The 72,089-nt window shown below is 42.2% G+C and overlaps 2 protein-coding genes across 2 annotated transcripts in view; both read left to right on the plus strand.

Moving 5' to 3' along the window:
- Positions 1 to 3,407: 3,407 nt before the first annotated feature.
- LOC307016298 (uncharacterized protein) lies at positions 3,408 to 47,354 on the plus strand (the record flags this gene model as incomplete). The annotated part of the gene is made up of 9 exons (XM_079645336.1): positions 3,408 to 3,680; positions 29,075 to 29,395; positions 29,526 to 29,795; positions 29,907 to 29,990; positions 44,725 to 44,850; positions 46,269 to 46,355; positions 46,437 to 46,465; positions 47,080 to 47,150; positions 47,222 to 47,354. The coding sequence occupies exons 1-9, from the start codon at positions 3,620 to 3,622 to the stop codon at positions 47,352 to 47,354; spliced, it is 1,182 nt and encodes a 393-aa protein (XP_079501462.1). The 5' UTR covers positions 3,408 to 3,619.
- Positions 47,355 to 68,927: 21,573 nt separating this feature from the next.
- Positions 68,928 to 72,089, plus strand: part of LOC307015263 (uncharacterized protein) — a 7,036-nt gene continuing 3,874 nt past the window's right edge. Inside the window, exons 1-2 of the mRNA XM_079643773.1 lie at positions 68,928 to 69,114; positions 69,228 to 69,252. Of these exons, the coding sequence (XP_079499899.1) occupies positions 69,246 to 69,252 (7 nt within the window). The 5' untranslated portion in view covers positions 68,928 to 69,114; positions 69,228 to 69,245. The remainder of the gene's footprint in view (positions 69,115 to 69,227; positions 69,253 to 72,089) is intronic.

A 72,089-nucleotide genomic window follows, 5' to 3' on the forward strand; every position in this document is an offset into this window, starting at 1 on the left:
TGCTGTGGTCATGTTCTAATATGAAACCTCAATTCACAGTTTTACATTTATTACACTAAATTGTTACTTCAACTGCCCAATTCAGTTGTGACATTTAAAATCGTCCGACAGAATTTCGAGGCATCTCCTCATAAATGACCGGGGATAATAAAAAGCACATTCAAACTTTCATTCAACAAATCAATTCATATACACATCTAGTCCCGCATGAATTCGGAGGACCTTTCCTCACAGGTGGCAGGGTGCTAAACTTTCAACACACATCAATTCATTCCGCATTCAACAAAGAAGTGTGTGTGTGTGTGTGTGTGTGTGTGTGTGTGTGTGTGTGTGTGTGTGTGTGTGTGTGTGTGTGTGTGTGTGTGTGTGTGTGTGTGTGTGTGTGTGTGTGTGTGTGTGTGTGTGTGTGTGTGTGTGTGTGTGTGTGTGTGTGTGTGTGTGTGTGTGTGTGTGTGGGCATCTGTTTTCAGAAGATATTATGATAGTGTCATTCGTTCCGGTGCACTCCGACAGGACTAAGCACTACATCGAGATTAAATTAAATTAAACACATTTCTTTCACTTGGGAATACACACATACCTATGGAGTTAGCCAGATGTGTGTCAATTACTGTTCATGGTAATTTGAAAACAAATGCCGGTGTTGGACACACACAAACACACCGAACACACACACAGAGCGGAACTGAGCAAAAACACACACACATCGTGCGCCTTGGTGACTGGACATCTCCTTCATAAAACGAGTAATAGGGGGAATAATCGGGTAGTTCGATGTGTGTAGAGGTGTGTGTGGTTAAACGTAGCAGCCTCAATCTCTATTCAGCTGTTCTAATGAAGGGAAACACAGTGCAGTAAACAGTAAAAGGCACAGCTCTTTGCAGCTGGTGCTGCTCTTCTCAGATTCTGCTGAGTTACACGTTACTGCCTCCAGTGGCCTGCACGACGAAGCCAGTTCAACAGACCCTGGACATGCACAATATATCAACTCACAACCATGTGTGTATGATACAAAACTCATTTTGTAAAGAAATTGTTAAATGTCCAATGTTTAATTCTTTGTACAAAAGTATTGGCATCAAAATATAGTGAAAGTAGCGACAGTAAAAGTAGTCATTGTGCAGATTGGTCCATTTCAGAATAATATATATGATATGTTTTATAATGATTGATCATGAAAGTGCTCTCAAAGTTGGTGAAGGTGCAGCTAGTCTGAATGACTTTGTATACTGCAGGGTAGCTGGTGGATTTACTCCAGGTGGAACTAAAGTCTGATTCAACACTTGATTAGATTTCACATCATTCATCCAGAGAAGTAACTGAAGGGATTAAATAGTCTTTACAACATCAGGAGGATACGTCCCCAGCTGACCCAGAAAGAGATGCAGGTTCTGGTCCAGGCTCTCGTCATCTCACGCGTAGACTACTGCAACTCCCTCCTGGCTGGTCTACCTGCATGTGCCATCCGACCTCTGCAGCTCATCCAGAATGCAGCGGCTCGTCTGGTCTTCAACCTTCCTAAATTCTCCCGCACCACGCCGCTCCTCCGCTCCCTTCACTGGCTTCCAGTAACTGCTAGAATCCACTTCAAGACACTGGTACTTGCGTACCATGCTGTGAATGGATCTGGCCTTTCCTACATCCAGGACATGGTTAAACCGTACACCCCAGCACGTGCACTCCGCTCTGCATCAGCCAATCAGCTCGCTGCACCCGCACTCCCATCACCAAAAACTCGTGCTATCCTGGCTCCAAAATGGTGGAATGAGCTCCCCATTGAAATCAGGACAGCAGAAAGCTTACACATCTTCTTCAGACTGAAAACTCATCTCTTTGGACTCCACTTCGAGAGATAGAATTACTAACAAAGCACTTATATACTAATAAAGGACTGTCTTATCTAAAGCCAGTTGAGTAGCACTTGAAATGTTTGGCTCTATGAAACCTGATGTACTTATATGATTCTGTTTTCTTCAAGGTTGTATCTTCCTGATCGAATGTACTTATTGTAAGTCGCTTTGGATAAAAGCGTCAGCTAAATGTAATGTAATGTAAATACATGTAGTGGAGTAAAAGTACACGATATACCTCTGAATTGTAGTGGGGTAGAAGTACAAAGTATGTAAACATTGAAATACTCAAGTAAAGTACCTTCAAATTCAGTAAATGTACTTAGTTACTTCACATCACAGTTTTCCTTATTTTCAGTGTCGGGGAACAACTTCTACGTCTACGTGGCGGGAAAAAACAACGGTGCTCATCAAGCCTTTGTGGAAAAGCTAACAGATGTGGGTCATACGGAGGTGACGAGGCCTGAATAAGTGACTACCTTCTGGTTTTCTGTCCCATCGCTTCACGAATTAAAACAGACATCGATGCGGCACTGAACAACATCGCAGGTAGGAAATGTCTCGGTCAATGATTAGCTAACTTCATGATGTGAAAAACGACCTGTTTGTTTTTGTACATGTTCTTATTGGACGGTTTGGACCCCTTTTTTGTATCTTGGACTCCCAAGGCCTAATATGTTCCTTATCTCAAGGTATACAAACTAGGGTTTTCATATTGTTTTAGATCGTTATGGTCACTGATGAGCTTTGGAGCCTCAGAATCAGAATCAGGTTTATCACCATGTTTTTTTTTTTTTTTTCTGCTGTACAGGAAGTAAACCAACTATTCTGTTGGTGATGCATCAAACCTTCAATCCCCAGCAAGTTGTGATCAGCAGCAGAAGAGCGGTGAACAATGCAAAGGTTTTCCTCACCGTGGACTGTCTGTTCTACGAGGGGAACCTCCTGAACTGTGAATGCAACAATATCACATGGGATGAAATCAAGAATGCTCTCGGAGTTTCCCGTCTCCAGGTAATCAGATAATGTGATATTAAACTGTAGTTTGGATGCTCTGAACTGAAGTCAGGTTGTATGTTGAGATACTTTATTAATAAATGCACGTCACAAAATGAGATGCATTGTGGGACATGTAGTTTATGGACAACGTGCTTCTGTAAAGCGACATTCAACCGTATAATAAACATATTATATTCTTTACAAGCTCTTGCGGGGACACAACAAATATAGTCGCGGGCCGGATTTGACACCGATGCTCGAGGGTGATAAATGCATGCTGTATTTTTCAATAAGATAAACCGATTCAGCAAAGATGGAAACAGTGGCAAATCGTTTCCACATACTGCACTTGGTGTTGAGCCACACAGGGCCTGGGAATGCAGTCATCTTAATATAAACATCCAGATTGTGTCTCAATGTAAGTTTGGCTCGGTCCTCCACAGTGACTGGATGTCAGCTCAAACTGATCCGTCTCATATCGGCCTGAATTATTCCTCTGTTGCTCAGCTGAACACGTGCCTGAGGTTTTCTAAATGGTGTCATGCCTTCAGAGCTGCAGGTGTTAACCTCATTCTCATCGAAACACTTCTCCTTCAGACTCAGAAGAAAAACACTGGAGGTGAAATGAGGAACCAGAAAACATCTTCCCACGTTCAACTTCCCCTCTTCTGTCGCTTATCTGCTGTTATCATCGGTACTGAGTTCTTGTTAAAGAAGCAGCCGGGGAGAGACTCTGACAGTCGAGAGCCAGAGACCGAGAGAGAAGCACGATGTCTGAATTCAGAAGGATCATGATGTCTTCATTCCTGATGCTGCTGCTCCACTTCCCAGGTGAGGATGCAGAGAACACACACTGTTTACGACTGTTAGTGAAAGCTAGTGAGGGCGTCTCTCAATTGAAATCGATGTATCCTTGGGCAAGATGCTGAACCCCAAGTCTCTCCCAATGGGGAACGGTGTGTGAATGATACCTTCTCTCGTGGAGTTTGAATCCGTTTCTACATTTAATATCCACTTTCCTCTATCGGGGTGTGGGTTATGACGCGCCTCTCTTTGCTTCATAGCTAACTTTGCAGAGATCGTTGTAGCGTTGAATCACATCAGGTATATTCTTTGATCAAGGTGACATACAAAGATGAAGACAAACTTCCTCGCTTCAAAGTAACTCAAAGTTCTCCGTATCAAAAAAGAACCAAAAGAACACGGTCAAAAGACTCTACCGCTTCCTGTCTAATCACACCCTCAGCTGTGAACCAACGTCATGACATATATAGACATATACTGTAGACATGCACGTCTGTCCCTCTCTGTCCCTCTCTGTCCCTCTCTGTCTCTCTCTGTCCCTCTCTGTCTCTCTCTGTCCCTCTCTGTCCCTCTCTGTCCCTCTCTGTCCCTCTCTGTCTCTCTCTCTATGTCCCTCTCTGTCTCTCTCTGTCCCTCTCTGTCTCTCTCTGTCTCTCTCTGTCTCTCTCTCTCAATCCCTCTCTGTCTCTTTCTGTCTCTCTCTGTCTCTCTCTGTCCCTCTCTCTCCCTCTCTGTCCCTCTCTGTCTCTCTCTCTCTGTCCCTCTCTGTCTCTCTCTGTCCCTCTATGTCTCCTCTCTGTCCCTCTCTGTCTCCTCTATGTCCCTCTCTGTCTACTCTCTGTCCCTCTCTGTCTCTCTCTGTCCCTCTATGTCTCCTCTCTGTCCCTCTCTGTCTCCTCTATGTCCCTCTCTGTCTCTCTCTGTCCCTCTCTGTCTCTCTCTGTCTCTCTCTGTCTCTCTCTCTCAATCCCTCTCTGTCTCTTTCTGTCTCTCTCTGTCTCTCTCTGTCCCTCTCTGTCCCTCTCTGTCCCTCTCTGTCTCTCTCTCTCTGTCCCTCTCTGTCTCTCTCTGTCCCTCTATGTCTCCTCTCTGTCCCTCTATGTCTCCTCTCTGTCTCTCTCTGTCTCCTCTATGTCCCTCTCTGTCTACTCTCTGTCCCTCTCTGTCTCTTTCTGTCTCTCTCTGTCCCTCTCTGTCTCTGTATGTCTCTCTCTTTCTCTGTCTCTCTCTGTCTCTCTCTCTCTCTGTCCCTCTCTGTCTCTCTCTGTCTCTCTCTCTCTCTCTCTGTCCCTCTTTGTCCCTTTCTGTCTCTCTCTGTCTCCTCTCTGTCTCTCTCAGTCCCTCGCTGTCTCTCTGTCTCTTTCTGTCCCTCTCTGTTTCTCTTTGTCTTCTCTCTGTCCCTCTCTCTCTGTCCCTCTCTGTCCCTCTCTGTCCCTCTCTGTCCCTCTCTGTCTCTCTCTCTCTCTGTCTCTCTCTGTCTCTCTCTCTCAGTCCCTCTCTGTCTCTTTCTGTCTCTCTCTGTCTACTCTATGTCCCTCTCTGTCTCTCTCTGTCTCCTCTATGTCCCTCTCTGTCTCTTCTATGTCCCTCTCTGTCTCTCTGTCTCTCTGTCTCTCTCTATCTCCTCTCTGTCCCTCTCTGTCCCTCTCTGTCTCTCTCTGTCTCTCTCTGTCTCCTCTATGTCCCTCTCTGTCTCTCTCTGTCCCTCTTTGTCCCTCTCTGTCTCTTTCTGTCTCTCTCTGTCACTCTCTGTCTCTGTATGTCTCTCTCTTTCTCTTTCTCTCTCTGTCTCTCTCTGTCTCTCTCTCTCTGTCCCTCTCTGTCTCTCTCTGTCTCTCTCTCTCTCTGTCCCTCTCTGTCCCTCTCTGTCCCTCTCTGTCTCTCTCTGTCTCCTCTCTGTCTCTCTCAGTCCCTCTCTGTCTCTCTGTCTCTTTCTGTCCCTCTCTGTCTATCTTTGTCTTCTCTCTGTCCCTCTCTCTCTTTCCCTCTCTGTCCCTCTCTGTCCCTCTCTGTCTCTCTATGTCTCTCTCTGTCCCTCTCTGTCTCCTTTATGTCCCTCTCTGTCTCTCTCTGTCTCTCACAGTCCCTCTCTGTCTCTCTGTCTCTTTCTGTCCCTCTCTGTCTCTCTTTGTCTCCTCTATGTCCATCTCTCTCTGTCCCTCTCTCTCTCTGTCTGTCTTTCTCAGTCCCTCTCTGTGTCTCTCTGTCCCTCTCTGTTCCTCTCTGTCTCTCTCTGTCTCTCTCTGTCTCTCTCTGTACCTCTTTGTTCATCTCTGTCTCTCTCTGTCTCTCTCTGTCCCTCTTTGTCCCTCTATGTCCCTCTCTGTCTCTCTGTCTCTTTCTGTCCCTCTCTGTCTCTCTTTGTCTCCTCTCTGTCCCTCTCTCTCTCTCTGTCCCTCTCTGTCTCTCTCTGTCTGTCTCTCTCAGTCCCTCTCTGTCTCTCTCTGTCCCTCTTTGTCCCTCTTTGTCCCTCTCTGTCCCTCTCTGTCTCTCTGTCTCTTTCTGTCCCTCTCTGTCTCTCTTTGTCTCCTCTATGTCCCTCTCTCTCTCTCTGTCCCTCTCTGTCTCTCTCTGTCTGTCCCTCTCAGTCCCTCTCTGTCTCTCTCTGTCTCTCTGTCCCTCTCTGTTCCTCTCTGCCTCTCTCTGTCTCTCTCTGTCCCTCTCTGTTCCTTTCTGTCTCTCTCTGTCTCTCTCTGTCCCTCTCTGTCCCTCTCTGTCTCTCTCTGTCTCTCTCTGTCCCTCTCTGTCTTTCTCTGTCCCTCTCTGTCCTTCTCTGTCTCTCTCTGTCCCTCTCTGTTCCTCTCTGTCTCTCTCTCAGTCCCTCTCTGTCTCTCTCTGTCTCTCTCTGTCTCTCTCTGTCTCCGCTCTGTCCCTCTCTGTCCCTCTCTCTTTGTCCCTCTCTGTCCCTCTCTGTCTCTCTCTGTTTCTCTCAGTCCCTCTCTGTCTCTCTCTGTCCCTCTCTGTTCCTATCTGTCCTTCTCTGTCTCTCTCTGTCTCCTCTCTGTCCCTCTCTCTTTGTCCCTCTCTGTCTCTCTCTGTCCCTCTTTGTCCCTCTCTGTCTCTCTCTGTCTCTAATGTATGTAAAGCTCTTTGAGGGGGTGAGAGACTGGATAAAGAGCTTTATAAATACAGTCCATTCACCATTCACCAATTACATGAAATAAAACAGCTTTAATATCACTAACGGTACTTTACTACGTACTGTTCCTTTAACTGAGAGTGATGAGTTGTGTTTGTAACGTGGTGACTTTAGTGAACTCTTGCTCACTAAAACCCACATAGCAATATTCTTTAAAGTGATCGTCACACTCACTATGAACACTTCAGTTGGTGATGTGGATCTGTAATTAACTCTGGTTTGAATGTGTCGTTAAAAGATTCATTAAACAGATGAACCAGAACTCTAACTCTTTACCTTTTTATATAATACATCATTATTCTGTCAGCATTTATGACGTCTATATTTCTTTCTGCTTTTTCCCCAACAGCTGCAGATGGGAAAGAATACTCTGTCAGAGCTGGAGATGAAGTCACTTTGCCTTGTGACAATGTGATGCATGATCAGGATAAGTTTGAGAGTACTGTCTGGCTCTTCAGTGATTCAAGAAGCTCAGCAGTAGTAGAGCTGGTTGATCTTGGGCAGATTCACAAAGAAGCCAAAGCTAAATCAGACAGACTGAGAGTTACAGAGAAATGTTCTCTGGTTCTAAAGAAGGTCACAGAGGAGGATGCTGGTCTTTACATCTGCAGACAGTTCAGATCAGGAGAACAACAAGCTCCAGACTCTCAGGTGTATCTCTCTGTTGTTACCAGTGAGTATTTACATCATCATGTTTTCAAACGGTCTCTAAACTGAAACATTCCAATAATCATGATGATTACAGGGATGAAGTACATTTAAATGTTGTTACATATTGTGGTTGTCTTTTCTCTCACAATATCTCCATCTTCAGTGACTGAACATCAGGACAATGATGAGGTGACGTTAAACTGCTCTGTGAAGACATATGTAGCCTGTAGACTCTCAGTGAAGTGGCTGTATCAGGGTCAAGATGTGGATAAAGATCACAGAGAGATAAAGACATCACAGTCTTCCTGCTCTGCCTCTGTGACATTTCTGACTTCTCTTTATAGTCACACACCAAGGTCTGAGTTATTTAAATGTGAAGTAAGACATGGTGCCAACGTGCAGACCTTCAGCCCTCAGTCCTCAGGTGAGAACATGATGATCTGTTTAAAGTCACTTCTTACTGGTGTAAAAAAAAAAAAACTTCAATATTTGTTTATTTTATGGACGTTTAAAATGGAATAGTTTGTTAAGTTTTGTTCATCTGTTTAGGTGAGGACACAAAACCAGAAACAACAACACCACCAACAACAACACCACCAACAACAACTGCAACGGGAACAACAACAAAAACAAAAACAACAACAACAACAAAAACAGCTAAAAACAACATGAACTCAGGTAAGGTTAACTTGATTTACTTGTAAAGTGTTTGATGGTCACAGGACAGAACCTCAGCTGTTTCTCTTCAGTCCTCAGGTGAGAATATGATGAGCTGTTTAAAATCATTCATCCTGATGCGTCACATCTTTATGTCGTGATGTGAGATGTTTACATTTGTTTTTATAACTGAACAGCATGTTGTTATTTTATTCATTAAGGTGAGGATGCAGGGAAGGTGACTACAGTGACAACAACATGGACAACAGTGAGAATGAGAGCAGCCGGAGAAACGACCAACACTGCATCTGAAGACAATCAAACAGAACAAGAGGACAACAACAAAGGTAGAGAGAGAACAGAGAATATACATTCACAGTTAGAGAAGACCTGCACACATTCAGGACATACACACCTGGATGCACTGGAAGGTGATACACATTCAGGACATACACACCTGGATGCACTGGAAGGTGATACACATTCAGGACATACACACCTGGATGCTCTGGAAGGTGATACACATGCAGGACATACACACCTGGATGTACTGGAAGGTGATACACATTCAGGACATACACACCTGGATGCACTGGAAGGTGATACACATTCAGGACATACACACCTGGATGCACTGGAAGGTGATACACATTTAGGACATACACACCTGGATGCACTGGAAGGTGATACACATTCAGGACATACACACCTGGATGCACTGGAAGGTGATACACATTCAGGACATACACACCTGGATGCACTGGAAGGTGATAAGGAGTGGACTCAAATCCAACATAGTTTATAAAGGTAACATGTTATGTAGATAAAAAAGAAGAACTGAGTGGATTATAAATAAGTTGTGTTTGTATCTGTATGTTCTGGATGTGTCCCTGTGTGAAGGTGACGAGGAAGCATTAAACAGCCAAGAGACATTTTGTTCATTCAGATTTGAGAGATAAAGAGATAAAAACTTCTGACTATATTTAACTCTTCGGTACCACTTTACAATAACACTACCTTATAAAGGGTTTACGAATAATTTGTAATTAATTAATTAATTTGGTTGTGAACACTTTATAAATCATTAACAAGCTTTTATAAGACATGAGATAAACAGGGCAACTCTGACCGGTTGCTTGCCAAATAGTGAGCCCACATGTATCTGTACTGCTAAGCCTTATATTGGCTACCTAGCTTACTTCGTCTCCTTCATCAGCCAGCATCCTTGGTATCTGTTGCTCACTGAGTTGATTCTCGCTAAGTAGCCAATATAAGGCTTAGTCATCTTGCCAAATAGTGAGCCTGTGTTGATGTATGAAAACTATGTTAGAACTGGTTTATAAATGGTTCTTAATGATTAATAAAGTGTTTACAACCTAATTCATAACCTAATTAGAAACCCTTTATGAATCCTTTGTAAGGTTAGTCTTATTGTAAAGTGGTACCAACTCTTCTAACTTCTCTTTTCCAGGTCGCTTGAGGCTTATCATGGTGTCTGTGGGTTTAGCGGCTCTCATCATCACCGTGGTTACAGTCAATATATGGGCAAGAGCTAAAGGTGAGAGATTTTCACAGATTAAATAAAAAATATAGAAATAAAGGTGAAATCTAATATCAACTTGTTTTGTCCTTTTTTCAGGGAGCAAAGCACAGACGGAAGAAAACATGGTGAGTTTGAACATTGCATAATTAAATGTGTGTATTATTTGCTCTCCAATTTTAACAATGGATATATGACAGGCAGAAGAAGATGCAACATAAGATTAATTTAGAATATTTATGTATCCAAATTAAATGATCTCAGAAAAGCTAAACAGTTAATTAACCAAAATAACAGAAAACATCAACACAATGAAATAAATGCTCAATAAGGAGGCTTCAAAGTGACCAAGTAGTTGAATCAACAGCTCTTTATAATGCTTACAATTCAATTAAATGCAACCAGTGGTAGCATGTAGATGTTAAAGAGAAGAGGCCCCAAGACAGAGCCCTGAGGAACCCCACATGTCATATTTGTCCACTGAGATGTGTAGTTACCTGTCCTTTAAGTAGGATTCAAACCAATGTAGAACTGTTGCCGAAAGCCCCACCCAGTTTTCCAGTTGGTCAAGAAATATATTGTGGCAAATAAAAATAAAACAGGAAAACACAGACAGATCGTGACGAGTGGAATTATTCAAGTAAATACTCTCTCTCTTAAATACAAAACCTTAAAGAGTAAATGTACTTACTGTCCAGCTCTGATCTGTGTTTCCACCATGTCTTTGTTCCATGTTGACAGGAGCAGATTGATGAAGATGAAGATGAGGTGGACTATGAAAACGATGGAGAGCCTTCTGCCTCTGTGTGACTGATCAACAACATCAACTCCCCTCAGAGTCCACTGCTGTCAAACATCACCTCCTCATATTTTACAGCATTCATGATGATGATGAAGATGATGCAGTGACCTACAGCACTGTGAGAGCTCCCTCCTCTTCCTCTGCTTCCTCCACTGATCCCAGCCACCTCTACGCCACCGTCAACAAACCAAGAAAGAAACCGATGTAATGTTTAAATCAATAGCATGATCGCTTGGATCAAAGATGTAGAGTTTAAGGGCACAGCTAGCAGAGTTTAATCAGATTTATATTAACCTTGTTTTTGCTTTCTTTGGCTTAAATGCAGCAAAGTGAGAGTACAGCAGCAGCTTTATGAAAACATGTCCCTCTAGAGGTGGGTTGTGAAAAAGGTTCAGACATGTTGGAGATTTACTGTATTCTTAATAATTAGAGAATGGGCAAAATGTTTTTTTTTAAATTAATTCTTGCTTGGTTTAATTAACCGTTGTTTAGTTATATCATTTAATGGAATATTGCATTTTCTTTAGTATATTTGATTGTGTTGTATTTTACCAAATGAAGTTACCTAACAGCCTTACCAGACTGCAGATGTATTTCCATGTAACACCTTTTAAGTGAAATATGTTTTGCTGTGTTTGGAGTTTTGTGTTGGAAATAAAAAAACGTTCTCAGGTGAAAGTAAACTCTTTTAAAGGAGTTCTTGTTCAGCTGTCTTTAGTTTCAAACACTTTTATTTCTCACCAGTAGGAAGCAGCAGAGATCCTCCCAACATGTGGAGGTCTCGACTGTCCTCTAACACTGAGAAGCAGATCTCTGCAGACACAAACACAAACACTCTCTCATGTGTGAATGCAACACAGTCTCACTCCCTGAACGTCCAAGAGCGACGCTTAGTCCGGGTCCCCGAGGTGTGCAGTAGTGAAGCGCCGAGTCTCCTTCAGCTTCATAAACGGACACAAAGAGCTTTCAACTGATTGCAATGTATTCCCATCGGCGGCGGTATTTGACGCTCAGGGAAGCACCGCATCGGTCCATGTCGGCTGCCCTTAAAGGCAATGTGAGCGTCCATTCCCATTGGATAACGGAGGATTTTACACCCGGAAGTAAGTATTCTCCTTACTGTCGATTGATTTGACAGTGATATCTGCACTACTCATCAACTCAAAAACACCAGGTTATCTTTGTTAATTAAACAACATTGATTGGTTTAAATTGTGTACAATTATTTTGTATTTTCTCCCTTCGATTCGGAGAAACAAATATTTGTTCAGAGTTTAGGATGGCCGAAGACACTACACTACCCAGAATCCTCAGCTATCGTTCCGCTTTGCTCGGCAAACCCCCGAAAACACTGTTCCACACATTTAAAAACACTTAAACAATTAAACAATGTTTACCCAGGATTCAATCACTTTTCCTGGCTTGTAAAATGTGGTGATGCACCCTGGAGGTATCACACTATTTAAAACATCTATACCCAGGATTCAATCACTTTTCCTGGCTTGTAAAGTGCTGTGAAGCGCCGGCTGTTGAATTGAAACAGTTTAATGCACTTTTAACACTCATGTACCCAGGATTCGAGCTCCTTTCCTCGGTAATAAAGTGAGATGAAGCAGCCTGTCCTCTGGGTGCGCTCTGTGGGTCTCGCAGCCTGCTCCTTTCTGGCTGCGCTCTGCCTCTATTCACACCACTTTTCCCCAGGTTTCAGAGACTTGTTGCTGGATAAAAAAGCCATGTGCATCACCCTGGATCTCTGCATGTGTGCCTGTGAGTCTGAGACCCTAACAGCAGGGACTCTGCTGTTTTTACCTTCTTGTACATTTCGTGAGTCAAATGTGGACGAAATGGACAGATTTCTGTCCATATCAGCGGGTGTTGAATTATAACAGTTTAATGCACTTTTAACACTCATGTACCCATGATTCAAGCTCCTTTCCTGGGTCATAAAGTGAGATGAAGCAGCTTGTACTCTGGGTGCGCTCTGTGGGTCTCGCAGCCTGCTTCTCCGGTGTGCTGGAGAGTCATTTTCAGGCTCCTCTCCACAGTTGTCCGCCTAAAAATGATTTTTAATCATTATTTTTTTCATTTAAATGATTCATTTTATCATTAATATGGTTCCCCAACACAATGCACATAGTCTGGAGATCAAAATGAAAATGATTTGTATTCACCATCATGGGGCTATATAAATCAAATTCCGGGTAATTCGGAGCACAATTGTACCTTTTACTATTTAAATGTATTTGTATTATATATGTTTTGTCTATAAAAGTGACATTTCTGGGTGACTTTGTCAGTTTATGGAGCTTATTCCACAAATCCTGGAGGTTGCAGGCCGAATTTGGGAGCTCATAGGCGGCCTGCCATGCCCCCACACGTGGAAAGAAGAAAAGAAAAGGGTCAATTATATCTTAAAATAATAAAAAAGGAAGTTTTAAAAAAATAAGTGCCAACGGAGCAGGGGCTCGAAAAAGCTCAACCCTTCGGCGCTTTGGGCCGAAGCCCCGGACTCTTTTCCACTCCCCCGTTGCAACTTGCAATGGAGAGGGGAATCCAAGCCTCCCCTACTCCATCAAAAAAATGAATTCATCACTTTCAGACAACTGTCTGCACGAAATCGGAAACCCGGTTTTTGAGAGGACTCAGAAAAAAAACGGCTGTGTAACTTCATGGAGGAATTCATCCGCTCCATGTGCACTGTGGCTCGGATACATTTGTTGCCCGGAGACCTCCCAGCATGGTTCTTACTAAACTTTAAGTTTTTGAACTGGTCTCTGGAGGAATGTAAGGGCAGTTGGCCGGGGACTCTACCCGCCTCATGAGGCACTATTTTCGGATACTTTTTTTCACTTTCACCCCTTTTCTATGGATGAATTGAAATACATTGCCTGGAGGATAGGACCGAGAGATGACAGACTCTCTGGCCGCCTCACAAGTTACTATTTGTCGGACACTTTATTTGCTTTACCCCGGTTCTATCACTCTTTCCTCCTTTGACCATAAAACGTGTTTCCTGCTGGGGTACTGCCTGGTTCCGGGGCACCCCAAACCCTCTCATGGTCGGGGCACCATGAATTGATGCATCGGCCCCAATGTTGCCATCACCAGCCCCGCGTTGGTGCGCGGGTGGGACCATTTAACCCGGTGGTAACCCAAGTCCTCCCTTGGTCCGTGTACCATGCATTGAAGCATCGGACCCATGGTTGCAATCACCGGTTACGCTAACGCATATAAACGGAGAAATAGAAAACAATTTAAATACAATTCATTGTGTCTGTTTTGGTAAGGATTTTGTCCGAATGCCCGGTGTGCAGACTCTTCTATCTGGCTTTGAACAAGCACCTTAAGCACAAACATGCAGTGCGGAACCTGGAGGAAAGAGGCATCATTCTTAAAATGGCCAGTGGCAGAATAAATGTTCGGACCAAACCCTGCCCCATCACAGGGTGCTTGTATGCTGGGAAGAGACTAGACCATCACTTAACTCATGACCACCCTGAGTTCTCCCGAGATGAGGCACATCAGGTCATGGCAAGGCTGAAGCATAGTGTGGCCCTGCAGTTGCTCCATGACCTCTGAGAGACTAATCCCATCATTGGAATGGCTACATCATTGGATATATACAATGAGGAGGAAGACCCGGTGCACCCTCCACCCTTCTCCCCACATACAAAGTGTGACGAAGAAGACTGCAGGCAGGTGATGCTGGAAAATGTGGTTTGAGGAAGAGGAAGAATGTATACGATTTAAGGGCCTGGCAATCTCAAGTACCTCCGGCATGAACACAGTAGCCTCCGGCAGCAATACCCCTCTCAAGACCCCGGTCAAGACTGTCATGTGGTCCCCAGAAGCCTCCGGTAATGAGACCCCTCTCAAGGCCCTGGTGAAGACTGTCATGCGGTCCCCAGAAGCCTCCGGTAATGAGACCCCTCTCAAGACCCCGGTGAAGACTGTCATGCGGTCCCCAGAAGCCTCTGGCAGCAGTACCCCTCTCAAGACCCCGGCCAAGACTGTCATGCGGTCCGCAGAAGCCTCCGGTAGTGAGACCCCTGTATGCCAGAAGACCCGTGCGTCTGTCTACAATAAGCTGAAAGCTAATCTGGCTAAGGACTGGCCCTCTCCCCGAAATCACTGGTCCACTGGGAAGGGTCGGGGAATACCATGCGTGAAATCACATTGCCTAAAAGCATGGAGACGTACATTCAGACATACAGAGGTCATTGTGAGGGTGTCGCACCGACAGTAAAACGGAAAGAAAATTGTGTGTCCAAGGTCAGCCGGATAAAGAACTTCCTCGTATTCATGACCCATGGTGTTGACCGGTTGTCAGACTGGCTGTTCCTAAAAGAGACAAAGAGGGTCCGTGGCAGTCACAACATCGCTGTTGTTCCTGAAGAATGTGAACCATTTCCTGAGGTACTTGTCTGAGTCAAAGCTCCGGGGGTGCATGCTCACCCAGTCTGATATGACCCACATCATCAGAGAGGTGACAGCCAACATGAACGACTTGAAAAAGTCTGTCACTGTCCACCAGGCGGAGCTTCTCGCCGCCATGGCGGCCGCTGAGAAGCGCATCCCTGATCTCCTTGACCTGATGGCTAGCAATCCGACCTCAATCACCCAGTACCTGGTATCTAACCCTCCATTGGAGCCTCCTGTATGGCCACCGTCCGGGTGTGTACGCAAACATGACCAACACTGAGGTCTTTGAGGCGGACAGAAGGGTCACTGCTGAGGGCTACATCATCCACGTGCAGGATCACAAGACTGCCAAGACATTTGGCGAAGCACAGCTGGTGCTTACAGCAAAGGAGTTTAGCTGGGTCATGCGGTGGATGGGGATAAAAGAGGGCTTGTCGGGTCCTCAGAATGAATTATTTCTTTTCACAACGGGGAAGCACGCTTCCAAGAACCTGAACGCTCACTTGAAGAGGGCTTGGGCTGATGCTGGGCTAGAAACAGCCGTCACCTTCACAATCCTGCGCACTGCCCTGGCTGACAATATCAAGCATCACCAAGATCCAGAAAGCAGGTCGATTCTCGCTAGGTTTATGTGTCACGACGTAAGCACTGCAGACCGGCTCTACGCGAATACGCCTGGAATAAAGAAGGGATTGAAGATCCGCTCCATGTTCAGGGCGGCAGCAGCTGCAGCAGCATCATCAGAAGGAGGTCTACCATCGTCAGCTACCTCCGAAGAGGGCTCAGGGTGGAGAGCAGCGATACCTCTTCTTCAGGGCCGGTTGATACTCCTGATGAGGGGACAGGGGCAGTGGACTCAACCTTTTTTCCCCGGTGCACCGTACAAGTTAGACGGCTAATATGGCCCCCGGGCCCCCGCTAATCATGTTTTTATTATGTTTATTATGTATATTGTGTATACTGTTTTTGTCAAAATCGTGTGATTATTAAATAAATTATAAAACATTAATATAACCTTGAAGGTTCCCAGGGGCAGATACAGTGCCAGGAATCAGACTATTTTAAACACTTATTCACGGGTTTTAGCCTGTCATTTTTCCCGATATCATTTAACATTGACCCTCTCCTGAAAATGCATGCATGAAAAATGACAGGCTAAAACTCTCTTCCAGACGTTTAAAAACACTTTCCCCGACCATTTAAACATTATTTCTGGCTTGTAGAGTGCAGTGGTGAGCCCTGGTAGTATCAGACTATTTAAAGGGTTACCAGGGGCATGAGAACATCCTGAACAGGAAGGGGGTGGTGGTGCCGTGAAGAAGGCAGAATATGGATGCCGATGGGCGGACGGTAAAGCACCGTAAAATCCATCCCCCTTTTAGGGTTACCATGGGCATGAGGTTCTGGAGGGTGTGATCATCTGGGTTTAGTCCGTGGGGGAGTGCTTAAGTCCGGGGTGCCCGGGGACTGGTGTGCCGATGTGAGGGAGACATGCTGAAGGTGTTTAGTCCGTCCTTTGGGGGTCTGTGAGCCGCCAAAGAGAAGGGCTTTTCCCGTTCTCTCTCCTGGAGGTGTGAAATGAGTGCCCATGTTAGGGACACATGCTGGAGGTGTTAGTCTGTCTTTTGGGGATCTTGGAGCAGCCAAATTGGCCAATTGGCCATCATAAGATGCATCAACACATGTGGTGACAGAATCACCACATGTGGTGATTGGCCAGAGTCAACCTCATAAGCCTCACTCACTCTGCAACATCTAGGATGCACTATTTTCGGATACTTTTTGTTCATTTTCACCCCTTTCTCCTGGTTCTCACTCCAAATGTGACTCTGGAGGAATGCAAGGGGAGTTGACAGGGGAATCTTCCCGCGTTGTGAGGCACTATTTTGGGATACATTTTCTAATTTTCACCCCTTTTCACTGGTTCTCAAAAAAATTACTCTGACACATTTTGACTCTGGAGGAATGCAAGGGGAATTAGGTCTGTCACTTTGGGTAACCGCACCACTGTCGGACGTCTCCCGAGAGTGGACGTCCATTTCCTCTAAGTAGGGTTAGGGTTAGGAAGAGATGTAGGAAGACGGATAAAGAGATAATGAGGGTTAAAGGGATGTAAGTAGGTCGTGGTGAAGGGATTTAGGGATGTGGGTAAGGATGAGGTAGGAAGGGGAATGGACGAATGGAAGGAAAAGGGAGGTGGGTCATGAAAAAAGAGATGAATGAGTGAATGAGGCTGCATGTGTTGACCGGGTAACAGTAGCTCAGCAGTTAATCAGAGGTGTGGTTGAGTTGTCGCTCTGCTTCATAAGAAATATTCATGTTGGATGCACATGAGCTCTTTTTGTACATCTTAATGGGACCAAATATTCATAAGTTTAGTGTGCAGAGCATGACAATAACTCTTTTTTGCAGAACAACATGCGGGTAGATGTGTTAAAAAGTCATTAATTATAGTTCATTAGAGTTCATTTAGACAATAGTTACTGTTTCCATTACTCATGTCTCTGTTTTGTATCTGGTCAACATCAGTGGTTTAGACCTGCAGAGCTCTGCTGCTGCTGCTACCACAGCCACAACAACACCTCTTTGTTCTCAGAGGTACAATTCATAGAAAAACCACCAGGCCTCAGACCACTGTGTGTGCATTCAAACACCATTAGCAAGTCTGTTTTCTGATTAAAATGATATAAAAAAACATACTGCAAGTATTTAAGGAAACTAATAATTCATAATAGTAATAATACAGAAACAACTACAGAATATATAATGCTATATGTACATTCTCTGCACGGTATTGCTTTAAGCACCTACCTGCATCAGAGGAACCTCCAGAGCTCTGCTGCTGCTGTTAACCACATTCTCACGGAAACACTTCTCGTCCGGTTCTCAGAAGAGAAATAAAGACGCAGCCGGGGAGAGACTCCGACAGTCGAGAGCCAGAGACCGAGAGAGAAGCACGATGTCTGAATTCAGAAGGATCATGATGTCTTCATTCCTGATGCTGCTGCTTCACTTTCCAGGTGAGGATGCAGAGAACACACACTGTTTACGACTGTTAATGAAAGCTAGTGAGGGCGTCTCTCAATTGAAATCGATGTATCCTTGGGCAAGATGCTGAACCCCAAGTCTCTCCCAATGGGGAACGGTGTGTGAATGATACCTTCTGTCGTGGAGTTTGAATCTGTTTCTACATTTAATATCCACTTTCCTCTATCGGGGTGTGGGTTATGACGCGCCTCTCTTTGCTTCATAACTAACTTTGCAGAGATCATTGTAGCGTTGAATCACATCAGGTTTATTCTTTGATCAAGGTGACATACAAACATGAAGACAAACTTCCTCGCTTCAAAGTAACTAAAAGTTCTCCGTATCAAAAAAGAACGAAAAGAACACGGTCAAAAGACTCTACAGCTTCCTGTCTAATCACATCCTCAGCTGTGAACCAACGCCATGATATATATTGGCATACAGACATAAAGAAATGCACGTCATATCCGACAGCAAATAAGTGAGGCTTAAACTAACATCTTTTAAAGCGTAGTGTGACTCACACAAATAAATAGTTAAGAGTTTCCTCTAAAGCCTTTTAGAAATAAGACAAACATTCAAACCATAATGAAGAAAGGGAAATGTCTCTAAGCCCTTCATTGAGCAAGGGGCACATTGCTCTGTATGAACTGGGTGTGAATGGGTGACTTGTTGTATGTAAAGCTCTTTGAGGGGGTGAGAGACTGGATAAAGAGCTTTATAAATACAGTCCATTCACCATTTACCAATTACATGAAATAAAACAGCTTTAATATCACTAACGGTACTTTACTACGTACTGTTCCTTTAACTGAGAGTGATGAGTTGTGTTTGTAACGTGGTGACTTTAGTGAACTCTTGCTCACTAAAACCCACATAGCAATATTCTTTAAAGTGATCGTCACACTCACTATGAACACTTCAGTTAGTGATGTGGATCTGTAATTAACTCTGGTTTGAATGTGTCGTTAAAAGATTCATGAAACAGATCAACCAGAACTCTAACTCTTTACCTTTTTATATAATACATCATTATTCTGTCAGCATTTATGACGTCTATATTTATTTCTGCTTTTCCCCAACAGCTGCAGATGGGAAACATCACTACCCCATTGTCAGAGCTGGAGATGAAGTCACTTTGCCTTTTGACAATGTGATACATGATCAGGATGAGTGTAAGAATACTACCTGGTACTTCAGTGATTCAAGAAGCTTTGTGACGCTGTTTGAAGGCGGACAGATTCATAAAGAAGCCAAAGCTAAATCAGACAGACTGAGAGTTACAGAGAAATGTTCTCTGGTTATAAAGAAGGTCACAGAGGAGGATGTTGGAGGTTACCTCTGCAGACAGTTCAGATCAGGAGAACAACAAGGTTCAGACTCTGTTGTTTATCTGTCTGTTGTTACCAGTGAGTATTTACATCATCATGTTTTCAAACTGTCTTGTTAAAACAATATGCTAAAACATTAAAATAATAACGATTACAGTGCTGAAGTTAATGTTACTCTTGTTGTCTTTTCTCTCTCAATATTGCTCTGTGGTGTCATATGGAGACTGTAGACTCTCAATGAAGTGGCTGCTTCAGGGTCAAGATGTGGATAAAGATCACAGAGAGATAAAGACATCACAGTCTCCCTGCTCTGCCTCTGTGACATTTCTGACTTCTCTTTATAGTTACACAACAAGGTCTGAGTTGTTTACTTGTGAAGTAAGAGATGGTGCCAACGTGCAGACCTTCAGCCCTCAGTCCTCAGGTGAGAACATGATGATCTGTTTAAAGTCACTTCTTACTTTTGATGAAAATGACTTACAGTTTTGTTATTTTATTGAAGTATCAGAATAAATAGTTTGTTCAATTGTGTTCATCTGCTCAGGTATGAAAACAAAACCAGCAACGACCAAACCAACAACAACAACAACAACAACAACAACAACAACAACAACACCAGTTCAAAACAACATAAAACCAGGTAAGGTGAACTTTATTTACGTGTGAAGTGTTTGATGGTAACAGAAGGGAACAGCTGTTTCTCTTCTGTCCTCAGGGGATAACATGATGAGCTGTTTAAAATCATTCATCCTGATGTGAATAATTACAATGTGTTTCTCTGAGGTCTTAACATCCCATCATTCTGTTATGATGACCATTATGTTTTGTTATTAAAACTGTACACTATATGGTTTTTCAAACAGGACAAGACAACAAACCAGTAAATCCAGGTAGAGACTGAACAGAACAGAGACAGTTAGAAAATACATGTTGTTGATTCAGAGTTTAAAGACAAAGAGATCAAAACCTCTGAGTATATGTAACTCTTCTAACTTCTCTCTTCCAGGTTGGTGGTGGTGGTGGATCATCGTTGTGATCGTGGGTGTTGCAGCACTCACAATAATCACTGTGGCTGTCATCAGACGGAAGAGGACTCAAGGTGAGGACATTCACACATTATACTTTACAAACAACAAGCTTTTGATCAACATGGATCTTAACTGTGGAAGATTAAGTTGATTTTCTCTTTTTTTGTCTTGTAAGGGACGAGAACAGAGACCGATGATGACATGGTACATTTTAAAATGCAATAATTGAACTTTTACACAATTGTTATTTTAGAAATGTTTCCATCTAAAAGAGAATAAGTAACTACATTTCTGAATTTGTTAATCAGAAAGTAAGAGGTAATTAAATAAGTAATAGTAATACATTTTATTTGTGTAGGCTGATCCTGAAGATGGTGTTTCCTACGCCTCCATCAGCTACACCAGGAAGAGCAGCAGGAAAGCCAGGGTGAGCTGTCTCATTGATTACACTGGTGATGTTAAATGAAGAGTATATTAAAACCTATCATTTACTTATAACTAAGTTGTTCTATATTTATGATTTATTAATCTGATATCAGTCTCTCTGATTTTAATCTTAACGCCGGTCTGATATACATATATTCTGTGTGTATCCACTGTCACAAGCCAACAAATCACATTTTGAAACATTGGCTATGACTGTACATAAGAAGTGGAGTAATTACCATTACATCACTCATTGGTTTGAGGAGTGCCTTTTTAAGCCTTGGGTTTTTCATTTTGTTTGTTATTATCCTTGTTTTTGCAACCAGAAGTGGCATGACAGGGTGAATCTTTATACAACTGAACGCTGTAATACAATTTGTTATGTGATAACTTTAACAAAAATGTCTAAACATTCACCAAAAACATAAAAAATCCCTTTCGTAAAATGACAATATACAGGGTTAAAGTTGTCAGGTGAAAACACGAAGAGCAACCAATCACGGTCAATGTCGTGGTACAAACGTGTCAATCACAATGTAGCCACACCTTAAATCACATTTTGCTTTATTGTCTATTTTACTTAAAATGTGACCATAATTTACCAAAAGAACATCATTCTTTATTAAAGAAGACCTGAAACTAGGGATTGAGACCATAAACTCATCAGGAGAATGTTTACTAAGGTAATACATCAAGTGATGGGTCATTTCCTCAAAGACTTCTATACAATCTGACTGCTTTTTGAAACCAGATGTGTTGCCCCCTGCTGGCCATGAGAGGGAATGCAGGTTTAATGCTCTTCCAAAAGCTGAAGCAGAGGGAATGACTCAGTTGTTACATGACAGCAAAATCAGGACTTTCAGAACTCTTTTATTTTTATTTCATGAGATTTGCTCTTTCCCTCCAGACTCACCTTCATGATGATGATGAAGATGATGCAGTGACCTACAGCACTGTGAGAGCTCCCTCCTCTTCCTCTGCTCTATCCGCTGATCCCGGCCTCCTCTACGCCACCGTCAACAAACCAAGAAAGAAACCGATGTAATGTTTAAATCAATAGCATGATCGCTTGGATCAAAGATGTAGAGTTTAAGGGCACAGCTAGCAGAGTTTAATCAGATTTATATTAACCTTGTTTTTGCTTTCTTTGGCTTAAATGCATCAAAGTAAGAGTACAGCAGCAGCTTTATGAAAACATGTGAGTCCCTCTAGAGGTGGGTTGTGAAAAAGGTTCAGACATGTTGGAGATTTACTGTATTCTTAATAATTAGAGCATGGGCAAAATGTTTTTTTTTTATTAATTCTTGCTTGGTTTAATTAACCGTTGTTTAGTTATATCATTTAATGGAATATTGCATTTTCTTTAGTATACTTGATTGTGTTGTATTTTACCAAATGAAGTTACCTAACAGCCTTACCAGACTGCAGATGTATTTCCATGTAACACCTTTTCAGTGAAATATGTTTAGCTTTGTTTGGAGTTTTGTTTTGGAAATAAAAAACGTTCTCAGGTGAAAATAAACTCTTTTAAAGGAGTTCTTGTTCAGCTGTCTTTAGTTTCAAACACTTTTATTTCTCACCAGTAGGAGGCAGCAGAGATCCTCCCAACATGTGGAGGTCTCTACTTTCCTCTCACACTGAGAAGCAGATCTCTGCAGACACAAACACAAACACTCTCTCACGTGTGAATAATGTGAGTATAGGTTGAGTTAGTGAACTGTGTGCTTCTGAAAGTGCTGCAGCAGAGGGAGCTCGTGCAATGAGACTTTACGTTACTGTAAAACAAAGCATATTCTTTACTTTGAAAGATATACTTTTCAAGAAGCAAGCACATTTAGAAAATCAAATCATTATTCAATTATGCATTTGTGACTTTAGGAAAGAAAAGTTAAACAAATGTTAAAATTAATAGATTTGCATTCAAATATCTTACTGTGAAAAATAGTCTTGCTTTTTTTGTGGATCAAATATCTCGTTTTTTGGTGGATTGTCATGTTTTCAGATTAGATTTAGAATGGGAAGTGAAAATAGAAGTAGTGAAAGCATTGAGAAATGAAAGAGGGAAGGAGAAAATATATTAAAAGGACAAAAAGTGAAGATATGGAGTGAACATTTAGTGATATTTCATGTTTGTCTGAAAATAGACCCAGAGCACCAAAAGATGAGTTTCAGGAAAATGAACACAACTACCAGATATTTAGAGAGAATAAGGCGGACAGTATTTCCCCTTTGATATGAAAACATAGTAAGTAGGAAAAGAGAGTGAAGATTTTTTTTAAACAATGCTATTTTCTCCCCTTATCTTTTACCAGAGAACATACTTAAAGGTGGGTAGGTAATTCACTTCAGATTCACTTTTTGTTATATTCCATGGAATGCTCTTAACATCCCGATAGCAATGAATATATTAAATGCTTTGACAATAAATACATAAAAACACGTCATCTCTGGAAGCCGTAGCGCTGTAAAAAGCACGACCAATCATCTGAGCCGGCCCGGCTAAAATAACTGGATGGCCTACCTGCCTGTCAGCCTTCCATCTGTGCACAAACTTATCTCGTGCCCTCATTGGTCATGTGCGCGTTCGTGTGTGTTGGAGGAGGGGCTCTGTAAGGAAGTAGCAGATTTTTTCCAGTTGTGTATTTTCAAATTCTAGCGCACTCAAGCTGGTTTCTCCAAAATGAAATACCCCACCCAATTTTTTTTTTGCAGATTCATTTGAACTATTTAACAGCCAGCACCACCATTTGGTAGAGCACATTTTGTGTCTTGATATCTAGTTGAAAAAAAATAAAAGAGTCTTACTCCATCTGATTCAGCCAGCTCTACCATTTGGTTGACATGTCTTGGGGTCGGGGGGCCTGATCATTTATTCCGGCAAATTACTCAGACCTACTAATTGACCTAACAGAAGTTATTGAGTCGATGTAAGTTTACTGCTTGGCTCAGATCCACCAACGTCAGCAAGATCTCACCTCTATCAAATCCTGAAGAACCAGGTTCAATGAGCTGCTGTTTCAATTCAGAGGACCCGCTAAATCTGTTTAAGAGATCCCGAAGGGTTTTGATATCAGTAATGAGGTGTGGTCCTACCTAAGTGTGAGTGTGGCAGGGTGCAATCTTATCTTTGAAGCAGGAGAGGAGAGCGCAGATGTCTTTTAAGTTGTCCCAGTCCAAAAGGTGGGATCAGTTTATTTGAAGAAAAATTGTTCCACACTTATACAGGGTTTCTACCTTCTCTCTTTACAACATGACATTCCTACAAAACACATTATGCTGTGGTCATGTTCTAATATGAAACCTCAATTCACAGTTTTACATTTATTACACTAAATTGTTACTTCAACTGCCCAATTCAGTTGTGACATTTAAAATCGTCCGACAGAATTTAGAGGCATCTCCTCATAAATGACCGGGGATAATAAAAAGCACATTCAAACTTTCATTCAGCAAATCAATTCATATACACATCTAGTCCCGCATGAATTCGGAGGACCTTTCCTCACAGGTGGCAGGGTGCTAAACTTTCAACACACATCAATTCATTCCGCATTCAACAAAGAAGTGTGTGTGTGTGTGTGTGTGTGTGTGTGTGTGTGTTTGTGTGTGTGTGTGTGTGTTTGTGTGTGTGTGTGTGTGTGTGTGTGTGTGTGTGTGTGTGTGTGTGTGTGTGTGTGTGTGTGTGTGTGTGTGTGTGTGTGTGTGTGTGTGTGGGCATCTGTTTTCAGAAGATATTATGATAGTGTCATTCGTTCCGGTGCACTCCGACAGGACTAAGCACTACATCGAGATTAAATTAAATTAAACACATTTCTTTCACTTGGGAATACACACATACCTATGGAGTTAGCCAGATGTGTGTCAATTACTGTTTATGGTAATTTGAAATCAAATGCCGGTGTTGGACACACACAAACACACCGAACACACACACAGAGCGGAACTGAGCAAAAACACACACATCATGCGCCTTGGTGACTGGACATCTCCTTCATAAAACGAGTAATAGGGGGAATAATCGGGTAGTTCGATGTGTGTAGAGGTGTGTGTGGTTAAACGTAGCAGCCTCAATCTCTATTCAGCTGTTCTAATGAAGGGAAACACAGTGAAGTAAACAGGAAAAGGCACAGCTCTTTGCAGCTGGTGCTGCTCTTCTCAGATTCTGCTGAGTTACACGTTACTGCCTCCAGTGGCCTGTACGACGAAGCCAGTTCAACAGACCCTGGACATGCACAATATATCAACTCACAACCATGTGTTTATGATACAAAACTCATTTTGTAAAGAAATTGTTAAATGTCCAATGTTTAATTCTTTGTACAAAAGTATTGGCATCAAAATATAGTGAAAGTAGCGACAGTAAAAGTAGTCATTGTGCAGATTGGTCCATTTCAGAATAATAGATATGATATGTTTTATAATGATTGATCATGAAAGTGTTCTCAAAGCTGGTAAAGGTGCAGCTAGTTTGAATGACTTTGTATACTGCAGGGTAGCTTGTGGATTTACTCCAGGTGGAACTAAAGTCTGATTTAACACTTGATTAGATTTCACATCATTCATCCAGATCTGTGAAGTAACTAAAGGTATTAAGTACTCTTTACAACATCAGGAGGATACGTTTCCAGCTGACCCAGAAATCAGCGCAGGTTCTGGTCCAGGCTCTCGTCATCTCACGCCTAGACTACTGCAACTCCCTCCTGGCTGGTCTACCTGCATGTGCCATCCGACCTCTGCAGCTCATCCAGAATGCAGCGGCTCGTCTGGTCTTCAACCTTCCTAAATGTTCCCACACCACGCCGCTCCTCCGCTCCCTTCACTGGCTTCCAGTAACTGCTAGAATCCACTTCAAGACACTGGTACTTGCGTACCATGCTGCGAATGGATCTGGCCCTTCCTACATCCAGGACATGGTTAAACCGTACACCCCAGCACGTGCACTCCGCTCTGCATCAGCCAAACAGCTCGCTGCACCCGCACTGCGAGGGGGACCCAAGTTCCCATCAGCAAAAACACGTGGGTTTGCTATCCTGGCTCCAAAATGGTGGAATGAGCTCCCCATTGAAATCAGGACAGCAGAAAGCTTACACATCTTCTTCAGACTGAAAACTCATCTCTTTAGACTCCACTTCGAGAGATAGAATTACTAACAAAGCACTTATATACTAACAAAGGGCTGGCTTATCTAAAGCCAGTTGAGTAGCACTTGAAATGTTTGGCTCTATGAAACCTGATGTACTTATATGATTCTGTTTTCTTCAAGGTTGTATCTTCCTGATCGAATGTACTTATTGTAAATCGCTTTGGATCAAAGCGTCAGCTAAATGTAATGTAATGTAAATACATGTAGTGGAGTAAAAGTACACGATATACCTCTGAATTGTAGTGGAGTAAAAGTACAAAGTATATAAACATTGAAATACTCAAGTAAAGTACAAGTACCTCCAAATTGAGTAAATGTACTTAGTTACTTCACATCACAGTTTTCCTTATTTTCAGTATCGGGGAACAACTTTTACATCTACGTGGCGGGAAAAAAAAACGGTGCTCATCAAGCCTTTGTGGAAAAGCTAACAGGCCTGAAATAAGGGACTACCTTCTGGTTTTCTGTCCCATCGCTTCACAAATTAAAACAGACATCGATGCGGCACTGAACAACATCGCAGGTAGGAAATGTCTCGGTCAATGTTTAGCTAACTTCATGCATGTGTGACCATTAGAGAGGGTTTCATCCCTCCCATTCTATTCTATTATATAATGGTTGTTGCAATGAATGATTCATAAAATGTCTTATAATTAGCATTACATATCCTTACACCTACGTTATATATACCTGTACTTTCTAACTGCTGCACATACTCATGCTGTATATCTGATCAATAGTCTTCACAATATATTTACTACTCACTTTTTACTCTAGATTTATTCCTAAACCTGAAATGCCTCCAGTATCTTAGGATGTTTTAATTAGCGTGAGTCCTAATGGAATATGCTACTCCTTTTTTTCCTACGGCTTTAATGAAATATAATCCAAATAAAAAGAGTATTTTTATTCAATGTTATAATGAGTTGTGTTTCTCTCTCTATCTCCAACACACTGACAACACAACACTTTGTTGGGTTTAACCTCTCTCTTTGCCCTGGCTCTCACTTTTTAACAACATACAGTTTGTGTCAGAGCCAAGGAAGGTGTTGCACATTTAGTGGAGCTGTGGTGATATCCTGGGATCAGGTATGAGGCAAAAGAGAAAGTGAGACAGTTTGATTTGTCTTACGTACTCTTATGCGTTATTGGAGAGTGCATCAGAGCGTCAAAGAGGAAGCTCTAAGAAAGGCACATCAAGAAGAGGCTAAAACCTGGCTAGGTGGCTATAGACCTTTTCAAATCCCCTGATTAACATCCTGTCAGCTTTAAGTTTGGTCCTCAGGTTCAGTCAGCGGTTCATCTGTTGAGCAGAACCCCATTTTGCCAGTTCTTCCTTGGCTCCAAAAACAATTACCTCAGTTTTATCTTTGTTTATATAGAAATGTATTTATTAGGATAAACCCCTTGAGATGCACCATCTCGTTTTTAAGAGGGTCCCGACAAAAGCAACATACATGAACCAAATAACAGAAAGCAAAGCATGACAAACAAGGACAAACCACGTACAGTCTGTTAAGTACAATTCATGAAGTAATACATACAATCATTACATTGATAGACAGTAGTGTCTAATAGATCAGTTTCATCAATGACAAGAGCAGAGCAGCTGAAAGTGAGATGAGAATGTTAAACATACCCAATGATGCAAGGGATCTAATAGTAGCAGGTACAGTAACAGTCTGTTGGGGCTTTAAACATGAACGCTCTTCTGCCAATACTTTTTTTTGCAGAGGGGACAGAGAAATAAATCTGGACAGAGTGTCTAACTTGATAATTAGACGAGTAAGAGACTAAATACTGCTTTAAATAAGGCTTTAATTGAAGAAAGTTCTGACACATCCAGCAATTGATTTGTTTAATGCACTTCCTCAGTGTTTGAATTGGAGCATAGTCTCCTGTTGAAATGGTTAAGTAAATGTGTGTGTCATCTGCATAGCTATGGTACCTTATTTTGTTGTTTTTCATTATCTGAGCCAGTGGTAGCATGTAGATGTTAAAGAGAAGAGGCCCCAGGATGGAGCCTTGACGTGTCATATTTGTCCACTCAGATGTGTAGTGACCTATAGAAACAAAGTTTTTCCTGTCCTTTACGTAGGATTCAAATCAATTTAGAACTGTTGCCGAAAGTCCAACCCAGTTTTCCAGTCGGTCTCGTAATATGTTCTGGAAAATAAACATAAAACAGGAAAACACAGACAGATCTTCACAAGTGAAAATACTCAAGTAAAGTCCTTAAAATATGTACTGAAGTGCAGAACCTGGGTAATTGTACTTGGTGACATCCCAGCTCTGCTCTGTGTTTTTACCATGTGTTTGTTCTTCAAAGACATGGTAAACCAAGTTTTGCCTGTCCTTTAAGTAGGATTCAAACCAATTTACAACTGTTTCCGAAAGACAGTGTGCAGAACATGAAACTCAGTCAGATCAAACATCTTGGAGAGTTGAGTGTAGCGTCCTATAGTCAGGTCAGAGAGACTGCTCTAAGAATGGCACATCCAGAAGAGTGTGCAGTGTGTAGAGCATGAAACTATTTCAAAACAACATGAACATTACACCGGTTAATACACGTGTTTAAAAGTAGGCCATTAGAGTGAGTTTCATTAGACGCTCGTTGAGTGTTTTAATGTTTCTGAAGGTTATCTGGTCGGCATCAGAGGGTAACACCTGCAGAGCTCTGCTGCTGCTGTTAACCACTTCTTCACAGAAACACTTCTTCAGTTCTCGGAAAAAGTAAAAATAATTCTGCAGAGATGCAAAGAGGAACCACCATGTTGTTAACATTCATTAAAACTAGCCGTCTTTACATGCTCAACTTCCTCTGTTGTGTTGCTGATAAAGAAGGCCTGCAGTTACCTTCACTCTGAATAACCAAAGACGAGAAATGCATCAAACATAAAAGTCTGGTGTTAAATTGTTTCACTCTTTATTTATAACAACAAAAGATAAAAGAGATTTAAAAGCTAATATAACAGATTAAGTCAACGGCCATCAGAGGAGAGACGGATGAGGAAGTGACTCTTCATTTATCACAGGAAGTAGATGCTGAGTTCTTGTTAAAGAAGAAAAAGGTTAGTGACTCTGCCAGTCGAGAGCCAGAGACCGAGAGAGAAGCACGATGTCTGAATTCAGAAGGATCATGATGTCTTCATTCCTGATGCTGCTGCTCCACTTTCCAGGTGAGGATGCAGAGAACACACTTTCAATAAAACAGCTTTAATATGGTACTTTAATATACATTGTTTTCTTCAACAGCTGCAAATGGGAAACACTACTTCTTCACTGTCAGAGTCGGAGATGAAGTCACTTTGCCTTTTGAAAATATGATACATGATCAGGATGAGTGTGAGGGTACCTGGACCTTCAGTAATTCAGGAAGCACAGGGACGCTGTTTGAAAATGGGCAGATTCACAACGATGCAAAAGCTAAATCAGACAGACTGAGAGTTACAGAGAAATGTTCTCTGGTTATAAAGAAAGTCACAGAGGAGGATGTTGGCCAATACATCTGCAGACAGTTCAGATCAGGAGAACAAGAAGCTCCAGACTCTCAGGTTTTTTTGTCTGTTGTTACCAGTGAGTATTTACATCATACGTTTTTTAAAGTGTGTTGAGAAAACAAAATACTGAAACACAACAATAATTATGATAACAGTTATAAAGTTGTATTTGTGTTGTCTTTCTCTCACAATTTCTCCGTCTTCAGTGACTGAACAGAAAAATAATGGAAAGGTGACGTTACACTGCTCTGTGTCAAAGTATGGAGAGTGTAGAGACACAGCGAAGTGGCTGCTTCAGGGTCGAGATGTGGATAAAGAAAACAGTGAGATTACGTCATCAACGTCTTCCTGCTCTGCCTCTGTGACATTTCTGACTTCTCATTTTAGTAACACATCAAGGTCTAAGTTTAAATGTCATGTAACTGATGATGACACGAGAGAAGTTCATCTGTTTCCCTTCAGTCCTCAGTCCTCAGGTGAGAACACGATGAGTTGTCTAAGTTACTTTTAACTGTTGATGAACATGACGTACAATTTCTGTTATTTTATGGAAGTTTCAGAATAAATAGTTTGTTTAATCTGTTTAGGTAGGAAAAGAAAACCAGCAAAAACCAAAGCAACAATAGCAACAACAACAACAACAACAACAGCTCAAAACAACATGAACTCAGGTAAGTTTAACTTGATTTACTTGTAAAGTGTCTGATGGTCACAGGACAGAACCTCAGCTGTTTCTCTTCAGTCCTCAGGTGAGAATATGATGAGCTCTTTAAAATCATTCATCCTGATATGTCACATCTTCATGTTGAGATGTGAGATGATTACATTAGTTTTTATAACTGTACAGCATGTTGTTATTTTATTCATTAAGGTGAGGATGCAGGGAAGGTGACTACAGTGTCAACAACATGGACAACAGTGAGAATGAGAGCAGCCGGAGAGACGACCAACACTGCATCTGAAAACAATCAAACAGAACAAAAAGGTAGAGAGAGAACAGAGAATATACATTCACAGTTAGAGAAGACCTGCACACATTCAGGACATACACACCTGGATGCACTGGAAGGTGATACACATTCAGGACATACACACCTGGATGCACTGGAAGGTGATACACATTCAGGACATACACACCTGGATGCACTGGAAGGTGATACACATTCAGGACATACACACCTGGATGCACTGGAAGGTGATACACATTCAGGACATACACACCTGGATGTACTGGAAGGTGATACACATGCAGGACATACACACCTGGATGCACTGGAAGGTGATACACATGCAGGACATACACACCTGGATGCACTGGAAGGTGATACACATTCAGGACATACACACCTGGATGCACTGGAAGGTGATAAGGAGTGGACTCAAATCCAACATAGTTTATAAAGGTAACATGTTATGTAGATAAAAAAGAAGAACTGAGTGGATTATAAATAAGTTGTGTTTGTATCTGTATGTTCTGTATGTGTCCCTGTGTGAAGGTGATGAGGAAGCATTGAACAGCCAAAAGACATTTTGTTCATTCAGATTTGAGAGATAAAGAGATAAAAACCTCTGACTATATTTAACTCTTCGGTACCACTTTACAATAAGACTACCTTATAAAGGGTTTACGAATAATTTGTAATTAATTTATTAATTAGGTTGTGAACACTTTATAAATCATTAACAAGCTTTTATAAGACATGAGATAAACAGGGCAACTGTGGCCGGTTGCTTGCCAAATAGTGAGCCCACATGTATCTGTACTGCTAAGCCTTATATTGGCTACCTAGCTTACTTCGTCTCCTTCATCAGCCAGCATCCTTGGTATCTGTTGCTCACTGAGTTGATTCTCGCTAAGTAGCCAATATAAGGCTTAGTCATCTTGCCAAATAGTGAGCCTGTGTTGACGTATGAAAACTATGTTAGAACTGGTTTATAAATGGTTCTTAATGATTAATAAAGTGTTTACAACCTAATTCATAACCTAATTAGAAACCCTTTATGAATCCTTTGTAAGGCTAGTCTTATTGTAAAGTGGTACCAACTCTTCTAACTTCTCTTTTCCAGGTCGCTTGAGGCTCATCATGGTGTCTGTGGGTTTCGCGGCTCTCATCATCACCGTGGTTACAGTCAACATATGGACAAGAGCTAAAGGTGAGAGATTTTCACAGATGAAATAAAAAATATAGAAATAAAGGTGAAATCTAATATCAACTTGTTTTGTCCTTTTTTCAGGGAGCAAAGCACAGACGGAAGAAAACATGGTGAGTTTGAACATTGCATAATTAAATGTGTGTATTATTTGCTCTCCAATTTTAACAATGGATATATGACAGGCAGAAGAAGATGCAACACAAGATTAATTTAGAATAATTATGTATCCAAATTAAATGATCTCAGAAAAGCTAAACAGTTAATTAACCAAAATAACAGAAAACAGCAACACAATGAAATAAATGCTCAATAAGGAGGCTTCAAAGTGACCAAGTAGTTGAATCAACAGCTCTTTATAATGCTTACAATTCAATTAAATGCAGCCAGTGGTAGCATGTTGATGTTAAAGAGACAAGGCCCGAAGACAGAGCCCTGAGGAACCCCACATGTCATATTTGTCCACTGAGATGTGTAGTTACCTGTCCTTTAAGTAGGATTCAAACCAATGTAGAACTGTTGCCGAAAGCCCCACCCAGTTTTCCAGTTGGTTAAGAAATATATTGTGGAAAATAAAAATAAAACAGGAAAACACAGACAGATCGTGACGAGTGGAATTATTCAAGTAAATACTCTCTCTCTTAAATGCAAAACCTTAAAGAGTAAATGTACTTACTTTCCAGCTCTGATCTGTGTTTCCACCATGTCTTTGTTCCATGTTGACAGGAGCAGATTGATGAAGATGAAGATGAAGATGAGGTGGACTATGAAAACGATGGAGAGCCTTCTCCCTCTGTGTGACTGATCAACAACATCAACTCCCCTCAGAGTCCACTGCTGTCAAACATCACCTCCTCATATGTTACAGCCTTCATGATGATGATGAAGATGATGCAGTGACCTACAGCACTGTGGGAGCTCCCTCCTCTTCCTCTGCTGCCTCCACTGATTCCAGCCTCCTCTACGCCACCGTCAACAAACCAAGAAAGAAACCGATGTAATGTTTAAATCAATAGCATGATCGCTTGGATCAAAGATGTAGAGTTTAAGGGCACAGCTAGCAGAGTTTAATCAGATTTATATTAACCTTGTTTTTGCTTTCTTTGGCTTAAATGCAGCAAAGTGAGAGTACAGCAGCAGCTTTATGAAAACATGTGAGTCCCTCTAGAGGTGGGTTGTGAAAAAGGTTCAGACATGTTGGAGATTTACTGTGTTCTTAATAATTAGAGCATGGGCAAAATGTTTTTTAAAAATAAATTCTTGCTTGGTTTAATTAACCGTTATTTAGTTATATCATTTAATGGAATATTGCATTTTCTTTTGTATATTTGATTGTGTTGTATTTTACCAAAGGAAGTTACCTAACAGCCTTACCAGACTGCAGATGTATTTCCATGTAACACCTTTTCAGTGAAATATGTTTAGCTGTGTTTGGAGTTTTGTGTTGGAAATAAAAAACGTTCTCAGGTGAAAATAAACTCTTTTAAAGAAGTTCTTGTTCAGCTGTCTTTAGTTTCAAACACTTTTATTTCTCACCAGTAGGAGGCAGCAGAGATCCTCCCAACATGTGGAGGTCTCTACTGTCCTCTCACACTGAGAAGCAGATCTCTGCAGACACAAACACAAACACTCACACATGTGTGAATGCAACACAGTCTCACTCCCTGAACGTCCAGGAGTGACGTTTGGTCAGGGTCCTTTAGCGTGCAGTTGTGACGCGCCGAGTCTCCTTCAGCTTCATAAACGGACGCAAAGAGCTTTCAACTGATTGCAATGTATTCCCATCGGCGGCGGTATTTGACGCTCAGGGAAGCACCACATCGGTCCATGTCGGCTGCAGTTAAAGGCAATGTGAACGTCCATTCCCATTGGATAACGGAGGATTTTACACCCGGAAGTAAGTATTCTCCTTACTGTAGATTGATTTGACAGTGATATCTGCACTACTCATCAACTCAAAAACACCAGAGTATCTTTGTTAATTAAACAACATTGAATGGTTTAAATTGTGTACAATGCTTTTGTATTTTCTCCCTTCGATTCGGAGAAACAAATATTTTTTCAGAGTTTAGGATGGCCGAAGACACTAAACTACCCAGAATCCTCAGCTATCGTTCCGCTTTGCTCGGCAAACCCCGTGATTAGTGCTCAAGCTCTGTGATTGGTTGACCTCCAACTGCATTCCATTATGAAAAAAAAACGTTTCGGGGGTCTCCAATCGGAAATGTATACAGGGATATAGGGTGAGGGAATGCTCCGGTTTTGGGACAAAATTAACATGGGATCACTCCGATCATTGTACGTACATTGTCTCACTGGAATATTAACGGTCAGATTGAATACAACATCGACCCAATTTCTCCGGTCAATGGCGGGAGAGTTATGAAAGTGACAAAACACTGTTCCACACATTTAAAAACACTTAAACAATGAAACAATGTTTACCCAGGATTCAGGCACCTTCCCTGGCTTGTAAAATGTGGTGATGCACCCTGGATGTATCAGACTATTTAAAACATGTATACCCAGGATTCAATCACTTTTGAAGCGCCGGCTGTTGAATTGAAACAGTTTAATGCACTTTTAACACTCATGTACCCAGGATTCGAGCTCCTTTCCTGGGTAATAAAGTGAGATGAAGCAGCCTGTCCTCTGGGTGCGCTCTCTGTGGGTCTCGCAGCCTGCTCCTTTCTGGCTGCGCTCTGCCTCTATTCACACCACTTTTCCCCAGGTTTCAGAGACTTATTGCTGGGTAGAAAAGCCATGTGCATCACCCTGGATCTCTGCATGTGTGCCTGTGAGTCTGAGACCCTAACAGCAGGGACTCTGCTGTTTTTACCTTCTTGTACATTTCGTGAGTCAAATGTGGACGAAATGGATTTCTGTCCATTTTGTGAGTCAAATGTGGACGAAATGGACAGATTTCTGTCCATAACAGCGGGTGTTGAATTAAAACAGTTTAATGCACTTTTAACACTCATGTACCCATGATTCAAACTCCTTTCCTGGGTAATAAAGTGAGATGAAGCAGCCTGTCCTCTGGGTGCGCTCTGTGGGTCTCGCAGACTGCTTTTCCGGTGTGCTGGAGAGTCATTTTCAGGCTCCTCTCCACAGTTGTCCGCCTAAAAATGATTTTTAATCATTATTTTTTCATTTAAATGATTCATTTTATCATTAATATGGTTCCCCAACACAATGCACAAAGTCTGCAGATCAAAATGAAAATGATTTGTATTCACCATCATGGGGCTATATAAATCAAATTCCGGGTAATTCGGAGCACAATTGTACCTTTTACTATTTAAATGTATTTGTATTATATATGTTTTGGCTATAAAAGTGACATTTCTGGGTGACTTTGTCAGTTTATGGAGCTTATCCCACAAATCCTGGAGGTTCCAGGCCGAATTTGGGAGCTCATAGGCGGCCTGCCATGCCCCCACACGTGGAAAGAAGAAAAAATTAAAGAAAACGGTCAATTATATCTTAAAATAATAAAAAATGAAGTTTTAAAAACATTCTCAAAAAAATGACTAAGTGCCAACGGAGAAGGGGCTCAACAAAGCTCAACCCTTCGGCGCTTCGGGCCTAAGCCCCGGAAACTTTTCCACTCCCCCGTTGCAACTTAAAACGGAGAGGGCAAGCCAAGCCTCCCCTACTCAGTCAAAAAAATGCATTCATCAATTTCAGACTACTGTCTGCACGAAATCGGAAACCCGGTTTTTGAGAGGACTCAGAAAAAAAACGGGTGTCTGATTTCATGGAGGAATGTATCCACTCCATGTGCACTCTGGCTCTGATACATTTGTTGCCCGGAGACCCCCCAGCATGGTTCTTACCAAACTTTAAGTTTTTGAACTGGTCTCTGGAGGTATGTAAGAGGAGTTGGCCGGGGACTCTACCCGCATTATGAGGCCCTATTTTCGGATACATTTTTTCATTTTCACCCCTTTTCTATGGATGAATTGAAATACATTGCCTGGAGGATAGGACCGAGAGATGACAGACTCTCTGGCCGCCTCACAAGTCACTATTTGTCGGACACTTTCTTTGCTTTACCCCGGTTCTATCACTCTTTCCTCCTTTGACCATAAAACGTGTTTCCTGCTGGGGTACTGCCTGGTTCCGGGGCACCCCAAACCCTCTCATGGTCGGGGCACCATGAATTGATGCATCGGCCCCAATGTTGCCATCACCAGCCCCACGTTGGTGCGGGGGTGGGACCATTTAACCCGGTGGTAACCAGAGTCCTCCCTTGGTCCGTGTACCATGCATTGAAGCATCGGACCCATGGTTGCAATCACCGATTACGCTGACGCATATAAACGGAGAAATAGAAAACAATTTAAATACAATTCATTGTGTCTGTTTTAGTAAGGATGTTGTCCGAATGCCCGGTGTGCAAACTCTGCTATCTGGCTTTGAACAAGCACCTTAAGCACAAACATGCAGTGCGGAACCTGGAGGAAAGAGGCATCTTTCTTAAAATGGCCAGTGGCAGAATAAATGTTCGGACCAAACCCTGCCCCATCACAGGGTTCTTGTATGCTGGGAAGAGACTAGACCATCACTTAACTCATGACCACCCTGAGTTCTCCCGAGATGAGGCACATCAGGTCATGGCAAGGCTGAAGCATAGTGTGGCCCTGCAGTTGCTCCATGACCTGGATTTTGACACCACAAAATCCACCACCTTTAAGTGTTACCAGGGGCATGAGAACATCCTCCACAGGAAGGGGGTGGTGGTGCCGTGAAGAAGGCAGAATATGGATGCCGATGGGCGGACGGTAAAGCACCGGAAAATCCATCCCCCTTTTAGGGTTACCATGGGCATGAGGTTCTGGAGGGTGTGATCATCTGGGTTTAGTCCGTGGGGGAGTGCTTAAGTCCGGGGTGCCCGGGGACTGGTGTGCCGATGTGAGGGAGACATGCTGAAGGTGTTTAGTCCGTCCTTTGGGGGTCTGTGAGCCGCCAAAGAGAAGGGCTTTTCCCGTTCTCTCTCCTGGAGGTGTGAAATGAGTGCCCATGTTAGGGACACATGCTGGAGGTGTTAGTCTGTCTTTTGGGGATCTTGGAGCAGCCAAATTGGCCAATTGGCCATCATAAGATGCATCAACACATGTGGTGACAGAATCACCACATGTGGTGATTGGCCAGAGTCAACCTCATAAGCCTCACTCACTCTGCAACATCTAGGATGCACTATTTTTGGATACTTTTTGTTCATTTTCACACCTTTCTCCTGGTTCTCACTCCAAATGTGACTCTGGAGGAATGCAAGGGGAGTTGACAGGGGACTCTACCCGCGTTGTGAGGCACTATTTTGGGATACATTTTCTAATTTTCACCCCTTTTCACTGGTTCTCAAAAAAATTACTCTGACACATTTTGACTCTGGAGGAATGCAAGGGGAATTAGGTCTGTCACTTTGGGTAACCGCACCACTGTCGGACGTCTCCCGAGAGTGGACGTCCATTGCCTCTAAGTAGGGCTAGGAAATGCTCCGGTTTTTGGACAAAATTAACATGGGATCACTCCGGTCAATGTACGTACTTCGTCTCACTGGAATATTAATGGCCAGATTGAATTCAACATCGACCCAATTTCTCCGGTCAATGACAGGAGAGTTTTGAAATTGACAAACCACTGTTCCACACATTTAAAAACACTTAATCTATGTTTACCCAGGATCCATGCACCTTCCCTGGCTTGTAAAATGTGGTGATGCGCCCTGGAGGTATCCTACTATTTAAAACGTGTATACACTCATGTACACCTTTCATAGGGTTCCTTAACACAATGCACACAGTCTGGAGCTCACTGGGATCCTGCATTATGCTTTAATCAGGCTTGTCCATGAGTTTGTTAACGAAACGGACGGAAGCACCGTTTTCCCCCTAAAAATGATTTTTAATCGTGGCCTTTGCATTCAAATGATGGATGTTATCATTCACATGGCCCCCTAACACAATGCACATAGCCTGGAGCAGCGACTCGGCCGTTTTTACCCGCTTGTCCATTTGCCTATCAGTTTGTTAACGAAACCGACAGAGCCACCGTTTTCCCCCTAAAAGTGATTTTTAATGGTGGCCTTTGCGTTTAAATGATGGGTGCTATCACTCAAATGGTCCCTTAACACAATGCACATAGTCTGGAGCTCACTGGGGTCCTGCATTATGCTTTAATCAGGCTTGTCCATCAGTCTGTTAACGAAACGGACGGACCCACCGTTTTCCCCCTAAAAATGATTTTTAATCGTGGCCTTTGCGTTCAAATGATGGATGTTATCATTCACATGGTCCCTTAACACAATGCACATGCTTTAATCAGGCGTTTTAACACTTTTCCCCACGAAAATGATTTTTAATCATTTATTTGGGGCTATATAAATCAAATTCCGGGTAATGCGGAGCACAATTGTACCTTTTACTATTTGAATGTATTTGTATTATATATCTTTGGGCTATAAAAGTGACATTTTTGGATGACTTTGTTTATGGAGCTTATTCCACAAATCCTGGAGGTTCCATTGAGGGCTCAGAAGGATGCCCTTATTGATGAGGTGAAGACCCTCCCCAGAAGCCTCCGGTAGTGAGACCCCGGTGAAGACTGTCATGCGGTCAGCAGAAGCCTCCGGTAGTGAGACCCCTGTATGCCAGAAGACCCGTGCGTCTGTCTCCAATAAGCTGAAAGCTAATCTGGCTAAGGACTGGCCCTCTCCCCCAAATCACTGGTCCACTGGGAAGGGACGGGGGAATACCATGCGTGAAATCACGTTGCCTAAAAGCATGGAGACGTACATTCAGATATACAGAGGTCATTGTGAGGGTGTCGCACCGACAGTAAAACGGAAAGAGAATTGTATGTCCAATGTCAGCCGGATAAAGAACTTCCTAGTATTCATGGCCCATGGTGTTGACCGGCTGTTAGACTGGCTGTTTCTAAAAGACACAAAGAGGGTCCGTGGCTGGAGCGAGTATATTTCAAAGTCGGGCCGGGCAGTCACAACATCGCTGTTGTTCCTGAAGACTGTGAACCATTTCCTGAGGTACTTGTCTGCGTCAAAGCTCCGGGGGTGCAGGCTCACCCAGTCTGATATGACCCACATCATCAGAGAGGTGACAGCCAACGTGAACGACTTGAAAAAGTCTGTCACTGTCCACCAGTTTAAGGTGAAGAGGAACAAGCTGGATCGTCTGCCAAGCCAGGCGGAGCTTCTCGCCGCCATGGCGGCCGCTGAGAAGCGCATCCCTGATCTCCTTGACCTGATGGCTAGCAATCCGACCTCAATCACCCAGTACCTGCTATATGGCTATCTAACCCTCCATTGGAGCCTCCTGTATGGCCACCGTCCGGGTGTGTACGCAAACATGACCAACACGGAGGTCTTTGAGGCGGACAGAAGGGGCACTGCTGAGGGCTACATCATCCACGTGCAGGATCACAAGACTGCCAAGACATTTGGCGAAGCACAGCTGGTGCTTACAGTAAAGGAGTTTAGCTGGGTCATGCGGTGGATGGGGGTAAAAGAGGGCTTGTCGGGTCCTCTGAATGAATTATTTCTTTTCACATCGGGGAAGCACGCTTCCAAGAACCTGAACGCTCACTTGAAGAGGGCTTGGGCTGATGCTGGGCTAGAAACAGCCGTCACCTTCACAATCCTGCGCACTGCCCTTGCTGACAATATCAAGCATCACCAAGATCCAGAAAGCAGGTCGATTCTCGCTAGGTTTATGTGTCATGACGTAAGCACTGCAGACCGTTTCTACGCGAATACGCCTCGAATAAAGGAGGGATTGAAGATCCGCTCCATGTTCAGGGCGGCAGCAGCTGCAGCAGCATCATCAGAAGGAGGTCTACCATCGTCAGCTACCTCCGAAGAGGGCTCAGGGTGGAGAGCAGCGATACCTCTTCTTCAGGGCCGGTTGATACTCCTGATGAGGGGACAGGGGCAGTGGACTCAACCTTTTTTCCCCGGTGCACCATACAAGTTAGACGGCTAATATGGCCCCCAGGCCCCCGCTAATCATGTTTTTATTATGTTTATTATGTTTATTATGTATATTGTGTATACTGTTTTTGTAAAAATCGTGTGATAATTAAACAAATAATAAAACATTAGTATAACCTTGAAGGTTCCCAGGGGCAAATACAGTGCCAGGTATCAGACTATTTAAACAATGTTTACCCATGATTCAGACACCTTCCCTGGCTTGTAAAATGCGGTGATGCGCACGCAGGTGGTGGTGCCATGAATATGGCAGAATATGGATGCCGCTGTGCGGACGGTAAAGCACCGCAAGATCCACCCCCTTTAGGGTTACCAGGGGCATGAGGTTCTGTAGGGTGTGATCATCTGGATTTAGTCCGTGGGGGAGTGGAGTGCTTAAGTCCGGGGGCCCGGGGACTCACAGTGCACAAGGTTATGGAAGTGCCACTGTTGCCGGAGGTCCTTAGTCCGTCCTTTGGGGCTCTGTGAGGGGCTACAGAGAGGTTGTTTTCCCGGTCCCTCTACTGGAGGTATGAAATAACCTGAGCTCCATGTGAGGGAGAGAGGCTGGAGGTCATTAGGCCGTCCTTTGGGGCTCTGTGAGGTGCCCAAGAGAGGTGCTTTTCCCGGTCCCTCTCCTGGAGGTGTGAAAAAACCTGTTTGTCCCTATCAGGAAGCCGAGCTGGAGCTACTTCGGGGGTCTGTGAGCAGCCACAGAGAGGTGCTTTTCCCGGTCTATTTCATGGAAGTCTGACATGAGCAGAGTGTGCATGCTTTGAAACTAATACACCCACGCTTAGCATGCTATTTTAGGGTATAAATCTTATCTTATCACCATGGATGTACCTGTATTTAAATAAAGCTTACAGCACCGGGTATTCCCAGGCGGTCTCCCATCCAAGTACTGACCCGGCCCGACCCTGCATTATGGGTCTCTGAAACAATCAGACTTTTACCACACTGTTAGCAGGCTTTAATCAGATTTTTAGCACTCTTTTCCCCGCAGAAACTAGTTTAAATCACCGTGGTCACCATGATGGGGATTTAGGAATGTACCTGTGTGTGGTGCGGAGCTTCCCTGCACTTTAAATCCATTGATTTGCCCTGTTTTTGTTGTATTTTTTACTGTTAATGCACTGTGCACCCTGGGATGATGCGCCCTCCTGTGGGGAAACATGAGAACTGCACTCAAATCACTTTGTGCTTTTTAAACAGTTTAAAATAGTTTTTTCCACATTTAAAAACCGCTTTCTGCCTTGGAAATCATTTCTAATCATTATTACCGTTATGGAGGGGCTGCAGGAACACTTTCCCCGCCTTGCAAACATTTATTCCTGGGTAAAATAATCCATTTGTTCCGCCTGCTTTCCGTCAGCACCTGCGGCTGTCGGATTAAAACAGTTTAATGCACTTTTAACACTCACGTACCCAGGATTCCTGCTCCTGAACCTCTGCATGTGTGTGTGCCTGTGAGCCTGGGGCCCTGAGAGCAGCGACTCTGCCGTTTTTGCTTGTCCATTTGGCTATTCAAATGTTAACGAAACGGACGGATTTCCGTCCATTTGGCTATCAGATTGTTAACGAAATGGACAGATCCACCGTTTTCCCCCTAAAAATGATTTGTAATCGTTATTTTTGCATTTAAATGATTGATGCTATCATTAATATGGTTCCTTAACACAATGCACATAGTCTGGAGCTCACTGGGGTCCTGCATATGCTTTAATCAGGCTTGTCCATTTGGCTATCCGAATGTTAACGAAACGGACCGACTTCCGTGCGCATCAGCGGCTGTCGCATTAAAACAGCTTAATGCGCTTTTACCACTCACGCAGCCAGGATTCCTGCTCCTTTCCTGGGTTACAAAGTGAGGTGACGCAGCCTGTCCTCTGAGTCTCCCTGCCTCTCAGAGACTTATTTCTGGGTAAAAAAAGCCATGTGCTCCGCCCCCTGGATCTCTGCATGTGTGTGTGCCTGTGAGTCTCTGGCTACTGTCCACATGCCCGCATTATGAGGCACTATTTTCGGATACATTTTCTCATTTTCACCACTTTTCCCTGGGTAAAATTAGGTCTGTCACTTTGGTTAAGCGCACCACTGTCGGTCGTCTCCCGAGAGTGGACGACCATTGCCTGTAAATAGGGTTAGGGTTAGGAAGAGATGTAGGAAGACGGATAAAGAGATAATGAGGGTTAAAGGGATGTAAGTAGGTCGTGGTGAAGGGATTTAGGGATGTGGGTAAGGATGAGGTAGGAAGAGGAATGGACGAATGGAAGGAAAAGGGAGGTGGGTCATGAAAAAAGAGATGAATGAGTGAATGAGGCTGCTTGTGTTGACCGGGTAACAGTAGCTCAGCAGTTAATCAGAGGTGTGGTTGAGTTGTCGCTCTGCTTCATAAGAAATATTCATGTTGGATGCACATGAGCTCTTTTTGTACATCTTAATGGGACCGAATATTCATAAGTTTAGTGTGCAGAGCATGACAATAACTCTTTTTTGCAGAACAACATGCGGGTACAAGTGTTAAAAAGTTATTAATTAAACTTCATTAGAGTTCATTTAGACAATAGTTACTGTTTCCATTACTCATGTCTCTGTTTTGTATCTGGTCAACATCAGTGGTTTAGACCTGCAGAGCTCTGCTGCTGCTGCTACCACAACCACAACAACACCTCTTGGTTCTCAGAGGTACAATTCATAGAAAAACCACCAGGCCTCAGACCACTGTGTGTGCATTCAAACGCCATTAGCAAGTCTGTTTTCTGATTAAAATGATATTAAAAAAACATACTGAAAGTATTTATGGAAACGAATAATTCATAATAGTAATAATACAGAAACAACTACAGAATATATAATGCTATATGTATATTCTCTGCACGGTATTGCTTTAAGCACCTACCTGCATCAGAGGAACCTCCAGAGCTCTGCTGCTGCTGTTAACCACATTCTCACGGAAACACTTCTCGTCCGGTTCTCAGAAGAGAAATAAAGAAGCAGCCGGGGAGAGACTCCGACAGTCGAGAGCCAGAGACCGAGAGAGAAGCACGATGTCTGAATTCAGAAGGATCATGATTTCTTCATTCCTGATGCTGCTGCTCCACTTTCCAGGTGAGGATGCAGAGAACACACACTGTTTACGACTGTTAGTGAAAGCTAGTGAGGGCGTCTCTCAATTGAAATCGATGTATCCTTGGGCAAGATGCTGAACCCCAAGTCTCTCCCAATGGGGAACGGTGTGTGAATGATACCTTCTGTCGTGGAGTTTGAATCCGTTTCTACATTTAATATCCACTTTCCTCTATCGGGGTGTGGGTTATGACGCGCCTCTCTTTGCTTCATAACTAACTTTGCAGAGATCGTTGTAGCGTTGAATCACATCAGGTTTATTCTTTGATCAAGGCGACATACAAACATGAAGACAAACTTCCTCGCTTCAAAGTAACTAAAAGTTCTCCGTATCAAAAAAGAACAAAAACAACACGGTTAAAAGACTCTACCGCTTCCTGTCTAATCACACCCTCAGCTGTGAACCAACGCCATGACATATATAGACATACAGACATAAAGACATGCACGTCATATCCGACAGCAAATAAGTGAGGCTTAAACTAACATCTTTTAAAGCGTAGTGTGACTCACTAAAATAAATAGTTAAGAGTTTCCTCTAAAGCCTTTTAGTAATAAGACAAACATTCAAACCATAATGATGAGAGGGAAATGTCTCTAAGCCCTTCAGTGAGCAAGGGGCACATTGCTCTGTATGAACTGGGTGTGAATGGGTGACTTGTTGTATGTAAAGCTCTTTGAGGGGGTGAGAGACTGGATAAAGAGCTTTATAAATACAGTCCATTCACCATTTACCAAGTACATGAAATAAAACAGCTTTAATATCACTAACGGTACTTTACTACGTACTGTTCCTTTAACTGAGAGTGATGAGTTGTGTTTGTAACGTGGTGACTTTAGTGAACTCTTGCTCACTAAAACCCACATAGCAATATTCTTTAAAGTGATCGTCACACTCACTATGAACACTTCAGTTCGTGATGTGGATCTGTAATTAACTCTGGTTTTAATGTGTTGTTAAAAGATTCATTAAACAGATCAACCAGAACTCTAACTCTTTACCTTTTTATATAATACATCATTATTCTGTCAGCATTTATGACGTCTATATTTATTTCTGCTTTTTACCCAACAGCTGCAGATGGGAAAGAATACTCCTTCACCGTCAGACCTGGAGATGAAGTCACTTTGCCTTGTGACAATGTGATAGATGATCAGGATAAGTGTGAGAGTACTACCTGGATCTTCAGTGATTCAAGAAGCTCAGTGACGCTGTTTGAAGGCGGACAGATTCACAAAGAAGCCAAAGCTAAATCAGACAGACTGAGAGTTACAGAGAAATGTTCTCTGGTTATAAAGAAGGTCACAGAGGAGGATGCTGGTCGTTACCTCTGCAGACAGTTCAGATCAGGACAATATCTAGGTTCAGACTCTGTGGTTCATCTGTCTGTTGTTACCAGTGAGTATTTACATCATAATGTTTTCAAACTCTCTTGTTAAAACAATATGCTAAAACATTAAAATAATAACGATTACAGTGATGAAGTTAATGTTACTCTTGTTGTCTTTTCTCTCACAATATCTCCATCTTCAGTGACTGAACATCAGAGCAATGATGAGGTGACGTTAAGCTGCTCTGTGAGGAGATATGTAGCAAGTAGACTCTCAGTGAAGTGGCTGCTTCTGGGTCGAGATGTGGATAAAGATCACAGAGAGATAAAGACATCACAGTCTTCCTGCTCTGCCTCTGTGACATTTCTGACTTCTCTTTTTAGTTACACAACAAGGTCTAAGTTGTTTAAATGTGAAGTAAGAGATGGTGCCAACGTGCAGACCTTCAGCCCTCAGTCCTCAGGTGAGAACATGATGATCTGTTTAAAGTCACCTCTTACTGGTGTAAAAAACAATACTTCAATATTTGTTTATTTTATGGATGTTTAAAATGGAATAGTTTGTTAAGTTGTGTTCATCTGTTTAGGTGAGGACAAAAAACCACCAGCAACAACAACAACAGCAGCTAAAAACAACATGAACTCAGGTAAGGTTTAAAGTGATGTACTTGTAAAGTGTCTGATGAGAACATGATGATCTGTTTAAAGTCATTCATCCTGATGCGTCACATCTTTATGTCGTGATGTGAGATGTTTACATTAGTTTTTATAACTGAACACCATGTTGTTATTTTATTCATTAAGGTGAGGACGCAGGGAAGGTGACTACAGTGTCAACAACATGGACAACAGTGAGAATGAGAGCAGCCGGAGAGACGACCAACACTGCATCTGAAGACAATCAAACAGAACAAGAGGACAACAACAAAGGTAGAGAGAGAACAGAGCATATACATTCACAGTTAGAGAAGACCTGCACATATTCAGGACATACACAACTGGATGCACTGGAAGGTGATACACATTCAGGACATACACACCTGGATGCACTGGAAGGTGATACACATTCAGGACAAACACACCAGGATGCACTGGAAGGTGATACACATTCAGGACATACACACCTGGATGCACTGGAAGGTGATACACATGCAGGACATACACACCTGGATGCACTGGAAGGTGATACACATTCAGGACATACACACCAGGATGCACTGGAAGGTGATACACATTCAGGACATACACACCTGGATGCACTGGAAGGTGATACACATGCAGGACATACACACCTGGATGCACTGGAAGGTGATACACATTCAGGACATACACACCGTGATGCACTGGAAGGTGATACACATTCAGGACAAACACACCAGGATGCACTGCAAGGTGATACACATTCAGGACATACACACCTGGATGCACTGGAAGGTGATACACATTCAGGACATACACACCTGGATGCACTGGAAGGTGATACACATTCAGGACATACACACCTGGATGCACTGGAAGGTGATACACATTCAGGACATACACACCTGGATGCACTGGAAGGTGATACACATTCAGGACATACACACCTGGATGCTCTGGAAGGTGATACACATTCAGGACATACACACCTGGATGCTCTGGAAGGTGATAAGGAGTGGACTCAAATCCAACATAGTTTATAAAGGTAACATGTTATGTAGATAAAAAAGAAGAACTGAGTGGATTATAAATAAGTTGTGTTTGTATCTGTATGTTCTGGATGTGTCCCTGTGTGAAGGTGATGAGGAAGCATTAAACAGCCAAGAGACATTTTGTTCATTCAGATTTGAGAGATAAAGAGATAAAAACCTCTGACTATATTTAACTCTTCGGTACCACTTTACAATAAGACTACCTTATAAAGGGTTTACGAATAATTTGTAATTAATGAATTAATTAGGTTGTGATCACTTTATAAATCATTAACAAGCTTTTATAAGACATGAGATAAACAGGGCAACTGTAACCGGTTGCTTGCCAAATAGTGAGCCCACATGTATCTGTACTGCTAAGTCTTATATTGGCTACCTAGCTTACTTTGTCTCCTTCATCAGCCAGCATCCTTGGTATCTGTTGCTCACTGAGTTGTTTCTCGCTAAGTAGCCAATATAAGGCTTAGTCATCTTGCCAAATAGTGAGCATATGTTGATGTATGAAAACTATGTTAGAACTGGTTTATAAATGGTTCTTAATGATTAATAAAGTGTTTACAACCTAATTCATAACCTAATTAGAAATCCTTTATGAATCCTTTGTAAGGGTAGTCTTATTGTAAAGTGGTACCAACTCTTCTAACGTCTCTTTTCCAGGTCGCTTGAGGCTCATCATGGTGTCTGTGGGTTTAGCGGCTCTCATCATCACCGTGGTTACAGTCAACATATGGACAAGAGCTAAAGGTGAGAGATTTTCACAGATGAAATAAAAAATATAGAAATAAAGGTGAAATCTAATATCAACTTGTTTTGTCCTTTTTTCAGGGAGCAAAGCACAGACGGAAGAAAACATGGTGAGTTTGAACATTGCATAATTAAATGTGTGTATTATTTGCTATCCAATTTTAACAATGGATATATGACAGGCAGAAGAAGATGCAACACAAGATTAATTCAGAATATGTATGTATCCAAATTAAATGATCTCAGAAAAGCTAAACAGTTCATTAACCAAAATAACAGAAAACAGCAACACAATGAAATAAATTCTCAATAAGGAGGCTTCAAAATGACCAAGTAGTTGAATCAACAGCTCTTTATAATGCTTACAATTCAATTAAATGCAGCCAGTGGTAGCATGTAGGTGTTAAAGAGAAGAGGCCCCAACACAGAGCCCTGAGGAACCCCACATGTCATTTTTTGTCCACTGAGATGTGTAGTTACCTGTCCTTTAAGTAGGATTCAAACCAATGTAGAACTGTTGCCGAAAGCCCCACCCAGTTTTCCAGTTGGTCAAGAAATATATTGAGGAAAATAAAAATAAAACAGGAAAACACAGACAGATCGTGACGAGTGGAATTATTCAAGTAAATACTCTCTCTCTTAAATACAAAACCTTAAAGAGTAAATGTACTTACTGTCCAGCTCTGATCTGTGTTTTCACCATGTCTTTGTTCCATGTTGACAGGAGCAGATTGATGAAGATGAAGATGAAGATGAGGTGGGTTATGAAAACGATGGAGAGCCTTCTGCCTCTGTGTGACTGATCAACAACATCAACTCCCCTCAGAGTCCACTGCTGTCAAACATCACCTCCTCATATATTACAGCCTTCATGATGATGATGAAGATGATGCAGTGACCTACAGCACTGTGAGAGCTCCCTCCTCTTCCTCTGCTGCCTCCACTGATCCCAGCCTCCTCTACGCCACCGTCAACAAACAGAGAAAGAAACCGATGTAATGTTTAAATCAATAGCATGATCGCTTGGATCAAAGATGTAGAGTTTTAGGGCACAGCTAGCAGAGTTTAATCAGATTTATATTAACCTTGTTTTTGCTTTCTTTGGCTTAAATGCAGCAAAGTGAGAGTACAGCAGCAGCTTTATGAAAACATGTGAGTCCCTCTAGAGGTGGGTTGTGAAAAAGGTTCAGACATGTTGGAGATTTACTGTATTCTTAATAATTAGAGCATGGGCAAAATGTTTTTTTTTAAATTAATTCTTGCTTGGTTTAATTAACCGTTGTTTAGTTATATCATTTAATGGAATATTGCTTTTTCTTTAGTATATTTGATTGTGTTGTATTTTACCAAATGAAGTTACCTAACAGCCTTACCAGACTGCAGATGTATTTCCATGTAACACCTTTTAAGTGAAATATGTTTAGCTGTGTTTGGAGTTTTGTGTTGGAAATAAAAAACGTTCTCAGGTGAAAGTAAACTCTTTTAAAGGTGTTCTTGTTCAGAACTGTTTTAGTTTCAAACACTTTTATTTCTCACCAGTAGGAGGCAGCAGAGATCCTCCCAACATGTGGAGGTCTCTACTGTCCTCTCACACTGTGAAGCAGATCTCTGCAGACACAAACACAAACATTCTCATGTGTGAATGCAACACAGTCTCACTCCCTGAACGTCCAATAGCGACGCTGGGTCCGGGTCCCCGAGGCGTGCAGTTGTGAAGCGCGGAGTCTCCTTCAGCTTGATAAACGGACGCAAAGAGCTTTCAACTGATCGCAATGTATTCCCATCGGTGGCGGTATTTGACGCTCAGGGAAGCACCGCATCGGTCCATGTCGGCTGCCCTTAAAGGCAATGTGAGCGTCCATTCCCATTGGATAACGGAGGATTTTACACCCGGAAGTAAGTATTCTCCTTACTGTCGATTGATTTTACAGTGATATCTGCACTACTCATCAACTCAAAAACACCAGAGTATCTTTGTTAATTACACAACATTGATTGGTTTAAATTGTGTGCAATGCTTTTTTATTTTTATACAATATATATCATATTACACATCTGGCTTAGGTCTTTATTTATCTACAGAGATCGGGCTCAGAATAGACCGGAAACTATTCTTTTACCGTTCTGTTTTAATTTCACAATAAAGTTAGAAGTAATAATTTGTTTTGATATTATTGTTTTTTATTAACTACTAGACCGCTGGGTCATGTTAAGACCATCTTTTCTGTGTTGCTGTGGGTTTTTCCCATCACTTTTGTGTTACAAATATCAAAACAATAACAAAATATACCCGTCGTAAACTAAACCAGAAACAGCAGTATATTTTATTTTGTTAACACTGTAAATTTGACAGCTTTTTAACCCAAACCACCTACTGGTTAAAGCACGTTATTACACGTTTAGAGTAATTGCAATGCAGGTAGATTGTGTTGCTTGTTTTAAAATGCCTTTTTCTTTATGTCTTTCATTTTTGTAAAGCACTTTTGAATGTGTTATATTTGATGAAAACATTTAAATATTAAGAGCACATACAAAATAGTGGGAAAGTAGAAGGTCAATGATATACATATAGAATAGAAAATATAAAGAAAATACTGTAAGTGATCTCTACAATAAAACAGTTTATTGCCTGATACGAGGATGTGCAACACAGACAAACTACTAAGGCTTTATTTAAATATTAAAGAATAGTTTAGGTCTTCTTTTAAATAAGAAAAAAGCTTTGGGGGGATCTACAGATACATATTAAGCCTGACAAAGTACTTAAAGTCTAATATATTGCATGGTTTGTTTTGGAACTTGACAATCAACTTCACTGCAATGTTAACTTTGTTGAAGCACTTATTTTAACCGACATTATACATATGTATTATATTCTTACAGGACACGTTCGATTCCTGTTTTGGATAGTGTGCCGTTGATGGGTTTCATTCCATTTCAAAGTGCTGTTTGACGCTCCGTGTAAACTTTGCGCACTGCCACTCCAACATCCAATCACAGAGCTTGAGGACTAATCATGGGGTTTGTGAAGCAAAGCACATGGTGTAGTCCCAAACGATAGCTGAGGATTCTGGGTAGTGTAGTGTCGTCAGCCATCCTAAACTCCGAAAAAATATTTGTTTCTCCGAATCGAAGGGGGAAAATACAAAAGCATTGCACACAATTTAAACCAATCAATGTTGTGTAATTAACAAAGATAATCTGGTGTTTTTGAGTTGATGAGTAGTGCAGATATCACTGTAAAATCAATCGACAGTAAGGAGAATACTTACTTCCGGGTGTAAAATCCTCCGTTATCCAATGGGAATGGACGCTCACATTGCCTTTAACTGCCGCCGACATAGACGGATGCGGTGCTTCCATGATATGGGAATATGGGAATGTATGGGAATACATTGCAATTAGTTGAAAGCTCTTTGCGTCCCTTTATGAAGCTGAAGGAGACTCGGCGCGTCACAACTGGACGCCACGGGACCCTGACCAAGCGTCGCTATTAGACGTTCAGGGAGTGTTGAGATGAACGAACGTTATGAGAGAGGGACCGCCTACTTCCATCTACGCAACATTGCCAAAATCAGGTATATCTTGCCTCAAATCGATGCAGAGAAACTAGTCCATGCATTTGTTACTTCTAGGCTGGATTATTGTAACTCTTTATTATCAGGGTGTACCAAGAAGTCAGTCAAGTCGCTTCAGCTGATTCAAAATGCTGCAGCTCGTGTACTAACCAGAGTTAGGAAAAGGGACCACATTACTCCTGTTCTGGCTGCCTTACACTGGCTCCCTATAGAACACAGGATAGAATTTAAAATTCTTCTTCTGGCCTACAAAGCCCTTAATGGGCAGGCGACATCTTACCTTAAATAACTCATTATACCCTACTGTCCTACTAGGGCATTGCGTTCCAAGAATGCACGGTTGTTGGTTGTTCCTAGAGTCTCTAAAAGTACAATGGGAGCCAGAGCCTTTTCTTATCAAGCTCCACATTTGTGGAATCAGCTTCCAGTTTGTGTTCGGGCGGCAGACAGCCTATCCGTTTTTAAGAGTGCGCTTAAGACCTTCCTTTTTGATAAAGCTTATAGTGATAAAATAAAATAATCTAATAAGAGTTCATTGACGTAGATACGTTGTGCCTCTTCACCTATACATTTTACTTCTTACTCTTTCACTTAAATCCTAAAACTTAGATCTTATATTTAAAACTTTATCCAAAACATTTCCCCTCTCTGACCTCTCGAGGTTCTATTAGAGGGTAACAGGTTGCAGAGAATGCCTAGCCCGGCCTGGGAGTGTGGAACGTAGCCACAGACCTACTCCTTACCTCTAACCAATTCAGGTTCCAATGGGGACCTTTCTCCCTGTGTGTGCCTCTCCACCTGTTTACTTCTTACTTGCTACCCTTTTCCCTCAACCTATCCCTAAGGGAGTGCATGTATGTAGACACGTTAGTTTAGCTGCTATAGGCTTGGACTGTATGGGGGGGGGCACCTTACCCCGTCTTTCTGTCTGTTTGTACCTGTGTACTATCATGTTCTGATTAACCCAGTTTCCCCAAAATCTCTTTTTTGTGTCCATATATACGCCGGGATCCTGAGTCCTGAGTCCTGATCTGAGTCCTGGACTTCGAGTCGTGGCTGAACCTGTCTCTGCGGTCCTGCCTGACTCTCATCATACTACTTCCCTGATGGCTCCCACAAGATTGCTGACATCCTCGTGGATTCATCTTCTTATTATAGACACATGCATTTCCAAACATTTGGTCTACCTATGTTGTAAATGTATTATCTCTTCGATTTACACACGGCATCTATTGCACGTCTGTCCGTCCTGGGAGAGGGATCCCTCCTCTGTTGCTCTCCCTGAGGTTTCTCCCATGTTCCCCTTTAAACTGTGGGGTGTTCTCTGGAAGTGTTTCCTTGTACGATGTGAGGGTCTAAGGACAGAGGGTGTCGTATTGTCATACTGATATTCTGTACACACTGTGAAGTCCACTGAGACAAATGTAACATTTGTGATATTGGGCTATATAAATAAACATTGATTGATTGATTGACGAAGGGATAGAGCTGAACAGATGAAGGAAGGGAGAGATAAAGGGTCAAAAGGGATATAGGGAAGGTGGGATGAAAGGGAAGTGGTGAATGTTGAATGGAAGAAGAGATGCTACGATGTATGGATGAAGGTATGTAGGAAGGGAGGGATGGATGGATAAAGGAAAGTAGGGAGGCAGTATTAAACTGATGTACGGATGTCTGGAGGAATATATGACGGGATGATAGGAATGTACAGATGTAGAGAAGAAGGGTCATGGGGTTTAGAGAAGAAGCAATGAAGGGATGTAGGGAAGGGGGTGGAGGATGAATAGAAGAAGGAATTGAAGAATGTATGGATACATGGATGGAGGGAGGGATGATGGATGGTTCCAATGGGTTTAGGAAAAAAGCAATGAAGGGAAGAATGAATGAGATAAGAGATTCAAGGAGGGTTAAAGGGGGGAACAGACGTAGGAAGGGAGAGATGAGGGTCGAAGGGAAGTTGGGATGAAGGGTCTTAGGGAGGGTGGAATGAGGTGATGAAAAGATGAAGAGATGAAGGGATGTAGGGATGAAGTGATGAAGGGATGCTGAGATGAACGGTAGAAGGATTTTAGGGAAGTTGGGATGAAGGGATGAAGGGAGGGTGGAATGAGGTGACGAAGGGATGAAGGGATATAGGGATGAAGTGATGAAGGGATGCAGAGATGAAGGGTAGAAGGATTTTAGGGAAGTTGGGATGAAGGGATGAAGGGAGGGTGGAATGAGGTGACGAAGGGATGAAGCGATGAAGGGCCTGCTCCCTGGCGCGGAAAAAATACCTTTCGCTCCGCTACAGTACCTCTTCATTAGTGCATGTCTATAGGCCATGAAGGATTGCATGATTGAGGGAAGTAGGGGAGGAACGGATGAAGGGATGAAGCGATGAAGGGCCGGCTCCCTGGCGCGGGAGGGACGGATGAAGGGATGTTGGGGGGGTAGTGAAGTATCGGCCTTATTTGACAGGAATACCGCTGACACTTTGAGTTTTCACACCAACTCTTTGCACTGGTTCCAGATACATGGCCTGAACACTTCAGGAGTTATTGCCTGACCAAGGGGGTCTCCAATCAGAAAGGTGTACAGGGATGTAGGGTTAGGGTTAGGAGGAGATGTAGGAAGACGGATAAAGAGATAATGAGGGTTAAAGGGATGTGGGTAGGGGGGGGGAGGGATTTAGGGATGTGGGTAAGGATGAGGTAGGAAGGGGAATGGACGAATGGAAGGAAAAGGGAGGTGGGTCATGAAATAAGAGATGAATGAGGGAATGAGGCTGCATGTGTTGGCCGGGTCACAGTAGCAGTAGTAATATTCATGTTGGATGCACATGAGCTCTTTTTGTACATCTTAAAGGGACCAAAGATTCATAAGTGCAGTGTGCAGAGCATGACAATAACTCAGATAAAATGAGTTGGTTTTATTAAGAATTGCAGAACAACATGCGGGTACATGTGTTAAAAAGTCATTAATTAAACTTCATTAGAGTTCATTTAGTCAATAGTTACTGTTTCCATTACTCATGTCTCTGTTTTCTATCTGGTCAACATCAGTGGTTTAGACCTGCAGAGCTCTGCTGCTGCTGCTACCACAACCACAACAACACCTCTTGGTTCTCAGAGGTGCAATTCATAGAAAAACCACCAGGCCTCAGACCACTGTGTGTGCATTCAAACACCATTAGCAAGTCTGTTTTCTGATTAAAATGATATAAAAAAACATACTGCAAGTATTTATGAAAACGAATAATTCATAATAGTAATAATACAGAAACAACTACAGAATATATAATGCTACATGTACATTCTCTGCACGGTATTGCTTTAAGCACCTACCTGCATCAGAGGGGAAAACCTCCAGAGCTCTGCTGCTGCTGTTAACCACATTCTCACGGAAACACTTCTCGTCCGGTTCTCAGAAGAGAAATAAAGAAGCAGCCAGTTAGAGACTCTGACAGTCGAGAGCCAGAGACCGAGAGAGAAGCACGATGTCTGAATTCAGAAGGATCATGATGTCTTCATTCCTGATGCTGCTGCTCCACTTTCCAGGTGAGGATGCAGAGAACACACACTGTTTACGACTGTTAGTGAAAGCTAGTGAGGGCGTCTCTCAATTGAAATCGATGTATCCTTGGGCAAGATGCTGAACCCCAAGTCTCTCCCAATGGGGAACGGTGTGTGAATGATACCTTCTGTCGTGGAGTTTGAATCCGTTTCTACATTTAATATCCACTTTCCTCTATCGGGGTGTGGGTTATGACGCGCCTCTCTTTGCTTCATAACTAACTTTGCAGAGATCGTTGTAGCGTTGAATCACATCAGGTTTATTCTTTGATCAAGGCGACATACAAACATGAAGACAAACTTCCTCGCTTCAAAGTAACTAAAAGTTCTCCGTATCAAAAAAGAACAAAAAGAACACGGTCAAAAGACTCTACCGCTTCCTGTCTAATCACACCCTCAGCTGTGAACCAATGTCATGACATACATACAGACATACAGACATAAAGACATGCACGTCTGTCCCTCTCTGTCTCTCTCTGTCCCTCTCTGTCTCTCTCTTTCCCTCTCTGTCCCTCTTTGTCTCTCTCTCTGTCTCTCTCTGTCTCTCTCTGTGTCTCTCTCTCTCCCTCTCTGCCTTTGACTCTCTCTGTCCCTCTCTGTCTCTCTCACTCCCTCTCTGTCTTTCACTCTCTCTCTCTCTCTGTCTCTCTCTATCTCTCTCTGTCTGCTCTCTGTCCCTCTCTGTCTCTCTCTGTCCCTCTCTGTCTCTCTCTGTCTTTGTCTCTCTCTGTCCCTCTCTGTCCCTTTCTGTCTCTCTCTGTCCCTCTCTGTCTCTCTCTGTCTCTATCTGTCTCTCTCTGTCCCTCTCTGTCCCTTTCTGTCTCTCTATGTCCCTCTCTGTCCATCTCTGCCTCTCTCTTTCCCTTTCTGTCCATCTCTGTCCCTCTCTGTCCCTCTCTGTCTCTATATGTCCCTCTCTGTCCCTCTCTGTCTTGGTTTCTCTCTGTCTCTCTCTGTCCCTCTCTGTCTCTCTCTTTCCCTCGCTGTCCCTCTCTGTCTCTATCTGTCCCTCTCTGTCTCTCTCTGTCCCTCTCTGTCTTTGTTTCTCTCTGTCTCTCGCGGTCCCTATCTGTCCCTCTCTGTCTCTCTCTGGCCCTCTCTGTCTCTCTTTGTCTCTGTCTATTTTGATCTCTCTGTCCCTCTCTCTGTCCCTCTCTGTCCCTATATGTCTCTATCTGTCCCTCTCTGTCCCTCCCTGTCTCTAAATGTCCTTCTCTTTCTCTCTCTGTCCATTTAAGTCCCTCTCTGTCTCTCTCTTTCCCTCTCTGTCTCTCTCTGTCCCTCTCTGTCTTGGTTTCTCTCTGTCTCTCTCTGTCATTCTCTGTCTCTCTCTGTCTCTCTCTGTGTCTATCTGTGTCTATCTGTCCCTCTCTGTCTTTGTTTCTCTCTGTCTCTCTCTGTCCTTCTCTGTCTCTCTCTGGCCCTCTTTGTCTCTCTCTCTGTCCCTCTCTGTCTTTGTCTCTCTCTCTCTGTCTCTCTCTGTCCCTCTTTGTCTTTGTTTCTCTCTGTCTCTCTCTGTCATTCTCTGTCTCTCTCTGTCTCTCTCTGTGTCTATCTGTGTCTATCTGTCCCTCTCTGTCTTTGTTTCTCTCTGTCTCTCTCTGTCCTTCTCTGTCTCTCTCTGGCCCTCTTTGTCTCTCTCTCTGTCCCTCTCTGTCTTTGTCTCTCTCTCTCTGTCTCTCTCTGTCCCTCTCTGTCTTTGTTTCTCTCTGTCTCTCTCTGTCCTTCTCTGTCTCTCTCTGGCCCTCTTTGTCTCTCTCTCTGTCCCTCTCTGTCTTTGTCTCTCTCTCTCTGTCTCTCTCACTCCCTATCTTTCTTTCACTCTCTCTCTGTCCCTCTCTGTCTCCTCTCTGTCCCTCTCTGTCTCTCTCTGTCCCTCTCTTTCATTGTCTCTCTCTCTCTGTCCCTCTCTGTCCCTTTCTGTCTTTCTGTCTCTCTCTGTCCCTTTCTGTCTCTATCTGTCCCTCTATGTCTCTCTCTGTCCCTCTCTGTCTTGGTTTCTCTCTGTCTCTCTCTGTCCTTCTCTGTCTCTCTTTGTCTCTCTCTGTCCCTCTCTGTCTCTATCTCTCCCTCTCTGTCCCTCTTTGTCTCTCTCTGTCCCTCTCTGTCTCTATCTCTCCCTCTCCGTCCCTCTCTGTCTCTCTCTGTCCCTCTCTTTCTCTATCTCTCCCTCTCTGTCTCTCTCTGTCCCTCTCTGTCACTCTCTGTCCCTCTCTGTCTTGGTTTCTCTCTGTCTCTCTCTGTCCTTCTTTGTCTCTCTCTGTCTCTCTCTGTCCTTCTCTGTATCTATCTGTCTCTCTCTGTCCCTCTCTGTCCCTCTCTGTCTCTCTCTGTCTCTCTATGTCCCTCTCTGTCTCTGTCTGTCCCTCTCTGTCTCTCTCTGTCCCTCTCTGTCTCTCTCTGTCTCTCTCTATTTGTATCTCTCTGTCCCTCTCTCTCTCTCTGTCTCTCTCTTTCCCTGTCTGTCCCTCTATGTCTCTCTATGTCCCTCTCTGTCTCTGTCTGTCCCTCTCTGTCTCTCTATGTCCCTATCTGTCTCTGTCTGTCCCTCTCTGTCCCTCTCTGTCTCTCTCTATTTGTATCTCTCTGTCCCTCTCTGTCTCTCTCTGTCCCTCTCTGTCTCTCTCTGTCTCTCTCTGCCCCTCTCTGTCTCTCTCTGTCCCTGTCTGTCTCTCTCTGTCCCTCTCTGTCTCTATCTGTCCCTCTCTGTCTCTCTCTGTCCCTCAGCCTTTGTTTATATCTGTCTCTCTCTGTCCTTCTCTGTCTCTCTCTGTCCCTCTCTGTCTCTCTCTGTCCCTCTCTGTCTCTGTCTATTTGTATCTCTCTGTCTCTCTCTGTCCCTATTTGTCTCTATATGTCCCTCTCTGTCCCTCACTGTCTCTCTATGTCCTTCTCTGTCTCTCTCTGTCCTTCTCTGTCCCTCTCTGTCTCTATCTGTCCCTCTCTGTCTTGGTTTCTCTCTGTCTCTCTCTGTCCTTCTCTGTCTCTCTCTGTCCCTCTCTGTGTCTAGCTGTCCCTCTATGTCTTTGTTTCTTTCTGTCTCTCTCTGTCCTTCTCTGTCTCTCTCTGTCCCTCTTTGTCTCTCTCTCTGTCCCTCTCTGTGTCTCTCTGTCCCTCTCTGTCTTTGTCTCTCTCTCTGTCCCTCTTTGTCTCTCTCTGTCTCTCTCTGTGTCTCTCTTTGTCCCTCTCTCTCCCTCTCTGTCTTTGACTCTCCCTGTCCCTCTCTTTCTCTCTCACTCCCTCTCTGTCTTTGACTCTCTCTCTGTCTGTCTCTCTCTGTCTCTCTCTGTCTCCTCTCTGTCCCTGTCTGTCTCTCTCTGTCCCTCTCTGTCTCTCTCTCTGTCATTGTCTCTCTCTCTCTCTGTGTCTATCTGTCCCTATCTGTCCCTCTCTGTCTCTCTCTGTCCCTCTCTGTCTCTCTCTCTGTCATTGTCTCTCTCTCTCTCTCTGTGTCTCTATGTCTCTCTCTATCTCTGTCTGTGTTTCTCTCTGTCCCTCTCTGTCCCTCTCTGTCTCTCTCTGTCTCTAATGTATGTAAAGCTCTTTGAGGGGGTGAGAGTCTGGATAAAGAGCTTTATAAATACAGTCCATTCACCATTTACCAAGTACATGAAATAAAACAGTTTTAATATCACTAACGGTACTTTACTACGTACTGTTCCTTTAACTGAGAATGATGAGTTGTGTTTGTAACGTGGTGACTTTAGTGAACTCTTGCTCACTAAAACCCACATAGCAATATTCTTTAAAGTGATCGTCACACTCACTATGAACACTTCAGTTAGTGATGTGGATCTGTAATTAACTCTGGTTTGAATGTGTCGTTAAAAGATTCATTAAACAGATCAACCAGAACTCTAACTCTTTACCTTTTTATATAATACATCATTATTCTGTCAGCATTTATGACGACTATATTTATTTCTGCTTTTTACCCAACAGCTGCAGATGGGAAACATTACTTCTACTACTACCCCACTGTCAGAGCTGGAGATGAAGTCACTTTGCCTTTTGACAATGTGATGGATGATCAGGATAAGTGTGAGAGTACTACCTGGATCTTCAGTGAAACAAGGAGCTCAGAAGCAGTGACGCTGTTTGAAGGCGGGCAGATTCACAACGATGTAAAAGCTAAATCAGACAGACTGAGAGTTTCAGATAATTGTTCTCTGGTTATAAAGAAGGTCACAGAGGAGGATGCTGGAGGTTACCTCTGCAGACAGTTCAGATCAGGAGAACAACAAGGTCCAGACTCTGTGGTTCATCTCTCTGTTGTTACCAGTGAGTATTTACATCATCATGTTTTCAAACTGTCTCTAAACTGAAACATTCCAATAATCATGGTGATTACAGGGATGAAGTACATTTAAATGTTGTTACATATTGTGGTTGTCTTTTCTCTCACAATATCTCCATCTTCAGTGACTGAACATCAGAGCAATGATGAGGTGACGTTAAACTGCTCTGTGGTGTCATATGGAGAATGTATACTCTCAGTGAAGTGGCTGCTTCAGGGTCGAGATGTGGATAAAGATCACAGAGAGATAGAGACATCACAGTCTCCCTGCTCTGCCTCTGTGACATTTCAGACTTCTCTTTTTAGTTACACACCAAGGTCTGAGTTGTTTACTTGTGAAGTAAGAGATGGTTCCAACGTGCAGACCTTCAGCCCTCAGTCCTCAGGTGAGAACATGATGATCTGTTTAAAGTCACTTCTTACTGGTGTAAAAAAAAATACTTCAATGTTTGTTTATTTTATGGACGATTAAAATGGAATAGTTTGTTAAGTTTTGTTCATCTGTTTAGGTGAGGACACAAAACCACCAACAACAACAACAACACCACCAACAACAACAACACCACCATCACCAACAACACCACCAACAACAACAACACCACCATCACCAACAACAACAACAACGGCAACAACAACAGCTAAACCCAACTTAAACTCAGGTAAGGTTAACTTGATTTACTTGTAAAGTGTCTGATGGTCACAGGACAGAACCTCAGCTGTTTCTCTTCAGTCCTCAGGTGAGAATATGATGAGCTGTTTAAAATCATTCATCCTGATGCGTCACATCTTTATGTCGTGATGTGAGATGTTTACATTTGTTTTTATAACTGAACAGCATGTTGTTATTTTATTCATTAAGGTGAGGACGCAGGGAAGGTGACTACAGTGTCAACAACATGGACAACAGTGAGAATGAGAGCAGCCGGAGAGACGACCAACACTGCATCTGAAGACAATCACACAGAACAAGAGGACAACAACAAAGGTAGAGAGAGAACAGATCCATTCACAGGCCCTTTCTCATTTCATCAAATCCCCCTCCTCGACTCCTCGACTCCTCGACTCCTCGACACCTCGGTCCTCCGGTAGTGACCCGGAAATGAATTTCAGCGCGCCATTTTCAAGGACATCTAATTTCTTTAAATGCACCTCGAGGACCAAGGATTGAGCGTCGAGGAGGCTCTCTGGAGGAGCTATAACCGAGGAGACACTGAAGGGTCCTCCACGGCTCCTTCGTGGATGCATTTCCGGGAACAGAGATGTTTCAAAGAGTCGTGACGCACGGCCGGACTTATCTCAGCCAATGACAGCTCTGCATGCATCCCCTCGATATTATTTTATTAACTGCTCTCATCGCGACGCGATGTCTCCAGAGAGAACAGCTGTGAAGTCCGTGCAGAAAGCAGAGCAGTGTGTATAATATATATCACTCAGTACAACAGGCCCACTCTCTTTATTTGCTTTAGTTTAATAGATATCTACAAACAAAGAGTCCATATTTTTCTAAAACCATTTAGTGATTCAAATAATAAAATACACAACGGCTATAGCCTGTTTTAGGAGCTGCAGTGCGTGTGGTACAGTGTGTAGGTGTGTGCGGTGTAAGTGTGTGTGGTACACTACAGTGTGTGCGTAGATCCAGCGGACAGACAGGTCTCAGTTGGTTTGGTGTCCTCTACTTACTTTTAATACTTGTAAATACAACTTTTGACCCGTAATTTATTTTCCTCATTGTAGCAACCAGAGAGGGGAGAGGGGGGGGGGGGGGTATATCCAGTCTCTGATTGTGTTACGTTATTTTGAGAGTGCTCTGTTTGATTCTGAAATTGTATATATTTATATAAATATATAAATGTGTGTGTGTGTGTGTGTGTGTGTGTGTGTGTGTGTGTGTGTGTGTGTGTGTGTGTGTGTGTGTGTGTGTGTGTGTGTGTGTGTGTCCGCATCTGTAGCCTGTTATTGTCTCATTATACCGCACTGTCAATGAATTAAAGTAAATATATAACTCGTCATGAACACATCTGTCCATCAGACAGGGCTGCTGTGCCTCCTGTCATCATTAATGGACGTCTCTTTAAAATGACTGCTCAGAGGAGAGGAGTTCTCATTTCTCTAAAGCCCCTGTCACACTGTCCCGAAATTGACACCTGATGGACACACGATAAAGGAAATGTTCAAATTCGGCTCTGATCGTAACAACATCGGGCCATTCGTGAGGGCATCTTAAGCCATCGTATGACCGCCGGTGGAGTTTCTCAGGCTCCGGCAGCAACTTCGTGAGCTGGAACTTCGTAAGGCACTCGTGAGGGCATCTTGTCAAATCGTGAGGGCATCTTGTTATCATCGGTGCCATCGGGCATTCGCCCTCACTCTGATCGGGGCGAATGCCCGATGGCACCGATGATAAGAAGTTGCTCTCACGATGGCCTTACGAAGGGCAAAATTGACACACAAATTCAACACGAAAATGAACCTTCGCAAGGTCCTTTGGCAATTTTTTGGCATGCCAAAGATTTTGCCACCGCTCACGAAGTTGCTGCCGGAACCTGAGAAACTCCACCGGCGGTCATACGATGGCTTAAGATGCCCTCACGAATGGCCGATGTTGTTACGATCAGAGCTGAATTTGAACATTTCCTTTATCGTGTGTCCATCTGGTTGTTTTATTGCACAATAAAATCATGTTAACATATTATGTAAATAACCCAATTTTTGTTCTGTGAAACTGAAAAGGATATAATATATTATTTTGAAGGCGAGTTGACAGGAAGTTGTTGTTGCTATGGAAACAACATGACGGAGAAAACTTAATATCTTCTACATATAAAGACGGAGAAAGTAAAGAACAAAGTCTGAAAATATCAGTACAGTGTCATAGTACATAATCGTTTGTGTTACTTTCGTTGCAGTTGCATTTCTTAAATGTAATGTAAATGTTGCCTTCGTGTGTGGTTCGGGGCCATCTTCGTGCGAAATTCACAATTCCATATTCGTGTGTCCATCGGGTGTACATTTCGGGACAGTGTGACAGGGGCTTAACCGCCTGCTGCTTCCCCTCCTCTCTACTCAATTCCCCTCCTCGGCTCCTCCGCTCGCATCTCCTGTGGGCAGGACTAAGTCTCGAGGATAGGAGTCGAGAGGGGAGTCGAGGAGGGGAGTTAGAGAAATGAGAAAGGGCCACATTAGAAAATACATGTTGTTGATTCAGAGTTTAAAGACAAAGAGATAAAAAACCTCTGAGTATATGTAACTCTTCTAACTCCTCTCTTCCAGGTTGGTGGTGGTGGATCATCGTTGTGATCGTGGGTGTTGCAGCACTCACAATAATCACTGTGGCTGTCATCAGACGGAAGAGGACTCAAGGTGAGGACATTCACACATTATACTTTATGAACAACAAGCTTTTGATGAACATGGGTTTGAACCCAAGTTTCATTTATTTTGTATTCCTTTTAGGGACTGAAACACAGACGGATGACAACGTGGTGAGTCATTGATAAATAAAATCATTTAAAACTGAACAATTAAACATTTATAAAATAGTGATTTCAATAATGTAGCAGGGTTTAAGGTTTTTGATATTCACTTTTCATGTTGTGGTTAACCTAAAACTTCATAACAAAATCAACAAACAGTTCTGAGTGTAGACGAAGAAGATGGACCTCCATGCACAGGCTTCTTATGGTTCATCCAAATACACACAGTAATGCTTTGCACATGCATTGAGAGGTCCAGAGTGGAGAGGCAGCCAGTCTGGCCAGGAGCAGTTGGGGGTTAGGTGGCTTGCTCAAGGGCACCTCGGCAGTGGCCCAGGAGGTGAACAGATACCAGTCCACACTCCGTATTGTTTTGGACCGACCGGGATGTGAACCGACGGCCTTTCGGCCCAAAGTCCAAGTCCCCCACTGCCGCCCGGGTGTTGTACGTTGAGTCAAAAGACAGAGTGAATTAAAGGCAGTATCTCTTATTGTACTTTGCTTCTTACTCAGCAGCTGTTGTGTTATAGGTGACATTAATAATAACTACTCATAATACATTTTATTTGTGTAGGCTGATCCTGAAGATGGTGCTTTCTACGCCTCCATCAGCTACACCAGGAAGAGCAGCAGGGTGAGCTGTCTCATTGATTACGCTGGTGATGTGACTTTATCGTCTATTCTACTCTAAGTGAGACCATAACTCACCGAACATCGTGCTGTATTAAAGAAGACTTGAAAACTGAGATTGAGAACATAAAATCTGCAGGAAAATGTTTATTGAGGATATAAATCAAGTGAGACGTCGGGTCATTTTCTCACAGACTTCTAGACAATCAAGACTTTCAGAAGTCCTTTCTGCATAATCACTTTCCTTCCCCTGCAGGCTCACCTTCATGGTGATGATGAAGATGATGCAGCGACTTACAGCACTGTGGGATTTCCCTCCTCTTCCTGTGCTGCCTCCGCTGATCCCAGCCACCTCTACGACACCATCAACTAACCAAGAAAGAAACCGATGTAATGTTTAAATCAATAGCATGATCGCTTGGATCAAAGATGTAGAGTTTAAGGGCACAGCTAGCAGAGTTTAATCAGATTTATATTAACCTTGTTTTTGCTTTCTTTGGCTTAAATGCAGCAAAGTGAGAGGACAGCAGCAGCTTTATGAAAACATGTGAGTCCCTCTAGAGGTGGGTTGTGAAAAAGGTTCAGACATGTTGGAGATTTACTGTATTCTTAATAATTAGAGCATGGGCAAAATGTTTTTTAACCTGTTAAGCCCGAGAGACCCCGGTACCGGGGCCCTCCTGCAACATCTTGCAGGAAACAGTGTCTGAGGGCATGTTCATTTAATAATTTGTGAATGTTTTATATCCATGTAACGGGAAGAAACTCATCTAACTGATCATTTAAAACATGTTTTTAAAAAAAACACAATGCTAACGCTGAGCCTCTGAATTTTCAACGGGCGAAAAATGCTAACAGATGACTGCACCGAAATTCACTCACAAAACCTTATTATTTATCTTTGCTGCACATCCAACCCATCGTTTCACAAGGTGAGGGGACACAGAATTGAGGGGTACCCTTCATTATCACTCAATTAGACGAACTCTCAGAGATAATAACAAGAACACACATCAAAACATGTGGTGCTAGGTAGCTAAAAACGCTAACATGGCTCACCTGTGTCGTAGTCTGGTCAAAATTGGTCTTCAATGGCATTAAAACGATAAAAACGCTGCTGTAGTTAATCCATAGGTTAATCCAATGTGTCTGTGTCCCTTTGAAATGATTTCTGATAATCCATGAGCAATAAACATGCTTTTCCATTTCCAGATGTCAGAGCTAGAGCTATAGCTCATAGCTTCACTCTCATGCAAAACTGCGTCCGCGAAGCCTCCATCTTTTTGTTTTACCATGTGTGTGTGTGGGGAGATTCCCCTTCGATTCTATTGGCTCTAACGGTCAGAAAGAGATGTCAATCACCAAAATCGACCAAATGGGTTCCAGAGAAACGGTAAAAAAAAACATTTCCATCCAAATCACCTCAGAGGTGGAGTTTTATTTGCTAAATCTCTCTGAAAAAAGGTCAAATGTCACTTGTTTTGCATCAATCTTGATACAGGGTACTTATTATATGTTGTACTTTGGATTCCTAAAGCTTTTAGTCTACCTTACCATCATCCAAGGGTAGTTTTCATTTTTGGACGGACACTATAATTTACAGTTTTTTACTATGTTCAATCTGAATTTTCTTTAAAATAAAAAAACATCTATATTGACTCTGACTTTTCTACATCCAACTCACAGGTTTATTTTGTATTAGTCAATTTATTGAACATGTCAGAAACAAAAACATACAACAATAATATATATATATACAGTATATATATATTCTCTTTTTTCTCACTGAAATTAATAATTATAACAAAGTACAAAAAAAAAAAAATCAAAAAAAATTATAATAATTCTCAAATAGTCTGTCATGTTCGACAGGGGCAAGAAGAAGAAGAAGCTTAAAACAAACGTTTCTGGTCCTACCCCCTCTAGCATATATTTTTCTTATAAATAAAATATTAGGTCATCGTCATCAGCGACATGTTTGTCTTGTTAATTTGTTTGCTTTTTTTTTTTTTACAAAACAATCAGAAAGAAATTACTTTTACAAATACAAGCAATAACAACAAATGGGTTTTTACAGGTCCTGTTCATAACCATTAATGATTTGGCTCCTAAATAATACTTTCAATTTAGATAGACTCGTACAATATTTCAGTGCATCATTAGTTATTCCACAGACTAACACCTTTTGATGAGATGCAATGAAGTTTGGCTTTTGTTCGTACGGGTGGTTTTTTGAAAATGCAGTTTCCTCTCAACAACTTTCTCTCCGTGTGAAAAGTCCCTGGATATTATGAGGTAATTGTTGATTTTGAACATAATTTGAATAGTTTTATAATCAACCAGGTCTTGTAGTTTTTTTGTTTTTAGTTTGATGAATAATTGATTTGTTGGTTCTCTGTACGTAGTTTTATGTATAACTCGTATGGCTCTTTTTTGCAGGATCAAGATAGGATGTGTATTTGTTTTATATGTTTTCCCCCAAACTTCCACACAATACTTCATGTATGGAAGTATGAAGGAGCAGTACAGCATAAACAAAGAAGCTTGATTAATTAGGTATTTGGCTTTATTCAGAATTATTATTGATTTGGATATTTTGGCTTTGATATAGCTTAAATGTGGTTTCAAAATTAATTTATTGTCCTGATGTAGAAATGATTCATAGGCTTCATTTGCATCTGGTACATACACTTTGTTCCAGTCTTGTTTAGATAATTCTTCTTTAAAAGAATGAAGAGACTCTGGTGTTTTGTGTCTTGTAATTGTGACTTTTCTGGTGTCTTTTTTGATCCTAGTACAGTTCTGTTTCGTTGCAAAGACTGGCAGGTGATCACTTGTGTCATTGATTAATATTCCACTTATTACTTTCCTATCCATAACATTTGTGAATATGTTGTCAACAAGTGTAGCACTGTGTGATGTTATTCTGGTTGGTCGTGTGATTGTAGGATATAAACTGTTGCTATACATAGAAATAATAAATTCTTCAGTTGCATTGTGTTCTTGTGGGTTCAGCACATCAGTGTTAAAATCTCCACATGCAAAGAGCATTGTCTTGCTGCTTGTGTAGTTATAAAGTTCAGCTAGCTTTTTCTTAAATGTGTCAATACATGATCCTGGTTTTCTATACAAGCAGCTGATCAGAAGGTTTTTAGACATTCAATTTCTACTGTTATGCATTCCATAATGTTGTCTATAGCGAAATGTATATTACTGATAGATCTACTTTTGTAACTTTTGTTAATATGAAGTGCAGTCCCCCCACCTTTAGAATGTGTCCTATTAGTAAAAAACATGTTGTATTCCTCGATTTCAACCATGTCAGCTTGCTCCTCACTAAGCCAGGTCTCTGATATTGCTAGGGCTGTAACTTGTTTCTCCAGTTGCCTTAAACAGTGTTTGATCTTTGATACATTTGAAATGAGGCTTCTGCTATTAAAATGTAATATTGATATTGATCCATCCATTATTCCATTTCTTTTGAGTTGATCTTCTGTGTAGTATTCACATTGGTTATGGATGTTATTGTAGAAATTATTTTCAGGGTCAATATCCTTTTCAATTTCTTGTGATTTATGTTCCGTGTATTTGAAACATTTCAAGTCCAGTTTTTCATATTCAGCAGGTGAGTGGTTTTTGTCCAAGCTTATCATGGGTGTTCTTAGTGTGTTCATTTCAGTGTGTAGCTATTCAGTTACCTTATGTTGATTTCGATGTTTCATTCCTCAAACTGATACAGCTCGGTGATGTCCCGGATAATGAGCACTTTCGCCATCTCTGCTGTTGATCCATTTAGTTTGATAACAATTTTACAATTTGTCGACCATGTTGCTTGAATCTTGTTTTGTTTCCTTAGTATACGTGCTCTCCTTGCGATGTCCGCGTTCTTCTTCTTAAGGTGTTCGTTAATGTAAACATTGGTCCCTTTTAGTTTCCTTCCTTGTCTGAGGAGTGCATATTTCTTTTTCCTGTTGATGAACCGGATTATTACTGCTGGTGTGGCTGTTGTGTTCTTGCTCCGCAGGACATGACAGGCCTCAATATCTCCCTGTCAACAGATATGCCCTTGCTTTCCAAAAAGTGATCTTTTTGTCCTTTTCAATGTTTTGTATTTTTAGAGATTGTATTTCTGCCAGGAAATCGAGAATGCCCTCGGAGTTTCCCGTCTCCAGGTAATCAGATAATGTGATATTAAACAGTAGTTTGGATGCTCTGAACTGAAGTCATGTTGTATGTTGAGATACTTTATTAATAAATGGCCGTCGGTATTCCTGAGTTTGGAGATACAGGCAGGATTACCAAAGTTCACGCTACATTTTCAATATTTACACCACATTACTGGCCATTAGATGCGTATATACGCTGCAATTACTTCATCAAAACCCATATTTAAAACATTACAACTATTTCATGGATAGGGTATAGTTGTTGTGGTTCCACCTCTTTAAATTATACAGTTCTATTACATTTCTTCTTAATAAATACTTGTTTTTTTCCATTTCTTTCAGGTCTCTTACTGGAAAAACTGTATGTTTGGCTGTAAGCATGAGCCTAACATTTCAGATGAGATTTTTCTAAATGCAATGACATGGTCATATTTATATTTTAGGGTTGTTTCTGTGTTATCATTCTTTCTATAGTGGATCCATTTTAGAACTTGTATACCCAAAAAGTTGTTACATTTAGATGAAGCTATAATGAGGCTTAAAGTGGAGCTATCATGCTATATTTGAATAATATAGTGTAGGACCATACCTATATAAGGCATATTTATACTTTTTACCAAACAGATCATGCATTTTAGCCATTCCTCATTTCGCTCAATTTAACACTGTCTTTGCATGGGCTGATTCTGTGAGAACAGCACCATCTACAGGCCTGACATATGCACTACAGCGTCTCCAGCGCTTTCCAACGGCAATGTCCGTGGCTCCTCCTGATTGGTGGAGTTGGCCCAATAGCCGTAGCGCCACTTCTGTGACCTCATACAGTAGGAGTGTTCATGGCCTTGCCATAGGTAATTAAAATTGAAAAAAGACAAAGCTGCTCTTATCAATACTTCTGAATGACTTTATTTTTACTCTGCAGTTTCCTCCCTTTCTGTGTCTTTCAACTCAGTGTTTGGGTTTCCTCACCTGCTGCTATTGGTTGAGTCTCACTGCTCTAGATTCAGCATAGATAATCATTTACATGATATGAGTGGCGGATATTGATATGCCACCCAGGACGGCATTTTGATTTGTTATCACCAATTTACACAACATTTTTTATATTGTATTGTTTTTGTTGGTGTTGGTAGGGGGCCTTATGACAGCAGGCAGCTGGGATGGAAGGTCTCACACTGACTGAACGAAGGGCGGGGGTGATCTCAGGTCGCCTCACGGGGGAGAGAGGGGGGCAGCGGGTACACTATCTCTATCAAATAAACACTTTCGATTTGTATAAAGTAGAACAGAATAGAATCACTTAATGCCATTATACATGTACAATGAAAGAAAAGCTTCTCCCTTTTAAAAGGTGCCATCAAACCAAAAACATCACAACATACGACAACAAATACATGCAGCATCCATACTTATGTAAGAATAAAGAATAAAGTGCAGTAATTATTCCAGGGGTATAAAAAAGTAATGTCTTAAATGATAATAGGTATGTATTTATTATAATGATATATATACATATACACAGTCACGCTTCTTGCACATGGAGGATGAATAAGGGGTATGTATTCAGGAGTATAGAGCAATGATGGCTCTTGGGAAAAGCTGTCTTTGAGTCTGTATGTTCTTGATTTGATACATCTGTAGCGCCTCCCGGAGGGCAGCAGGTCCAACAGGTGAAAGCCGGGGTGTGAACTGTCCTTGACAATGTTTTTGGCTTTACTGAGGCAGCGGGAGGTGTAAATGTCCATCAGGTAGGGGAGAGGGCACCCAATGATCCTCTGTCTTGCTTTTACGACTCTCTGAAGCCTCATCCTGTCCTGTCAGGGGGGGGGGGGGGGGGGGGGGGGGAATGCTATGCATTGATTCTCGGGTCAAAAATGAATACCTATGGTGATGGAGAAAAAAAGGCACAAGGCATCAGGTGCCCAGTTTAAAAACAAAAGGAAAAGAAGAAGAAGAAGAGAAGTGCTCAAAAGATAAAGGTATGTATGCACTAAAATCTCATTTATTTAGTTGGGCTATATTAAGCATGTCATTAAATGATAACCTTAACTCCATTGCTACTTGTTAGCTGCCTGTGTTTCGTCGTCAGTTCAGCAACTAACATTGGAATCATAATTTCAAACCGTTTTACTTCAGAACGATAAAGTGTAGCCCTGCAATAAAAACGTTATAAACAACATCCGTTATTGATTTAGTCACCTTCATTTAGCAAACACCTCAAAGGTAATTGTACTGACAAGTCCTTTGTGTAATTTGTAATACTGGAGGCTTAATAAAAAGACGTCTTTAATATAGGCCTACATGACTGATATGTTGTAGCCCATCTTTTGTGAGATATGTTATGCCAATAATTAGTGTAGGAAGTTGTGTTATTGTTCCAACAGTTCCTATTCTGAAAAAGTAATCGGCCTACATTGTGCATACTGAAATAAAAGCTTTATTTAACTGTATCACAGAAGGCAAGGAAGGTCAGACTTTAACTAGATGCCTAATTCTGTAAATTAGTTATTTAACGTGTGTGCTGTTTGATTTGTGTGTTAAAAAGCTTTGTGAGGCTTAGATTTTCGTTTTATAGCTTGTTTTATGTCTTTTTTTATTTATTAATGTACGTTTCCTACTACTTTTTATATTCATGTTTATTTTGTGATATTATTTAATTTGTGTAGTTATTTTGATTGTACATATTGTTCTATGTGTGGTGGAGAAATGTGTGCAATAGTTATATAATTCTGAATTGGATGCACCTTTTTATGTATTCATATAACCTATCATTGTTTATATTAATGCCGGGGGGGGGGGGGGGGGGGGGAGTACCACCGCCCAGGGCACCGTATCAGCTAGAACCGCTACTGTCAACTAAAACATGACATGGAGGGGAGGGGAATTGTATATTTGGCGAAAACGAAACTGCTTCACAGACTGGGGAAACCTCGGACATGTAGAGAGATTACCAAACAATTTTCGTCTATTTTATAAGTAGCCTAAGCGTTTTTAAAAAGGTTAGACATATTCTCCTGAATCGCTATCATTCATCGGAGCTACATCACAGTTCTCTAAGGTAACTTTACATGTTCACTCCTGGCCTACATGAAAAGTGTGTGACGCATTTTGTAAAACTTAACTTCATTCTGTTAAATTGTGTAAAGTAATGTTTCTATATCTGCTCCTCAGAGACTAAACCAAGACAAGATGCCTGGTGAGTAGTTAACTTTTACTTTTTTTAAATAAATAAACTTGCCTTTTAAGACCACCATTTTTAGTTACGGACGCCTAAAGGGACATGGAAAAAAAAGTCGGGATAACGGGTTAATTTCTCGTGCGCACAACAAAGTAACCTGATATCCCAACTTTTTTTGTTGTGTCTTTGTTGGAGAAATGTACCGCTGCGCCAAGGAGCAAGGATGAAGTGGAACACATAGGAGGAGAACATCATTTAATTGCAGACTGTTATGTTTACGTGGGGAAATGACAGTGCATGCATTATTTGAGGGGGGTAGCACTTTGACAGTGCTAGTGAACTGTCAACGTGGCGGAGCCTTGCAGCGGGGAAACGGTGGACCTCTGTCGCCTGTCAGCGCAACGTCATTGATGCCGTTTAAAAACATAAAAATGTAAGGGCGGTGCCGGGGCCGTCAGCGAACCGAGCCTTGACGACCGGGTAGTCCCCCTTTTATTAGTTTTATGAAGGAGATGTCGGTCACCGGTAACTTTCTCAAAACAAACAAAAAAAGTCTGGATAACGGTTAGTTTCTCGTTCCGTTATCCAGACTTTTTTTTCCTCTCTTTTGTTTTTCTCTTTAGGGGCTCCGTAAAATGTTAACCCTCTATGGCATGACTTTTTATTTTAGAAGGAAAGAAATGCTTCACCATGTGTTTAAGGAGCTTAGGGGTCCCTGATATTATATCGATTTTAAAATGTGACCCCCCCCCACACCCCTCAACCAGGGGTTTGTTTGTTTCCTCAGGGCAAGAATAGGCGCGTTCACACCGCAGTACTTTTCCCACTTTAGTTCCGATATAGTTCCGAAATGTTGCGTTCACACCAAAAAAATCCGGAACTAAAATGAGTTAATGAGAACCTTTTTACCCCCTTTTCCGTCCCTGCTAGAGAGCAGGGACTTTAGTGGGATAAAAAGGTTCCTATGTCTAATTGGCTGAGCGGATTGCAAACCACGCCCCGTAAAACTCCCAAAAAGTTTTGTGAAGCCGCCATTTTATTATCCTCGCATTATCATTAACTAAAGAGTTCTCATAAACTAAGTTCTGATGAACCTTTGTGGGAAAAGTACTGTGGTGTGAAAGCGGCTAATGTGCTACGACGGTATTGAAACACCAAGGATTTATACAATTCAGAAGAAATTGAAAAAACAACTCTATGAATTCAAAAGGTTTTATTTGTGTCTTTGTGTCTTTCTGTCTGTGACTGTGTGTATCTGTGTGTGTGTGTGTGTGTGTGTGTGTGTGTGTGTGTGTGTGTGTGTGTGTGTGTGTGTGTGTGTGTGTGTGTGTGTGTGTGTGTGTGTGTGTGTGTGTGTGTGTGTGTGTGTGTGTGTGTGTGTGTGTGTGTGTGTGTGTGTGTGTGTGTGTGTGTGTGTGTGTGTGTGTGTGTGTGTGTGTGTGTCAATGTGCCTAACCCTATCTTGACCTTCACTGTCCTCACTGTCAGATGGAATAGCCCTAACAGCCTGGTCGTGTCCCTTCTGCCCATAACATGTTTTGGTGTCCATTTCCTGTAAATATCAGTCGATGGTAAAAACATTGACTAGGTTTATCATTTTACAGCTCAGCACATTTTCACACTTGTATGATATAGCCTGGAAAAAAATGTTCTAATGGGCCTTTCGCACCAACGCGGTTCCAGGGCTGGTTCAGGCTGGAGCGTGAAAAGCACAGTTTTTTTTTTCATCGGATGGAATCAATACATGGGCTGCACAGGTTGTCGGTTGTCCGACTTTAGCTTCGTTGCTATGCTAACATCACCCACCAGAGAAACTTTAATAACAGCGTTGTGATGCCAAACAGCGTAAATTCAGACTGACACACATTCACTTAAGGGGAATTGGGGATATGTATCAGCTGCTTGTGTGACAGTCAGACAGTGAATACTTTTCAGCGGCCGCTGCAGTGAGCTAACCCGGAGCTAACGGGAGAATAAACTCCCGTGGAAGAGCAGTCTGCAGCGGTCGGTAAGTGCAGCTGAAACACATTAATAAACAATGACCCACGGCACTCTGGAGAAAAGTATAAGGTTGGAGAAGTCGTTATTTCATTTAATCTGGCTTCGTGTGATTAAAAGCAACACGATCATCGACCCGACGCAGTCCCCCATTGTTGTTGTTGTTGTTGTTGTTGTTGTTCTAGCCGTAAGCGACGTAAACGGTGACGTCATGACGCAGCAGTGGCAGCAACAGTCGGGCTCTGGGCGGTGTGAACAAAACGGAGGCTGAAAATAAAAACCGGTTCCGAACCAGAAAAGCTCTAGCACGGAGCTAGAATGGGAATCGCGTTGATGTGAAAGCCCTATGAGTGGCACAGTGTTGCCCTGAGACAATGAACAAAACAACGTAGTTTTAGCTAATTAATAAATACATAATAAGTCTTTAAACAATCAAATATACTTATTTACATATTCATGCATATGCAAATATTTTTTATCTGAAGTTGTATACATTTTGAATATGTTAAAAAGTGAAATGTATCTTACCAAGTGGTGGTCCTGAGTCCCCTGCAGCTTTGCTTGCAGAAAGGACTGCTCCACCCCCAGACAAAATGCCACACCCATATAATTCCTTCATTTTGTTGGACACCAGCATGTCAGGTGACATTGTATATATTTAAAAATATATATATATTTAGAAGACCAGTGTGAGGTCGAAACATGTGGTTTGTTTCCTCATTCTGCAGATTGGTGTTTCAGATTTCAGAATGTTATACAGGTGCCTCTAAATAAATTTGAATATTGTGGAAAACTTAATGTATTTCATCAATTTAATTAAAAAAGGGAAACTCATATATTATATTGATATATTACAC

This window comes from Notothenia rossii, assembly GCF_949606895.1.
Source record: "Notothenia rossii genome assembly, chromosome: 8".
NCBI classification, from domain to species: Eukaryota; Metazoa; Chordata; class Actinopteri; order Perciformes; family Nototheniidae; genus Notothenia; species Notothenia rossii.